Source organism: Macrobrachium rosenbergii, chromosome 4 (assembly GCF_040412425.1).
Source record: "Macrobrachium rosenbergii isolate ZJJX-2024 chromosome 4, ASM4041242v1, whole genome shotgun sequence".
In the NCBI taxonomy this organism is placed as follows: Eukaryota; Metazoa; Arthropoda; class Malacostraca; order Decapoda; family Palaemonidae; genus Macrobrachium; species Macrobrachium rosenbergii.
The window spans coordinates 9124023-9189749 of NC_089744.1; the positions used below are offsets into that span (position 1 = coordinate 9124023).

At 37.9% G+C, this 65727-nt stretch overlaps 1 protein-coding gene across 2 annotated transcripts; it reads left to right on the forward strand.

Moving 5' to 3' along the window:
* The first annotated feature begins 21440 nt into the window (after positions 1-21440).
* LOC136830436 (uncharacterized) lies at positions 21441-50935 on the forward strand. 2 transcript variants are annotated; one of them, XM_067089974.1, is made up of 5 exons: positions 21441-21939; positions 28007-28157; positions 38775-38943; positions 44830-44927; positions 50146-50935. In XM_067089974.1, the coding sequence occupies exons 1-5, from the start codon at positions 21702-21704 to the stop codon at positions 50486-50488; spliced, it is 999 nt and encodes a 332-aa protein (XP_066946075.1). In that variant the 5' UTR covers positions 21441-21701; the 3' UTR covers positions 50489-50935. The 2 variants fall into 2 exon arrangements, with proteins under 2 accessions (XP_066946075.1, XP_066946082.1); XM_067089981.1 differs by having other exon boundaries at positions 21485-21939; positions 45243-50181.
* The last annotated feature ends 14792 nt before the right edge of the window (positions 50936-65727 follow it).

The window sequence follows — 65727 nt, forward strand, 5'->3', positions numbered from 1 at the left end:
TCGTTTCCTGGCGCAGTGTGAAATTCTTAGGTTTAAACTATGGTTATCACAGTTTATAAACAATGAACGCAAGAAAGATAACATAAAACATGACAGAAACATTTTCATAACGTCAGAACAACACTCACGGAGTAAAAGTTTTATCGGCCTCTAACTTTTTACTTGTTTTCTCAACATTGGCAGCGTCATTTTTCTATACCTGTATGAAATAAGTGCTACTTTAGTGTCTACTTTTTTTCTCTCAAAGGTTATGTCAACAAATCGAGTGACGATGGACTAAATCGGGCATGGAATCAAACAAAATACTGTAGCATTTGTTTTTGCGAATAGATGACCAACAGTGATTTCGCACATGTGCAAAGCCATGAGATTTATTAAATCATCTTATTTCAGAAGAGACAAAAAATGTTGACGTTTGCTTGCTTTTTGCACGGTCTAATTGTTCTCTCAGTACCGGGTAATATATTTTTACTAAAACCTAAAGAAGAAACAAAAACTTTCCAAGATTTTGCGTCTAGAGTTACATCCCTAGTATTACCACGAATTGTATGATTCTGAGTAGCAAAATGCCGTATACGACCTTGGTAGTACAGCTCTCCATTGACTCTTCTTGTTCATTTTGCCTCCGCATGTCTTCAATGCAACTCTGAAGACGAATACAAAGCTGGAGGAATTTGAGTCCTTTCACACTTGCCCTTGGGAGTTACTGGTCCCTATACCCCACCCTCAACCCCTATTATCATTACCTCTGATTTCAATATCAGTGTGCTTAGGCCTCTGGTGGGGTAAAGGACCTTTAGTAAGAAAGAACCTGATTCGGTTTAAAATATCAGTGTCACTATTTGTGTCTAGAGATCAGTGAGTCATCATTTACCATTTGACGCCAAGGCCATCTATAGGAGTTTGATTAACTTAACAGTTGTACATTATTTCTGAACACAGTGTTCTCCAAATAATTAAGGACAATATAGACATCGATAACAATTTTATGTTCTCATTTATGCATTGAAAATATTATTAACAAATAACAATATTTCCCCAACGGGTAATTTTGTCATTATATAAAAATGTTCCTTGATGATTCGAAATAGTCACGCCACAATGAACCACTTGCCCTTGGAAGTGGGAAAGCCTTGATGGCAACGCCAAATACTTTATCTCTTAGAGTACAGAGTTTTCATGATCAGGACACTTCACATTCATAGGCAATACGCTATGTCTTCGTAGGAAATTCACTGATTTGCTATTATTGATCAGATCATAAAAAAGTTGCTAGGTAGCGTGTAGAATCACTCGATTCACAATACTACATGGTATAGTAACGGCCAGATTGAATTCAAACAAAAAGCAGAGATACAGCAATGAATAAAGATTACGTGCCCTTGGCAGGCAATGCGCTAATAGGAATTACTGGAATAGTCATGTAAGACCGAATGTAAAAATTTGAAGAGAAAAAAAAAACCAAACGCTGCGGAAGGCAGCCAAAAAGCAATAGAACTATCATAACAAATGGTGTTGTCATTGAAGAATCGACAATATAGAAGGGGAACACAATACTCATATATTATACGTTATCCCGGTCTTGTATACTGATGCGTCCGGTTTGTTATATTTCTGTGTGTGTGTTTATTTTCATAGTAAAGTAGTACTATACTTTCATCACCAGAATTATGTTCTGGGTTCAGTCTCTGGTGGTGGGGGAGTAATCTGGGTGTTTCTTGATATGCTCGTTGTATCTTTTGGCCCATAAAGTGAATTAGTTACATAATGGCCAGTAGGCCTTAGCGAAGAGAGAACAAGTGAGGTGCAGGCATAATCACTGATTATTTAAAAACTTGGACTTCGACAACATAAGCCACTCTCTAATAGACGGAACCATCCATCGCATATTCTCTCTCATTCTCTCTCTCTCGTCTTGTCTTGCAGAGCAAATAGATCGAGTTTTGTTGCCTGCTAAGTGGTCTTCGCTTTTATTTTCCGAGCCTAATGTAAATGTATATATGTACAGATATAAAAATGGAATGGCACGCCTAGACATAATTTTCGTATAAGAAAGAGAAGACGATTTTTGTTTGGTACACAAATTTAGGCATGAGATGGGATTTTAACACCATTTACACGAATTGCAATGTTAATCTCTGACTTAACGTTAAGAGGGCATTGTAGTCAATAAAAATTACTTACGTATCTGGTAAAAAGTGACCAGTAGATTCTATATATATAATTCAGTCTAAAAAAAATGACTATGAACTTGGCTATGATGGTGAAGGTGGGTCTATTCCAGCTCTAGCAACTGCATCTGAATTCAATAGATGTAAGTACGTATGAGCGGGAATAAACTTATACCTTTCTTCGTGGCCAGGTAATTATCGTTACCTCGTTCTGATTCCCTGGACTCGGGATCGAATTTAGGCCGGTTATCAGAATATCTTCATTTCTTTCTTCATTTGGATCTAGGATTAGTAGTGACAATTGTTGCCAAATTATGAAGAAATCGAGAAGTTAAGAGGGCATTGTGGTTGGTAAAAATTACGTAAGTATCTAGTAATAAGTGACCAGTAGATTCTAAATGTAAGATGTGATGTATGTATAGTGTCTTGATTATAACGTAACATAGACTGACGAAGAAAATAATGACTCGATGTAACATTATGGTCATTAGAGCAGATATGATCCTCTCCCGATATATAAGAGTAGGCATACATGTCTGGAATTCTCAGAAGGGTTAGGACCCGATATATTCGCAGAAGGTTTCAGACAGTTGCATCAATATGCAAGGCGTTTTCTTGACAAAAAAAAATTTTTTTGGCTTGAGTGGGTGTTTTGTTTTTTTTTTTAAACTAACGAAGGGTTGGTCGAATATTTTGAAAAATAGGAAGCGCGACTTTTGGAGGAAACATTCAGTTCCTTAGTCTATATACTGAAAAGCCGAGAACACCTTCATTTGTTATCCTTGACTGTGAATTAAAGGACTTTCAGCTACTTAAATAAAGTGTCTTCAAGAAACCATGCCGCTGAAGCTTGCCGCTTAGATAAAGCAGTTCCAGTTTTCTTAAAGTGACGTAAAGTTGCGCATCTTGGAGAGTCAAGTAGTAATTATTAAGCACCCTCTGAAGAGGTGACGCCAAAGTATTACTCTAGCGGTTTTATCAACATTTTTGGAACGAGGTTGCAGCTTCATGTTCCTCTACATTGGCTTCGACTCGTCGTTGTTGACTAACTGCCATACACCTCATTTGGTAGTTAGGTTAAAAAAAAAAAGGGGAGGGGTTGTTCTCCTCTTTCGGTATTTTTCCACTCAAATGATCTTTTATCATAAACAGCACGTCTTTCACATCAACAACAAAACGTTCATACTCATTTCAGCTGTAACCAGGGATGGCTTGAGGACCATCTGATTTGAGCGGGGGTGGGGGCGGGTGGGAGGGGGAGGTAAAGACAATTTTGACCAACTTAGTAATTTTCACCAAGTTGAACTAGATACTATCTGTATCCTATAGGTAAGGTTACATATACAAGCCAAATTTTTTATGGTTAATTTTTATTTTTTATACAGCAACAACATTTTCCCCCAAGAGTATTTTATAATGCAAAGAAAATAAAGATTATAGTTTATTAATCTGACAAAAAGAAAAAAGTGGCATGCTGGGAGAGGAAGAAAAACAAAGCAAATTACAAAGAGTTAACTTCAGTGTGATGAATAAATAATAAGAGGATTCATTAGAGTGAAAAATTTCTTTACAATTTTCATAATTGGAGTGGGAGGGGGTTTAAATGTTTATTCCCATAGTTTTCATTGCCTTCCATTCATGAGCAACCTTTTGGAGATCTTAAGTGATCAGTTGGATCACTTTCACAGGCTAGCAGCACTAGACAGTGTAAACGTTTTTCTTTTGTTCGCTTCCGCAAATAAGTTTTGAATAGCATCAGCCTGCTAAATGACCTTTCACTTTGACATACTGAAGGTGGTGCAGTCAAAAACAAGTTGAAATCTTTTGACAGATAAGGAAATAAATTGTGTTCTTTATGAGCCCTTAATGCAACATCTGCAACTGTACGGATGGTTGTCTGATCTACTCCAGGGTGCTGCTCTACATACTCAGAAAAATAAATCTTGAAAACTTCTAATTCAACAGTCAAGGATTTGGTGTCAATTAATTCGCAGGGATCCGATTCTGACAAAATTTTCAAGGCTTCTGCAAAGCTTTGTGTCATATACAGTTACATTAGGATTGAGAACTACTGAAAAAGATTTGAATGAGGACTTGAGATTTTCATATTTTGGTATAGGCCTATGTAGGCTATGTGTTTGTGTGTGCGTGCATTGTCATATATATCGAGTCTTAGTGTCTTGCATACATATGCACATACGTATATACATACACTCATATATGTACTGTACACACACTACACAGGTGTGTATTTAAACAACAAATACTGTCCATTTTTGACCAACTCAAAATCAACATTGAGGCCGGGTAACCGGCACCCTCCCCTCCCCCATCGCCCAGAAGGGTCATCCCTGGCTGTAACCTAGAGAGAGAGAGAGAGAGAGAGAGAGAGAGAGAGAGAGAGAGAGAGAGAGAGAGAGAGAGAGAGAAAGACTCTTGAGGTGACAGTGCTATGTATTTGCACATGCGCGACAACCGACTTCTTCCTCGTATCCAAAACGTCTTTGGAAAAAAGTGGAAGAAAGGCGGCAGCCGTCCTTTTAATTAACGCTGATATCGGTTACCAGGCAATTAAGACAAAGCTCGAAAAGAACCCGAGAATCTTTTGTGGCTTCACCACACAACTATCAGCCTAACTGACTGAATATTTCTCTCTGGGATTAATTATCCTCTCCACTCCTCTGTTATTCCGTCAATCGTTTCACGCGAGCACGGATCTAGTGGTAACTGATGAATTATACGTATGACGAGACTGCAGATGTTTAAGAGTTTAAGCTTTTGGTCTCTTTTTCGTTAGTGAAAGTTTAAATTCAACATCCTAGCTTCCTTTTTAAGCTCTAAGGTTGCATCATTAATTGCTTCATTTTCTTCAATCTTTGGTTATACACCTGAACGGTCTAGACTTCTAGGCCTTGCCCAGCTGTAATGCCTCCCGGAAACGCACATAAAATCTACAGAAGATTCTTAACATCTATGAATCCTAACAAGCTAAATTATATATTAACACAATTGATGTGATAGAAATATTACGTAAATTCTTCATGCACCCATATGAGCGTGATTGAAAAAATGACACACACAGCAAATTTGTTCTTTGTTCTATAATGTATTTTCGCATGCTCAGTTGTTCATGCGCTAATTCATCGCTCACGAAACGAATAATAAACAATTATTTTTGAACACGTTATGAATAATCTGTTTGACTTTTTGTATATTTCCATAAGCAATTTCAGTGAGGGAGAATCTGTATAATCTACGGATATTACACGTGAGTTGACATGTAAGCTTATATGGAAATATAAATTACAAAAAGCAGAAAAGTCTCATGAAATATGGTCATGTTATATCTCGTACATAGTGTTGTCTGTCAGTGATTCAGTGCCCTTTGGAACAAACTGGAAATAAAAAAATAAATGAGATCTATTTTATGTTCGAAATAAATTGAACAAACCTGCAACTAACGATCAATAATAGTAGCTACGAGCAAGCAGGCTGGCCAGCTAAAATGAACTTACGTTGACACATCATGCAACCTCTTGCAAGTGCTTCAGCCTAGCACAGGAAGTACTGTACAATATTCAGATTCATTGTCTATGCAGTGGTAATTTGCAAGGAAAAGTGAACTATAATGAAGCTAAAAGTAACATTTACCGTCTATCACCATAAACAAAACATATGAGTAACAAAGAAACGGATTGTTGTTGTTGTTGAACAATTATCTGACCTTAGTGCTTGAAATTTGACGAAAAAGTCTGTTTGAGCTTGTTAAAAGATATATCTTAGTTTAAGCTAGACCACTGAGCTTTTAAACTAAATTAACAGCTCGCCATCATTCCTAGTTCTGGCCCGCCAAATATAAGGAATTTCAAAAAATTAGACTTATTTTACGTGGCTAAGTTGAGCTCTAAAAAAGAAGAAGAAGAAGAGGAAAGAAAAAAAAGTTTGTAGAACGCTCATGTGACGCACATAAAAATATGCTAATACTGTATATTCATCTTTGAATACTTATTTCATCATTCTGATGAGAGGAAAAAATTAACGACGTTTGTCCCTCTATGTAAAATGTAGAATTCACTTCTCTGAATGAAAAGCCGGGCTTTGAGCTCCAATGGAAATCTTCTAGGAAAAGTTGAACAGCTCTTCGCAAAGTACTGTCCTATGAAAACTTACGAATGATGACATTAACAAAAAGGCATTCTTCGTCATATTCTCATCTTCACCATCACGTTGGGCACATTTGGAAGAATGTGTGCTTCTAACGATCAAAGGACTATCAGATACCAGAGATAGAAGGTACGAATTAAAGTTATTACAAAATGTTAGTTCATGGAGCCTACCGCACAACTTCAGATGCTGGTGGAATTCTAGTCATTCTGTACAACAGACCATTAGTATTGGCAGTATGTGCATGGCGTGAAACCCTTTTTGATATAAATAAAAAATTATTCAATCTACAGACGTTAGGATAGATGCTCTAGAAAAAGTAATTAGCTCAATCCTAATATTTTTTGAGGATTTACCTTTGTACTAGGCGTTGTCCAGCCATCATCACTGTATCTGAAATTTGTTATATACCTGCAGTTTTCTTTTTCCAGAGAAAAGGTAAACTTTAAATGCAACAATATTTGATTATAAATGTATCCATGAATATGTTACAGTAAAAGGAGAAAAGTTTAGGACTCGGCTCTTTCTTCTGCTTGTGGCTTAGATTAAAATAATTGTCACTCAATGCAAGAGTCAATCAACTCTTGGAACGGCGTAGTCTGTCTGGATTGCTCTGTAACAAGAAAATGTTTGGAAAGTGTTTCAGTGACAGGAGATTTATCATTCAGTGCAGAAAGTTGGAACACATTGGTCATATCGATATTTGAATCGTTTTGTTATGTTTCTGAATAATTACAAAAATACTCTCCTTCCTGAAAGAGATGTTCTAAGATATATTTGTTCAAGAGTTATATATTGACCTTCAGGAAGTGTAAAAAAAAAAACACCTTAATCAACATAAAAAAATGTTCATGGCTGAATAATTACTATAAATTATATTTTGGTTTTGAACAATAATATTTATAGTTCTCTAGCTCCCGCTTGCGTATACTGATCGTCCTTTTTTTTTTTTTGCCAAGTCTTGTAATTTCGGTTTTGTGCGGTACTTAGTACTGAGGTTCGTCAATACTTGTGACGAGCGGACATTTGAACGAATGGATACCTGACGGAATAGAATGGATTTTTCAACGAATAGATAGCGAACAGAACGGACATTTCAACGAATGGTTAGCTGACCGAATGGATTTTTCAACGAATAAATAGCGGACAGAACGGACATTTCAATGAATGGATAGCTGACCGAACGGATATTTCAACGAATAGATAGCGAACAGAACGGACATTTCAACGAATGGATAACGAACAGAACGGATATTTCAACGAATAAATAGCGAACAGAATTGACATTTCAGTGAATGGATAGAGAACAGAACGGATATTTCAACAAATAGATAGCGAACAGAACGGACATTTCAACGAATGGATAGCTGACTGAACGGATATTTCAACGAATAGATGGCGAACAGAACGGATTTTTCAACGAATAGATAGCGAACAGAACGGATATTTCAACGAATAGATAGCGAACAGAACGGATATTTCAACGAATAGATAGCGAACAGAACGGATATTTCAACGAATAGATAGCGAACAGAACGGATATTTCAACGAATAGATAGCGAACAGAATGGACATATCAAAGAATGGATAGCGAACAGAACGGACATTTCAACGAATAGATAGCGAACAGAACGGCCATTACAACGAATGGATAGCTGACCGAACGGATATTTCAACGAATAGATAGCAAACAGAACGGGCATTTCAACGAATGGATAGCGAACAGAACGGATATTTCAACAAATAGATAGCGAACAGAATGGACATATCAATGAATAGATAGCGAACAGAACGGACATTTGAACGAATGGATAGCTGACCGAACGGATATTTCAATGAATAGATAGTGAACAGAACGGACATTTCAACGAATGGATAGCTGACCGAATGAATATTTCAACGAATAGAGATAGCGAACGGAACGGACATTTCAACGAATAGATAGCGAACATAACTGACATTTCAACGAATGGATAACTGACCGAACGGATATTTCAACGAATAGACAGCGAACAGAGCGGATATTTCAACGAATGGATAGCGAACAGAACGGACATTTCAACGAATAGATAGCTGGCCAAACGGATTTTTCAACGAATAGATAGCGAACAGAACGGTTATTTCAACGAATGGATAGCGAACAGAACGGACATTTCAACGAATAGATAGCTGGCCAAACGGATTTTTCAACGAATAGATAGCGAACAGAACGGTTATTTCAACGAATAGGTAGCGAACAGAACGGACATTTCAACGAATGGATTTCTGACCGAACGGATATTTCAACGAATAGATAGCAAACAGAACGGACATTTCAACGAATGGATAGCTGACCAAAAGGATATTTCAACGAATAGATAACGAACAGAACGGACATTTCAACGAATCGATAGCGAACAGAACGGACATTTCAACGAATGGATAGCTGACCGAATGGATTTTTCAATGAATAGATAGCTAACAGAACGGACATTTCAACGAATAGATATAGAACAGAACAGACATTTCAACGAATGGATAGCTGACCGAACGGATATTTCAACGAATGGATAACGAAAAGAACGGACATTTCAACGAATAGATAGCAAACAGAACGGATATTTCAACTAATAGATAGTGAACAGAGCGGACATTTCTACGAATGGATAGCTGACTGAACGGATTTTTCAATGAATAGATAACGAACAGAACGGACATTTCAACGAATGGATAGCTGACCGAACGGATTTTTCAATGAATAGATAGCGAACATAACGGACATTTCAACGAATAGATAGCGAACAGAACGGATGGTACTCAGGCCACTGCTGACCCAGACGTATTATGGGCTACGGTAGTTTTTTTTTATTCCTTGTTCTGCTCAAAAATGTGTGGGTATTGAGATTTGAAAGTGATGTGTAATGAGATATTATCTTGATCTTAAGGGAAAATAGCAAAAACTATTATTATTATTATTATTATTATTATTATTATTATTATTATTATTATTATTATTATTATTATTATTATTCCACAGGATGAAGCACTTAATACTGGTTCTTGGATATGTCAAAAATATATATTTCATGTGCATCAAAATGCCTCTGTGGGGACTCGCTGTGCTCGCCTGGTTCATCTTCCACAAAAATGCCCTATACTAAATTCCTGGCTACGGCCCTGATTTAAATCATCACAGTTGATAATATGCACAACACAAAATAAACTTGAAAAAGAGCAGCATTAAGTAAATAAATGTAAAGCACAATGAAACAAACAAAAAAAGAACAAAAAAACCTGAAAAACATCAGCTTAACTTTACAACTTCGATTTAGCGACTGTAGCGTCTCGGCGAGCTGGCTACAAGTGAGTTGTCAATGCAGCGGCTGAAGTGTCTGTAGCCTTGCGGCTCCCAGTTTGCACTCATTTCCATTACATCAAATGAGAAGGTTTTCAGTAATACAGCCTCGCGGCTACAGACGCTTCAGCTGCTGGATTGACAATTGTTAAAAAGTTCAAGTAGTTAAAGTGAAACTGGGAAGAGTAAACCTGATTGCTTCCAAATAATTTAATTGCCAACGAAAGAGACATGTTACTAGAATTTGCCAGTTGTCTGTTACTCTGTTCGGTCATTTACTCTTCGGTCAAATGTCCAGCCGGTCAGATCTTCGTTCGTTGAAGATTTAATGTCCGTTCAAAAATTTCCCTTTAGTTGAAATGACCGCTCGTTTAAATGTCAGTTAGCTGAAATGTCCGTTTGATGAAATTTCTGTTAGTTGAAATGACCATTCGTTTAAATGTCTGTTAGCTGAAATGTCCGTTGCATCGTTGAAATGTCTGTTCAGTGAAATGTCAGTTCATTGAAATGTCTGTCCAATGATTCGCCGAGATGTCCGTTCGTTGATTCGTTGAAATGTCTGTTCGATGTTACAATGTCCGTTCGTTGAAATGTCCGTTTGGTAGTGAAATGTCCACTCGACGAAATGCCCGTCTGCCCAAATGTCCGTTCACCATGCGTCCGGAAGACTCAGTACCTCTATTACAAGATTTAAACTCTTATGTCTTTGATTACTTGTTATTTTAATAATTATCAATATGGCGACTGAAAATTCATAATAGTTTTGATTATTTCATTATATTCACTTAGTCACATGCACACACACACACACACACACACACACACACACACACACACACACACACATATATATATATATATATATATATATACAGTATATATATATTATATATATATATATATATATATATATATATATATATATATATATATATATTATATATATATATATATTATAGGTGTTATAATATAAAACCATTCTACAAATATCATATGTGTCTCTGAAAATTTTGATGTTTTGCTTGCAGATTCGTCATTTGTTTTGATGATGTGATTTTAAAATGTCTTTTTCTTACAGATAAATTGTGTATCATGTAATCTTAAAATGTCTTGATATGTTTTTCTTTCATTTGTTTAATGTATGATGCAGTATATTAAAATTGTATACTGGGTGTTATGGACTTGAATTCTTAACGAGCTGTGGAGAGTGAGAGAGAGAAATATTTTTGAACCTTATCGCTTAGCCACTTCCTGTGTTTACACAGCTGGTTGGTGTGAAGGAAGTTGTGTTTGCAGAAAGGCAAAGGCCTCTTTGGTTATCTCTGACATGAGTTGACAGCCAATCGGCAAATTGCCTGTTACGCATTTGTTCTGTGTACCTATTCTGAATTTGCTATCTTTGCCTGTGCTTATTATTATTTTCCATGATCTTGAGTAATGGAATGAGGAACAGAGGTAGATGAAGTTGACATGCTGACAGCCGCCCAAGAATTGGTCCAAAATCACTACTCTTTATTTGGTCAGGTGTTTTGAGTGAACAGGGAAATATCAATCATTGATAAGAGCTATGGCATATTTCCTTCTAAGCCTTAGAATTCCCTGTATGTATACTGTACATGTATACCTGTATGTATAATGTATGTACACTTTATGTATCATGTATTCTGGGAGGGCTTGAAGATAAAAGAGGAGTGCTGAATGAGAAAGAGTTAGTTAGCCAAAGGGGATGCTGGCAATAGGTCCTGTCTCCCTCTCTCTCTCAAATTACCATTCATGTATAAGGTTGTTATACTGGCTGCTCTCCTGTTTGTAAAAGTTTTGTTAAACTCACCCAAGAAGTGTATACATTTTGTAAGAGTGATCTAAGGCATTTATATTGTGCAAGCATTATGGAAAGTGTATAATGGTGTAACAGTTGTAAGGTAATGTGATGTTTACTGGTTTTTATTATGTTAAGAGTTAAAGTGATGTTCTAGGTAACAGAGAATTATTATTTTGATAAGAGGTGGATAATATCTCTTATAGTGAGTTCTAATGTGTCTTGCTGCTAATTATATATCTTTGTGTATGTCATTGTGACTTGGCAGTGTTGTCTTTGAGAAAGTCTTAGAAAGACGTGAGTTTAACCTTTTTTAAAAGTGAAGGTAATCTTTTGAAAGATTGATATAATCTTTAAACATATTTTTGTCTTAGTGAAATGGCTGTTGGTATATTTCCATTTTTGCATATTTCATTCTTATGTGTCTGTGTTATCATGTTACTCTAATTTTATAATTAGTGTTTTACAAAGTTTTGTGCTAGTGATTACTTAGCATTTTGTTAGTGCATACGTATTATTGAGATTTCAGAGAATACTTATATGGATTCCAGTCAGTAATATTTTGGTGAACACTTGTGCTGTGTTTAGTTTATCAGATATGTTTAAAACTTGAGTGATAGTTAATGGTTTGAATATTACTTAACCAAATTGCTTTCTTAATAAATTAAGGTTTTGTGAATTCAACTTGATTAAGAAATACTTAAATCTCACACTGTTGTCAGATAACAGTAAATCTTTTTGAGATTGTGAACACTGCTATAACTTTTGAACTTAGAAATAAATTTGTCTGTTTAAAGTTTTAAAAGCACCGTGTTTCATTTTGACCACTAGTAATTAGAGAAATTAATGAATGTGTACAAGGTAAGTGGTATATCTGTTTGTTCACCTGACTTATCTAGGTGAAATAAAACCAGGGAAACCGTTATAGTGTTTGTTGAAGTGATACCCATTTTCCAATAGCCTGTTTATAGCTTATTAGTTGTTACTTCACCCATAACTTGATAAAGTTAGATTGATTTTCTCAAGTGATAAGTAAGTTTTATGGGATCACTGTACCTTTAGAGTATTCAATCTTAATATTTTTGTTATGAGGTTTCAAGTATCTGGTCGAAGTGAGGTAACTTTTTGGTATTATTATTTGTGTAATAACCAGATGCTTGATCACTTCCTGACAATATATATATATATATATATATATATATATATATATATATATATATATATATATATATATATATATATATATATATATATATATACACGCAACTGCTAAAACACTTTTAGGAAGGCATTAGTTCGTGTGATAGGAAAAAACTACTGCTGACAGTAAAACCTTATCTATTATAGATAATGTTAAAATTGTCGGTGATTAACATTTTTTTTTCTGTTTAAAAGTCATTTCATTCAGTTTATAACATTAAGATATGATATTCCCTTGCGATATATGATGCTATCATCAACTCTGATAATCGTAAGTTGTAATGGACAAGAATATTTATTGCACTAATTGAGTTAGACACACACACACACACACACACACACACACACACATATATATATATATATATATATATATATATATATATATACATATATATATACTGTATATATATATTTGATTAATAGAGCCTACAATGTTTGTTGTGATTTTAATTTATTTCATCAAGATATAGTTTTCCTCCACAATTATTTTTCTGAAAACTCATATCCCATTTATGTATTTTACAAAGTTCTGAAAAATTTTTTAAATGAAAAGTTTTGTCCCAGACCGGTGTACAGTACTGCTAGTAAAGATGTAAAGTACATTAAATTGCCTTACCTTGGTCATAGTAGCTATATGGTCCGAAAAAAGTTACAAGAAATACTTAAGCATAGTTTCCCACAAATCAGTTTCCGGTTTGTTTTCTGTAATCCTTTTACAATTAGATCACTTTTGAGAGAGAAGCCTACTCTGCCTGTGGACCTTAATTCTTGTGTCGTTTACTTGTTCACTTGTTCGCAGTGTGGTCTGCGATACGTGGGATCTAGTTCCCGCTGGCTCAGACACAGAATTTTGGAACACAGAGGTCTTTCTATTAGAACTAGGTTTCCCCTTTCCAAACCACCCTTTTCTGCCATTAGAGAACACAGTTTAGCACAGGACCATCCTTTCACTGACCTGGATTTTCGGGTACTGTCTTTTGTTCAAATAGACTGGACCTTTTAATTTCAGAGTCGCTGACTATTAAAAAGATGAAGCCGGAATTGAACAACAACTCGTCTGGTATTCAACTAGCTATCGTGTAATTTCATAGTAGGTACTCAATTAGGTCGTTAAATATTTTACTTTGTGAGTGGTAGTTTGTTTACATTTCACTTTAGTTTTATTTTCATATTTTTATGTTTGTGTTTTTAATTTTCCGTTATTTTACGTCTCACCCTTTTAGTTTGTATTTACTTGTTCATTTTATATATTTCGTTAGTATTTTTGCTGAAGATTTATTATGACAATTCATTTTATTGTAATTTTATTGATTCTCATCCTTGTCGGTTTTTTCAGCCTGATGATGAGGTTTTATACCTCGAAAGCTTGTACAATAAAGAATGTTCTTCCTGGTCTTGGCAAATATTTATCATTATCATTATATAATATATATATATATATATATATATATATATATATATATATATATATATATATATATATATATATATATATACACACACATATACACATATATATATATATATATATATATATATATATATATATATATATATATATATGAATTTTTTTATCACACCGTGATTTATATACAATCATGAAGCTACAAATGTCACTTAATATCAAATTCACGCTATCCCGAGGTAGCGTGAATTTGATATTGCTTGACATTTGTAGCTTTTATCACTTATAAATTCCCAATCGGTGATAATTCTCCATCAGAGATATTCCCGAGGTAGCGTGAATTTGATATTAATATGACATTTGTAGCTTCATGATTATATATATATATATATATATATATATATATATATATATATATATATATATATATATATATATATATATATATATATATATATATATATATATATATATATTTTATATATATACAATTTTCATTAAGCATAGTTTTTCTCATATACAATGCTTTAGCAATTGCGGTATCAATGAATTTCTTGTAGGAACCTTCATAACGTCGGAATGGAAGAATGACGTCTGCGTATTTTTCACCAGAAATTGACGCACGAGAATCGGAAAAAAACTCCGAAGTTATGAGAATTCCTGCAAGATAATCATTGACGCCACTCAATCAATTGCTTTTAACGAATATATATATATATATATATATATATATATATATATATATATATATATATATATATATATATATATATATATATATATATATATATATATATATATAGTGTAAAGATTAGCGCCAAAATACGCTATGAAAGCGCCCGCCTTTCTGCTTTGCTCGGCCGATAGATAGGCCTCTGTCTATTTTGAACCTGGGAGAGGTAGTGAATTCTGGTTCGTGTTACTAACTCCTTCTCACACACAGTAGCTAGTTTAAGCCGAGAGGTCACGAGTGCAGACCTGGCCCCCCGCCCTTCGTTCGCTCGCCGCCACGTGGAAGTTAACTCCCCTTTGCTCCGTATCCTGACCCACGTGGCCATCAAAGACTGCAAGTGGGGATTGCAAGTCCCAAACGCGAGCGGATACCCAACTGCGGCCTTCTCATCATCCCAAGGGCGCCCTTTTCCGCCCCAATCTACGACTTGAAGCAGTACCTTGGTGAGGGAGGCCCTTTTGTCGACGCACACGTGGACCTTGGTAGGAGACGACGCGGGACGACGAAATCAGCCTTACGCCCCTACAATGTGGTAAAGTACTCAGAACGAGTTGCTAGTCACGTTACTTCGCCCTTGTGCATTTATTAAACTTCTGGGCCTATAACTTGGTATTCCCTGATGCTTCTTGGTTCAATCCCGGCCCACGTGTTCACTGCCTCCTTCCTCTGAGTCACAAGTAACGCCTCGGGGAAGTCCTTGGCGCCCTCAGCGCACACCCGAGTAATTCATTCCCCAAATTCCAGCATTTGATTTGTAACCTGGGTCCTAATATCGTTTCAGAAGGACGATCGTAGCAGAATTCTCCTTGGTCCGTGTTCCTGGCATTCCCAAGCTCCCCCCCCCCCCGTTCGGGAGGACTTCTGCAGCAGCAATTTAACGTGTTTCAGTTCATTTCCCCTTTGATCTTGTGTGTTATGAAAATATACCTATTTTTGTATCCACGTGTTTCACGCACTTGTGTTTTATATGTCCTGGTTATCTTGCAAGGCCATTTTAGAGTAAAGTAATAAATGTGGAGTCATAAGAACCACCTGCACCAGGAAACATATATAAAAAAAAAAAAATATATATATATATATATATATATATATATATATATATATATACCTGTGGTAATGTTTGACATGAACACACACACACGCACACACACACACACACACACACACATATATATATACATATATATATATATATATATATATATATATATATATATATATATATATATATATATATGTATATATCACTTATGCCCCATTGGATAATTCTCAGTACAAAGTACAGTACAAATTATTGCACCTCGATTATATATTATTACATTTTTATAAATTGTTGTTACTTATTGCGCTGTATTTCATATTTCTATATTCACTGTATTATTTATACTATTGAAAAATTGTTTAAACGCTTCAGACCCTTGTACTGAGTCCCACACGCAGATCAGTCCTCTAAAAAATTTAGGCTGAAGGTCAAGCGCTGGGACCGATGAGGTCACTCAGCGGTGAAAGGGAAATTAAGAGTAATTAGGTCTCAAAGGCGGAACAGAAGGGAAACCTTGCGGTTGCGCTATGAAACAGTTGTTAGGAGAGGGTGGAAAGGAAGATGGAAGAACTAGACTATGAACGGAGGTTCAGTAAGAGTGACGAAAGGGGTCGCAGCCAGAGCCCGAAAGGACGCTACAAAGAACCTTAAGTAATGCCTACAGTGCACCGCATGAGATGCACTGACAGCTCTACTCCCCTGCGGATTTTGATTGTGTATTAAGTGGGTCATTGAATACATGAACGTCAGAAACGAGTGCAAAGAAAATAATAATAATAATAATAATAATAATAATAATAATAATAATAATAATAATAATAATAATAATAATAATAATAATAATAATAATAATATTCTGCCTGTATAGAATTCAGAGGTGCTACCAGACACATGCCACAGTTTATTCTGGGCTATCGCACTGAAGTCTGGAGAAAATGACTGAGTTGCCGCAATCTTAAATATTGAATTCAGGTGAGCTGCAGTAAGCCAAGAACGACACCGAGAATGGTTAACTACGCCTCTTAGACATACTAAGGTCTTCATATTCGTACCGTTTTGAGCGTGCTTTGGCATTTTGTATATGTTTTACAATATTTTACGAAAGATGCGTGATTGTACAGATTTTTACAGATGAGTAAAATCATCAGCAATTAAATAATGGTAAAGCAACGAAGAGGAAACGGGAGAAAGGATGACGTGACCAAGACTGAGGGAATAGGATATTTAAGTTTTTCGGTCACTGTTCGTTTTTACCAAGCAGGCAGTTATCTGAAAAGAGAATTTACATGTAATCTCTTTATATGCATATACATACACATAGACACATACACACACACACACACACACACACACACACACACACACATATATATATATATATATATATATATATATAATATAAAGTAAGTATAGCTTAGTTTTACCAGACCACTGAGCTGATTAACAGCTCTCCTAGGGCTGAGCCCGAAGGATTAGACTTATTTTACGTGGCTAAGAACCAATTGGTTACTTAGCAACGGGACCTACAGCTTATTGTGGAATCCGAACCACATTATAGCGAGAAATGAATTTCTATCACCAGAAATAAATTCCTCTAACTCTTCATCAGCCGGCGGCGGGAATCGAACTCCGGCCCATCGAATGACGGTCTGAAGCTCAACCAACTCGGCCAACAAAGGGCACACACACACACACACACACACACACACACACACACACACACATATATATATATATATATATATATATATATATATATATATATATATATATATATATATATATATATGACTATATATGACTATTTATCACATCACCGTGATTCATATACAATCAGAAAGCTACAAACGTCCTTTAATATCAATTCACTCTACCTCGGAAATAATATATTTTCATATATATGTTACCGAAGGGAATTTTAAGTTGATAATAAGTCCACCGTCCCGTGGGATCGAACCAGCGACGGACGAGGAATCTTGTGGCCGATTTCGTTAGTGCGTCACTGTAGTCCTGATTCCTCGTCCGTCGCTGGTTCGATCCCACGGGACGGTGGACTTATTATCAACTTAAAATTCCCCTTCGGTAACATATATATGAAAATATATTATTTCCGAGGTAGAGTGAATTGATATTAAAGGACGTTTGTAGCTTTGATTGATATATATATATATATATATATATATATATATATATATATATATATATATATATATATATATATATGTGTGTGTGTGTGTGTGTGTGAGCGCAATTATTATCATCATCTTCTATATTGTGTGATTACAGGACGTCAGGGAAATTCCACCAGGGAATTATGAAAACATTGTTCGTTGCAAATATAAAATAAGCTCGGCAAAACACATTTGGCTTTCTTAACCTAGAGGGAGTGAAAAAGTTTGGGGCTAAGCCAAGCCAGGAACACAATTCATTTGCTCTAGAAGCACTGTAAACCATGGCATTTGAATATTAGTCATTCGCGTATGATAAAAGAAGAAATCAGTCAGCAGTTGACATGAAACTGAGCTCATACCATGAAAGCAAGTGACACAGCAGTTAGGATTTAACTTGGCAAACGGAAATTGAACCTGAATCTATCCTTGCCTATGGATAAATGGAAAGGCAAGGTAAACAGATTTTTAAAAAATCCTAGACCCTACTGATAATTTTATGTGCCGGGTGTTGTGTCTTCCTGAAACCACTTTCAGCCATTATCTGTCGAATCCAAGATCCAGTCTTCTGTGAGCTTTATCTCTTTCTCTATGGTGATAGCCTGAGTAATGACTGTAATTGCAGAATAAATAACTCAAAGACCACGACTGAAGGATTTATAAATTTCTACTGACATAAAATGAATGAACACTATAGCCTATAGCATTTCCCTAGGTCCGAAGATCACATTCTGGTCGGCTGTTTTTTTTTTTACACATACAGGGGTTACTTTTACAGGTATCTTCTCTCTACACCTACCATCGACAAGCAACGAATGCTCCACTCATTGTCAGTGTCTTAAAACAAACCGTATTATCTCAATATTAACCTCAGTCAACGTACAGGATAGTTTTTCATGTTAAAAGAAAATGATTGCCATTTGTATGTAATAAGCAAATTAACACACCAGATATTTATTCAAGAGCTATTGTAGACAGAATCATATTAAAACATATAGAGATAATCCTAATTTAACACACATCTTAAAAAGTCAAAGCCTTTGTGGTCTCCGGTCAAAAGGCAAGCCGATGCCATCTATTGGACTTGAATAGAAATACATTCAGCCGGCTTTGTAGGTAACGTTTCTTTCCTTGGTCAATAGGTGGTTTTGTCTTCGCCTTTGTTCCTCACACCAGATAATACCGGATTTTTGTTTACGAGCAGCGGTAAAAGGGCAGTAAATATTTAGTAAATATGTCAGTAATTTTTCACTCCAGCTATTTCTGTCATCTCAGTTATATTTACTTATAAAATGATGTTCTTATGGACTGTTGTAAGTATGATCTAATATTAAGGCATCTTACTATAATGTACTTTGCATTCAAGATCCTTTCTCTTAATAAATTATCTGTTCATAAATCGTTCAATAGTTTGAAGAAGGAAAAGATTTTAAAAATTAGTTTAGAAAGTAGCTAATGTTATTCATAGTTAACTAGGTCCTAAGGAAAATTTCGTCAAAGTAACGTTAATAAGTTCAGAATACAATTTTATACTAATATACTTCGCTGCATAATGCTTGTGTTTTATGTGGGTGGAAATGTGTGCAGCAGAAATTTTATAATTTTTGATTGCTATTTTTAGCAGTGATTTTACGTTTCATCTTTCCAAGCCTGGATAGGGAAGGCTGTAGTCAGGAAATGAGACGATCGATGAATGTTAAGGGCCGTACACACGATCAGTATTACTGTCATTAAAAGTACTGTCATTATTTTGGTACTGTCAGTACACTAAACACACGTTCAGTATTTATTACTAAGTGAAGTATCAGACTGTCAGTACATTCAGTGACCGACATCGAGAGGTTGTCGCTATTGCGTTCTAGTAATATGGGAATAAAGAGAAAGCATATATTGCTATTGTTTTAGCTTTCTCGTCAAAGAGAAAACGGAACCGCAAAAAAGTGGGTCAAAGACTGGCTTGTAAAACGTAAGAATTACACTCATTTAAACCTGTTAAATGAGATAAAAACTACAGATACGGAAGACTTTGCACATTATTTTCGGATGGACGAAATAAGTTACAACAAACTTTTAGAGATTTTGAGACCATATATAACCAAGAAGAATACAGTTATGAGGGAAAGCATATCTGCCAATGAAAGACTGGCTATTACTCTCCGTTATCGGACACCTGGACGAAGCTTTTCCAACCTACGTTATTCAGGAGTCATGGAAAATCAACATGAAACATGTGAAGCTATAATTACTGTCCACAAGGATTACAACAATCAGCTGAATAGTAGGCTACATGAAACATGTGAAGCTATAATTACTGTCCACAAGGATTACATCAGGGTAAAGTAAGCATGAACAGGGTATTGATTCAGCATATTGTAGACATTATTTATTTAATGGTAATACATTTCATTAATTATCATTGTCCTCTTCACCTAGAAAGTCATGGAAATATTGGGTCAATGGTTGTAATTGCGTCATGGGATTGTTTACTGGGTCCCACAACTTGGTAAGCAACGATACAATAGAATAAAATCCTGAAGATCCATTTTCCCTTCTTCCTTTCCTGTCATTGTCACCACCATTTTGTGGTACTGATGGTACTTCAGGACGACGCACACACCTTCAGTATTACTGACAGTACACAAAATAATGACAGTAATACTGATCGTGTGTACGGCCCTTTGGAAACACCTAAATAGGTCATCAAAGGCAACAAATCTGACTAAACTGAGAAGAAGAAGAAATTGTTTGGAAGTGTGAAAATCTGCTCTTTCAAAATTCTGAAAGGCATGGATATTTGAACTTACTAAAACTCAATATCATTTTAATGATATATCTACAGGCGTACTGAAAGGCATATTTTTGTCTTCAACGACTCAATTACCAAGGCAAAATTTACAGCATTTCCGTTCACTCTAATAAGGAAGTTGGCATAAAATTGCCTTTTTTACCGGCAAAAAATGTGGACCTTAATGCTAAAATTTTTGGCTTTGGTAACTGATTGTCTCATAGTTGGTCTTTCTCGTCCAGAAAACCTGACCAGGGCTGCTTCTCAGTAAGAGTGGTTTGGTGTTCTGCAAGCGTGGGAAGGCAGGCTTTTAGATTTAGATCTCCGTAATTTCCTGGATGCTGTTTTAATGATGCAAACATAAATGTTATACGATCGATTATCTCTAATAATCTATGAAGATGCTTCAGGAACTAATTCTTATTTGTGTTGAGACGCATTAATTAAAAAAAAATACAATGCCTAACATTTACGCTGCAAAATGGATAAAAGCACAAATAAAAATCAAGAAATAGAAATGATTATAAAAAATCCGAACAATCCCATCAAAAGACGCTTTAGAGACCTTTCACCCTTACAGAGCGCCAAAGAAGTACGTTACTGAAAACACCAAACAATAGTTGTTTTTTTTAGTTCAGCTGTTAGTAAAGCTAACCAAAAATTACCACCTTTTTAAAAGAGGCCAACCATTGATTTTTGGAAAGCAACCACTCTACCAGGTCCTTGTTGCTACCACTACGTGGGAGCCGTGACAGAGACTATTAGCTACGATTACTACAACTACTACTATTATATAGTACTCTTTAAATTGAGATAACCCCCACGGCCGCAGCCTGTCATTAAATATCCACATGCAGTGTAACTACAAAACAAAACAATGTCGTCTTCAAGCAGCTCTGATTCCGAGGACGAAGGTCGCTTTAGAGATGCATGTGATCCAAGTTTAAGTTATTCGTACGAAAAGAATCCCGATCAAAAATACGCAGGCATGTATGATACTGGCGGTGTTTTCGAATCGAAAGGAATTTCTGGTGGTAGTTCTTCCAGGCCCACTGAATCCAGAGAATCATTCGTGTTATACAATCAGATTCAAAATATATTATCTACAGGTTCAGGTACGTCGTGTTAGGATAATAGGTGTAGTATGCCAAATTTATTTCATTAGGCTTAGACCAAATTTACTTTTAGACTAAGACTAGCCTGTGATTATGTTATGAATATAATAATTACAACCTTCGCCAGTTATCTAGAAGTATAACCTATATTCGATATTATTTTACTCTTAACCATTTTGCATTTTCGATTTGAAAATATAATTTTCTTGTGTCTTAATGTGAGCTGTGAACATATCTGATGTTCGTTTCATTAGTAAATGACCTAACCAACCACACCTAACCTAACTTATGGCTTGAGGTCCTTACCCTACTGCATGATATTAGTTTGAAAACATTCCATAAATTTACCTTACCCTGAATGAGAGCAACCAGTAGTGTTAACCATACCCCATCCAAATACCCCGCTTACATGCTGTGGTCCCTTCAAATTGTAGAATATAGGGGTGGGGTGAGCTGTCTCTAAAAGTACTCATTTGATATTGATACAATTGTAGGAAGCACAAAAAGTACACATTAAAACATAGGAAAAATATTTTAAAATCCACAAGGCAATAATGGTTAGAGTAAAATAATACCTTTTAGAGACAGTGGCCCCAACCCTTACTGTATATCCCACAGTTCAGGGGACCACAGTGGGAAAGTGATTTTTTTTGGGTGGGGAAACATAAACCAAGTGCAATACAAGGACCTTAAATCCATTGATAGTTATTCAGTTTAAGGTAATATCATGCACTGGGGTAAAGATCTGGTACCCCAGGTTAGGTTACCAAAATGCTAGCCTATAATGGTTTAAAAGGAAAATTTTACCAAGTACAGTATTCTTCAGTGCAAGCTGGAATCAATCTTTAAAACTGATGATAAGAAGGTAGTTAACCCTTAATGGACGAGAATCCTCATATGAGTATCTATAACAGGTTTTGGGTGATGGACAGGAATCCTCATATGAGTAATCATATTTTGCGCCATACTGTTTGAATGAGTTTAGCAGGAAATACGTTCATAGCACTTCAGTGGTCCATAAATGACTTATGGCAATATAATACCTTGGCATGGGAGACATATCGATCAGTATGCCTTGAGATTTCAGAGGGGGATGTACCGCCTCTCTGAGCTCCAGGACGTCTTTTTATTTATTTGCTCATAAATATACCCAGGGATTGCTGTTGGTTTTAGTTCTTATCTCTTATGATAGTATGTCAGCTATAATTATAATTTTGCAAAGAAATATTAGGAAAAAAATGTATACTTCAAAAAAAGTTACTGTATCTGCCCATCTCAGTAAATTTTACAAATTTTACAAAATATTTTATAAAATAAAATCAAATTATTTAAATTGAGCAATAGCATCACTTTCGGAAGTTAAAACTTAAGAAATCGCTCAAAAACTTTTTTTTTTTTTTTTTGTTGCTGTATCAATAAAACTTGGGGAAACCCTTTTAACCATCCAGCATTCTTGGGGACCACATGTTAGACAGATTGGGAAAATCAGTAAAATTAGTAAAATATCAGTTGAAAACGTAAATGAAGTGTCTTCGCAGCTTATCCGCATTTTTAAAGAATGATTCTGTCCATAAATGACAAAATGACAAAACACCGCTGGCAGGCTAACACTTGACGAGCAATCCGGTTGAGTTACACGAGAAGGGCCAGCTTCATCCATCATCCATGTTACCTAATGGACTTTGCAATGCAGACTGAGCACCGGGAAAAAAAAGATGGCTAACCTTTCTGGAAAATTATATTCTTCCGCGACGAGAAACAAAAGAAAATCAAAGCGTTTAGTACAGACCCTCTGATTGGCTATAGTGACGAATGGTATGGTTACTTTGTCAAAAAAAGAAGGTGATTGGTTTTCACAGTCTTTCAGAACTACATTCTTAGGAGGACTTTTGTATGTTTTTCAGTTTACAAACAGCAGCACACCGACAACATCATTTTTGGACTTTGTGAATCATTTGAAATTTGAATCGCTTATTTTATTACTTAGAATTGTCTCCCCCAACCTGAAATAAGAAGTGAACGATTCTTCAGTATATTTACAAACAACGAGGAATCTATTTTCCCTTAAACTAGTATGTGGAACTGTTTTGATTTACCGTAAAGTTAACACATTTTTATGAGTGTCTTGTAAAAGAGGCCCCACACAGGGTTGTAAAGTAGTCACTTTCAACTTCCCGTGGAAGGTAGGGTAAAATTTGTAGAATTCTTTTTCTTACACCATGTGCATTTGCATATCTTCCTCTTTCCATTGATGTGTTTTTTTTCTTAAATTGGCCAACCTTAAAGTTTGCCCAGTCAGGGGTGTGCATGATATATACAGTATTTAGCCTGTCCCTTAAGGGTTAATGTAAATGAGGTAGGCTGGTTTTTGGGGAAACCCACAACTTTTTCTTTGGCCATCATCAAGTACTGATACTGACATCTTTCTTTCTTCCTTCTGATTGCTTGTTGAAACCACCCACTTTATATCCTCTGTTAGTGGATCCCCAGTTATTTATTTTTTTTCCATAGGGGTAGGATCTGCAGACAGGTTTACATTGCAATGAGTGTTCAGGTTGGTCTCCCTCACAGTGGAAGAGGGTTTGGTAAAAAACAAAGGAAATCTGAGAAGGTTTCACTGTTGTCATTGGGATGAGTAGGAATACTCTGCCTTTGATATTACCAAATCTTTTGAGCTCTTTTCTCTGCGGCTCCCCCATATCCATCTCTGCATTCTCTCTCTGGTTATGTCTGAGGGGTCACTTCCATTGAGCCTCCCACAGGTAGGATGTGGGAGATACCTCTGTGGTATTAAACAAAGGTTGTAATCCATTGTTGTCTGCAGTTCTCCTCTGCCTTTGGAGAAGAGTAAAGCTCATGGACAGAGTAAGATGAAGAAGTTAAGGTGTGCTTTTCTTCCTCCTTCTCTCTCTCATCGAGCACTCACTTCCCTTTCTCCTCATCTTCTGCCCTTCTTCCTTGCTTAGGATGAAGAAGTAATAGTAGTCTGAGAAGTCTTCTCAAGAAATTATGTTGGGCTTTGAGTAACTGACTATACTCTTAGGTGGTTTGGGCTGGTGTTTGCTCACATTCAGGTGGGATGTCTGCCCTGGTGAGAGTTGACATGGGCAGTTCCTGAGTGCATTTGAGACCTTAAGTCTCCTTGAGCCTTCTTAGACTACAGATATGCCCCTGAATTCTATCTCCCAAACTTTAGCAGAGGTACTCAGAGTTGGCACTGCCTTCTTGTTTGGCTTCTGCATGATTCAGGATTGTGTGCAAGCAGAAGGGGTTTCATGTGAAACTGCTGTATGGTACCCCTAGGTATTGTGACAACCTGCATGCCTGCCATTATGCAGCACCTGGGATGGTTCTTGTTTTGTCCAGAGCACCTAGTGTGTGCATGTACGATAGCATGCCTGATTGCTTACTTGTAGCCTCTTCCAGCAAGGCTCTGGCTAATTAGAGAGGGTCCTATGGGATGAAGGCTTCTGTTCCAAGTGTGCTCATTCTATTTATGTCATCCTTGGCATGTGGTTTGATAATTCATGCCTTTGGTATTCTTTGTGCACCACAACTAAGTGAGCATTCACCTGGATAGGCTGGTGTGTTTTCATGGCTTGAAGCTGCAAACCTTGGATCTCAGGAGATACTTCAGCTTTGGTAGGATTTTTCCATTTTGAATAAATGTGGTTGATGCTCCTGTCTTTTGTTTACCTGCTGTTGCTGCTCTGGAGTCTTTCTTGTAAGACCAGTACAAATGAAGTTGCAGTCTTTTGTGACTGCAACTGTGACCATGGTTGCTCCTCCCTGCCCTTACAGGCTTAGTTCCCAGACTTTTAGCTCTTCTGGTGGACCATCAGATGGCTCTTCCATATTTTGAGAAGCTTCTGAAACAGGTCACTTATGGCGTCACCAGAACCCTGCAGCTTCTCCAGCTGTATGCATGGAGGTTATTTAGAAATGTCGGAATAGAAGGTTATTTTCTACTGAAGCTGCTGAGTTCATTGCCACCACCTGGAAATCTTCAGCTTCCAGACCAAAGTGGGTCAAGCATTACAACCTTTGTATTGGCGCAGTTGAAGGAGGACAGATACCGTTAAAGCCACTTCTCTCATAATGGCTGACTTTGTATTTACTGTATGTACAGAGAGTGAGGAAATTGTCTGTATCAGCCATTAAGGGGTTATAGATCTCCTGCATAAGTCTTTGATTACAAAGGCATTAATTTCAGGTCATTTATTGAGCTACATCATGTGTGCCAGCATTTAACCCCTGCCAACTTCCTTTGTTTTGTTTCTTCTCCATCTTGTCTCTTGTATGCATAATATGTCCACTTTTCTTTGCTCCATAACATCTGCCACCTCTCTACTTCGGCTGTTCACGCTGCCAATGTTCAGAGTCCCAATTCTCAATACTTGGACCTCCTTCTTCTACCGCACTCATCCTTGACGTGGTAGCCCTTGTCCATTTATCGAGGAAGGTCAGACGAAACCTCGCGTCGTGTCAATGGGGTGCGCCCTCGCCTTCTGGTTCTAACTGTTCCTGGCTACTATCCATAGTTTCAGCAATAGGAGTTTTACAGCCAGATGCCTTTGCTGCCACCAACCTCAACATTTACCGGGCTTGGGATCAGCATAGAGTAGTGCTATCTTGCAACCCATGGCTGGTTTATATACAGTACATATATATATATATACATTTATACACGTATACATATACAAATTTAATGGAATGAAATATTTATCACTATGAAATAAATGATTAAACAGGAAGAATTATGAAGGAAATTAAATGTTTTTAACAAACCCTTGACAATCTTTTTGGTAGCACAGAGAATTGCCTCTTAGTCTGTGGAGGATGTGGTGTTACTAACATGAAAAGAAGCTGTAACGTCATTAGAGAATAATACGTAGATATTTTCAAGCTGAATCAAAGGAGGAAAAATGATTTGTTATTATTGTAGGATTTTCGGCTTGAATAATAGCACATGATCGCAATATATTCGGAAGCATATATGCAGATATAAACCACCAGTTACCGCTTGTGCTCTGTGTTGGAGGAAGTTCTTCATTGGAGGGGTGGGTAGAGCTCTCGGCTAGCACGCTGTTGGTCCAGCGTTCGACTCTCCGACCGGCCAATGAAGAATTAGAGGAATTTATATCTGGTGACAGAAATTCATTTCTTGTCATAATGTGGTTCGGATTCCACAATAAGCTGTAGTTCCCGTTGCTAGGTAACCAGCTGGTTCTTAGCCATGTAAAATAAATCTAATGTTTCGGGCCAGCCCTAGGAGAGCTGTTAATCAGCTCAGTGGTCTGGTTAAACTAAGATATACTTTTTTTCCCTTTCAATTTGGGATTCAGCTATGTAATTACTTGGTAAGTTACTTATATGAAATTGATATTTTCATAATAAAATTGTTTCATATATACTTACTAAGTAATTAAAGAATTGGAGCTCTTCCTCCTCCCCTCTTATGGACATAAGGGGACAAATAGAATGAGATGTTCTGCTAAGTCGTTTCCAGTACTCCCATTAGTGGGTGGGGCTGGTCACCTACACTAACCTATTGAAGTGCTGCCGCGATTGTTTAAATTTAAGCTGCCGCACGAATTGAAACTATAGCTATGTAATTACTTGATAAGTATATATGAAACTTATTTTTATTATGAAAATATCATATTAGCTTTCCTCCCAGTCCCTCCATTTGGTATCATGTGGCTCACTTCACTAAATAAACCTCGCAGTGCAGTGAGAAAATACATGCTTACTTGCGATAGCTCTACCCTAAAATAGCACATGCCATACCTTGTAGTATTCCATAAGTAATATAAAAGGAGCATCGTAATTATCAATTCGGTAGGGTGTATTTTATACAGTAATATTAATTTTCCTATTTATTCTAAAAAAAAAAAAAGACTTACATGTTGTGGCATGTACTGTACTATACTTGCTCAAAATTACCTGACATTGGACACATTCTTTGTACACTGACAGCAACTGTATGATAGATAGATCAAAGATATTAAAGTTTTAGTTGTGATGACTGAGTTATTTTTATTTACAATGGTTCTCAACTTTTCAGCTTTTGCAAAACATAAAACTTGGTCAGGAATAGAACAGTTAAGTAGTGATTTGACTACAGGAAGAAGGAAAAAGAATTCACCATGCAACAATGATTTGGCCTCCAGTATGTCACCATATTTAGCCAAACATCTTGATAAATTATTGGATATGTAAGTATGTGTACAGTACAGTATTTTGAGTCACTGATTATAGAATATTATAAAGTGTTAATTAAAATTGTAGTCATGCTTTATTGCAGTTTGGTGTCTTTTTTTTTTACATAGATTTTACTCATTAAGCCTTCTGGAAATGTTTTGGGATGCTTTTGTTCCCTCCCCCAAGGAGATTTATGTTTTTTGTTTGTTTAGTCAATTTGTTTGTTAGAATGATTATTCAAAAAGTTACAAGTGAATTTTTACAAAAATATTGCCAAAGGTGGGCTTCTTAACTGGCAAATCTATAGGTTATGCAGTCCGACCTTGAAAATCCGGGATTCCGTGGTCCAGGACATTTTTGAATCAGCCGCCATTAGGTCTTGAGTGGCTACGAGGGCGGTGCCATGTTTCAATTTTTGGATTTTTTTTCGGATTTCAGAACTGAAGCCTTCTCCTTCAATACACAAGCCCAATTTATTTACAAAGGAAACATTCTGTGAAACTAAAAAATATAAAGCTCACAAAAGAACCGTAATTTGCGTATTCATGTATCTCCCAGTTTTGTGTATCGTGATCATTAAAATTTTGTCCAAAAAATAATATCTTTACAGTACTGTTTATACATTGTGTATAGTGTGAGATGTATTTTCAGTAGGTTACACTATGCTAGGTTTTTTATGCCTTTAAACTAATAAATAGGCCTAGAAGTCAAAGTTCATCAGGTTAAATGTGAATCTTCATGCATTAAATCAGGCTTACCAGTATTGGGACTTGCTTAAGAATTCATCACTATTTTTTGTAATTACAACCACTTTGCCAATGTCATTTACTGTAACTAACACACGTTCATTAAGGGTAGTGTTCAGTTGTTGACTTGTTAAAAATCTGCTAATTTTCAAGAGTGACTTCCATAATTAAGAATGAAAAAATCTTTATTCATCCTACACTAAATAGAGAGGAAAGTGTTAAGGAAGTTTGCCACTAAATTTACGGTTGTACGTATGGCTGAAGTACAAATAATGTGCAGGCCATAAAACGCTTTGGAAGAGGCAAAAGCAACATTCAGTACTGGCAAAATCGCACCTTTACTTCATTTTACTTACTGTATTTATAAATAAAGTAAGTTGCATTTTTAAACCCAGCAGTGATAATTTATGAAAAAAAAAAGAATCTCTGAAGTGCATTTCATTTACCAGCTAATGACTACGATGATGTCGGTAAAATGCAATCAGCTGATGATTTTAAGAATGTAAACATTATCAGAATGCAAATGGCACCTGAACGCTTGTAAACATTATCAGAATGCAAGTGGCACCTGAATGCTATATTCATAGATTATAATACAGTAATAATATGACAATAATGCATGAAATATAACTGCATACAGTATGTAAAACAAGTTTATTAAAATGGTAATTCTTAATACAACTTATTTGAATTTTGCAAATGGATACTATCTCTCTCTCTCTCTCTCTCTTGTGCAGGTTTAAAGAAACAAAAGCAGCAGATTTTTAGGTTTTTGCTGAAAACAAAAGTCAGAAATGTTTGAAGTGCCGGAAAACATTGAAAGGTGGCAGGAGATTAGAACTCGACAGTCCGCATTTAAAGCGGTTTAAGCTCCGATGAACTGGAGATGTAAGCATTTCCGGGGATATACTTACGGAGCAGTACAGAATTTACTTAAGGAACTAAACCTAACGAATGAGTGATTATTCATAAGCTTTGTTCAACTTTTGATACCACAGCAATATGTATGTGGAATGAGCTGGCAAGGCTGTGTTTACGTAGGGCTTCTTTTAGGGGTGATTTCTATGGTCCAGGATTTTATGTGGTACGGCCATGGCCTGGTCCCAAGGGAGCCAGTTTAAAGAGGTTGGACTGTAGTAGCAATGGGGAGGCAAGTTTTGTGGAAAAAGTGTCTTTTGGGGAAGCGGATAGATCAGTCATGATCCAAATCTTTTAGGCTTAAGAAACATAGCCCTTATACACCATTGCCATAGGTTTTTGTAAGCAAATTTATTAGTAAGTTCAGCAATGATTTATTTAGACCAGACAGCTAAGTGTTTTTGGTCGATAAAAATAAGAGTTTTTGATTTAGGAAAAACCTATTTTTGGTAGTCGCTGTTGAGTCCTCAAGGAGTTACTTTCCATGGGTCTGTCAGAGCTCCATGGTGACCAAACTAATATCAAAGAATTCTCGTTTAGTCAGTCTCGTGGCCAGGTATTGTGTTGTAATGATAAACACTATAACAAGTGATGGAGTATGTAATGGACTCAAAGACAAGAGGACACTTTCCCTTTTCGTACAGCAAAACTGTACTGAGGTTCTTTCCTTCGTCAAACCTGCTAGAAGAGGAAGTGATTATTGTCAGTGACAGACTGGCAAGAGACCAGGAAACCATTACTTTCTGTTGGTCAATGCAGGATGATCCCATGCCTTTTCTTCAAGGAAGTGGGATGGTTTTGAGGACTCAACAGCAACTACCAAAAATACGTTCTTCCTATGTAAAAAACTGTTTTTTGATAGTGTAGTTGCTTGTTTCATCTTCAAGGAGCTTTAAAAAGAAATTGGCAGGTGGTGAAATGGCTTAAACTCTCAAATTTTAATCCCAACACCCCAAAGGAAAAACATTTCTGGTCCAAGGTCAAGCCACAAATTTCAGACTCATTCTTTATTCCAAATACCCCTCAGGTTTTGCTAACAAAGAACAAGAAACTAAACACAAACTTGTGTTTTAGGGTATAGTTCTACAGTGACTTGCCCAAGCATGCGGGTTTGGTTGCAGTATTGTCGCACCTTCCACCAGCGATAGCATATTCACCATCAAGAAGACCCCTGGTTTTCCGCTGTAGCGCCCATGGGGTTAGGACTAACCATACCACTTAATGACACCCAGTGTAGTTGAATTTATTCGAGCTCGTGGCAATAATGTTTTAAGAATACTGTATCTGATGACCACCCTGTATATTCTGAGACTTCTTCGAAAGGCACAGGACGAGAGAAAGTACTGAGACACCCAGGTGTCTGGGTGCCAAGACGCCAGGTGTCTGGGTGCCGAGACGTCAGGTGTCTTGATACTGCCAGCCAGCTGCTTTTGTTGCTTGGCCAGGTTTCATCCTCGTGTCTTGAACCTTAGGGCTCAAGCATGCAGGATAGCAGACACAGAATTCCCCTTTGAACCTTCTTCTAGAGGGGCCTCGGCCTCAAAGGAGTTTAGAGTTCGGGAAACTAGCACTAGTTCACGGCAGATGAGTTCCGCCCTGTCCAGTTCCGATTGTGTTCGCGCGATCGGTTTGGCTCGGCCCCTGGTTGCGCTTGCGAGACTGGCTCGGCACAGCTTGGCTCAGCTCGCCCCTGCCTGCCTCCCAGTCCACCGTATACCTCCCAGTCTGGGTTGCGTTTGTGTGATTGGCTCGGTTTGGTGGGGCTCAGCTCGGCCCCACTCGATTTCTTCCGAATCGGATTCTTGGCTCTGTTCGAGTGAACTTTCTGCTCTTCCCAGGAAAGTGCTTTGCCACGGCACAAACGCTCTTCTTCCCCCGTATGGTGGTAATCTCCTTCGGTTGATTATCGCTCTCGGTCCGCCTCTCCTGCTGGTCTTACTGGCAGGACAGGTAGGGGGTACTCTTTCTCCTCACCTGTTCTCTCTTCCTCTCGGTTGTTCCAAGAAGTGCGAGACGGACAGAGAGAGCTCTTTGGAGTTTGGCTTCCTGGTGTGCTTTGGGTGTCGGTCCCCCGATTGTCTTGTAGTACAACCAGGTAGCCGAGGAGGGTTTCATGAGATCTGTCAAGGTCTCCCTCCAAGGGGAGAGGTACAGGAGTTTCACGCTCTGGAAGCAGCAAGGGTCTTCCTCTTTAAGTTGCGATCGCCTTTATTTTTTTGGAGAATTTTGCTCCGATTCGTCAGTGCAAGGATCCCCGGGACAGGACCGTGGCTCCCCCAATGAATAATCTTCATCACTTGCAACCCTTTGCAGTTCCCCAGGGGCCAAGAGTGTCAGGGGCCGCCGCAGTCCTTGCTTCCGAGAGCGTTCTCTACCAGATGAATTCTTTTCTTCGGAAAGGAGTTCCTTCAGGTCGAGACACCAAGCTTCTCCCCTGCCTTGACAGAATATGAATTCTTCTTGCCTCGGAGGGTCTTGCCGACTGCAGTTCTGTGGGCAATTCTGGTGCTAAGAAAGACTTTGTCCCAATTCGGATCTCCGGTTTCGTAAGTCCCGAGTTGGCTCAACCCTTAGGAACGAACCTTTACTTAGTTTGCCTATCTCTTGCAGAGATTTGCCAGATACCTCAGTAATCAAGGTTTGTACCAGGGCACTGCCTTGTCCTTTGGACAATGGCCAAGACCTTGGGGTCCTAGTCATCTCGACTTGATCTTGAGTTCAAGCCAGCCCCCCTCAACTCCTAAGAAGTCCCAGGCTTCGGTAGAAGATTGCGGAACACATAGCCCTCTTCTTCTCTTCTAGGAAAGTGCGCATAACTGTGTCTCTTTCCACCCTCTTTCCCATAAGGGAGGAGGGAAGAGAGAAAAGTATCGACCGGGAAGAAGTTCTCCTACTGCAGATTCCTGAATGAAATGATACTTATCGAGTCTCTGGAGCTGGCAGCGACATTGCCGAGACCTGGGAATGGATTCCTTCAGGAGAAGTATGTATTTCCCTTAGGTCTCAGCAGTTCTTTTCATCAAACTTCCATCCCGCTTCCTCTCCCGTGCTCCTGATTCGGGAAATGCCAGCCCGGCTAGAGCTAATTGTCTTGGTATCCTGTCATCTTGCAGAATGGTGGAGAATGGAGGTCTGCTTCCATTCCTTCGTCCTTCTTTCCTCTTCAAAGTATGAGGAAAGAGTTAGGCTAATGCTTGATTGAAGGAACCTTCGAATATGCTTGCATATTCCCCTCACATCGTGTGTCTACTTACGGATTCACCGATAGAGGAATAGGCGCACACCTGTAAGACTTTGTCTTGAAGGTGTGAGACTGAGACGATTAGTACCTTCTCATCACCATCCTGGGCCCAAGGCAGCATTTTGGCCTTCCAAGAATTCAGGATGAGTTTTGCGACACTCAGTGGTTTGTTGAACAACAAAACCACAGTAGTGGCATTTGTCGACAAACAAGAGGGAATCGTTTTTTCCTCCTGTTTCATCTGTTGACTTTTGTAGGTACTCGAGTGTTCTATAGCGCACTCGACATGTCAGATAGCCAGATGTATCCCTGGTGGGGATGTATTGGTAGGCGAGCTTGGCCTCGGGTTTGAGTGTTTGGGACGGAATGTGCTGCTCACTTGAAGGTTCACGAAGAGACTGCTCGACTGAGAAATCCCTGCCGTTTTTCTGTTGCCTCCGTGCTCAACAAGTCGGTAGTTTTTCTCACTCCTTGATACCAGACCCAGGGGCCGCTACGGTGAGGCATGCTGTCTTTCCGGGAAACTTGATATCTACGTTTTTCCCTCTGTATTTGCTGTTTTGCTAGGGGTTCTCAAGCATTGCTCACCCTGAGTTACAGACAAATGCTGGAAGACTTCGCCTCTTGCCCGACTTGATAGCTGAGCCATCGAGAAGAGTCCTTCGGGCAGTACATCCCTGTGTGTTCGGGACTGGGAGACCTTCCAGCTTCCCTTGCAGGCATAGGCTTTCTCACCGAGTGGCAGCGGATATAGCTAGATATCTCTTGAAGTCCTCTGCAACACTCCCGGGGAATGGAGCCATCTTCGCTGGTAGGTGGTGTTGACGGAACTTCTTCTCGGGTCAGAGTCGCTCTTCAAATCTGGACTTCCTCATCTTCTCCGCCAAGGGTTGCTTCTCTCCCTTTCATTGTGAAGAACGTAGGCCCTAGCGACCTAGTCTTCTATCTGAAGTAGCCTTCTTCTCCTCAGTCGAGATTTAGCTAGGGATGAGAAGCTTCTTCGGTCTTCTGTCCCAGGGAACTGTTCCCTGGGTGGTATGTGACTCTCATTTTGGGTTTGTCCCATGCTGCACACGCCCTTATGAGAGTCATCAGATAGAGATGTGCCCTCTTAGGACCATCTCTCATCTTGCTCCGGCCTTGGCGTAGAAGATGGAAGAACAGGTGAAGGGGATCAATACCTTGATTCCTTCTCGGATGTCGTAGGTGGACTTTGAATCCATCGGCGTCTATTGTCAGGTTCGAGTCCTTCTTGTTCCCATCCTCCTTGGACTTTGTGTCTATGATCCAGATCATTCGTTACTTTGTCCTTTAGGGAGCTGTGGTACTTTCCGAAAAGGCTTGACGCTCCTAGCCTGGATGTCGTCAACATTTTCGCTAGTACTCTCTCTCCCAAGGAAGAAGTGTCTAAGGACACATCTTCCTCCTGGCTTTGTGAAGCGGTCGAAGGAGGTACTTGGCAGCTGACGACGACGATACCGGTACCTTCCACCCGCGAGCTCGTGAAGTCAATGGCTTGGTCCATCCCTCGCATTCCGGAAGTTTCTGTCTGTCTGGAAGCAAGACGTGGTCTGACACTCTTGTCTTCCTATGGTCTTGCCCACAGGCCCTTAGAACCTTTTTTCCTCGGCCCTGTGGTGGCTGCTCAACAAGTTGTGTTTTCTTACCCAGCTCCTTCAAGAGGACTAGTAGCATCTCGCCTAATGTGTTGTTTCTGGAAGTGATAAGGATACCGAGAGTGACTGACCTCTCTTCCTCCTTTCCCGTCCTTCTGCTTCTCGTCCTTCGGGATGAGAATAGGACTCGATCCAATACTTGCTGGACCTGGCGCTGATGCAGTAAGACTACACATCGAGCACCCGTTCTATTTTTCTCCTAGGATCATAGAAGCAATTCTGCTCCTTCCTCTAGCAAGGGGAGGAAAGAGAGACTGGCAATAAGGGAAACCCTATCTCAGCTTTTCCATGCTGCCTTCTACTCTAAGATTCTTCCAGCCTATTTCATATGAGTTACGTTTCCTCATTCATGTGAAAAGGTCCAGTATCTGACATTTGATCTTGCAGTTCCCACACTCTGGTCAATATGTCAGAGGCTTGGTACTCCTCCTCACTCTTTCTACCAGGAGGAGTAGCCCAGGTGTGCAGAACTCCAGTCAGTTCAGGAGACTCACTCAGATTCCTCCTCCAACCAGTGAGTCTTCCTAATGTAAAGGACCAACGGTTTGTATATCGTGTCGGAACAAATCACAGTTTTTGAAAATAAATTGTTTATTTCTTAACTATACAAACCCGAGGTCCTTTACATCACATATGCCCGCCTCATGCCACCCCTCAATCTGAACCTGGACTGAAAGGCAAACTGGAATATTTACATCTGGGCAGGCGGGTATTCCCGCCTACCTTGCGGTAGTTACTGCCTAACCACCTTGCTCAAGAGTTTAATGGCCATTTCCAGCCTACGCTGAAAGTAATTCCTAATGTAAAGGACCTCGGGTTTGTATAGTTAGGAAAAATGCAATTTACTTTCAAAAATTGTGATTTTTACACCTTGGGGTATACAGGACTGACCTAATTTCCTTTTTAGAATCACGTATCATGTCCCTTATATATTGCCGTTCTGTGGCGAGTACATCTTTGATGTTATTCATAATTTCCTTATGGAATTGATCAAATGTCACAAACTGTGTATCCCTTTAGGAGGAGCTTGCGCAGTCTGACTGAGCATGAACAACTGAACTGTAACTGCATGTTAACCAAGGGGCAGAAGTCTGTGAATTACTACACCCCACTGAGAATGTAGTCATTTCAGTTGGTGTTAAGTGGATCCTAGTATCCCTTTTTGGGGAAACATCCTCTTCAGCATCTGATAGCTGCATGGGGGATAGATTTCCTTCTGGAAATTTCTCCCATGATTAGCTGAAATTTGTGTCCCTGATCCTTCCAGGTTCAGCTGGGCTGTTTTAGTGGCAATGTCCACTTCATGTCCATGGATAGGGATGTCACCTCCATGTAAAGATTCCTCCACTAACTTGTAAAGTCCCCGCTCAATGGGTTTTCTCTAGTGAATCTCCCGTTTTCTACGGTGCCTTTCCCCTGAACTGAGGTCAGGCTCATTAGCCATGTTTTATTTATGTAAATGTGTATCTGTTACTTATCCATTTGTGCCCTTTTATGTTGTACATGTGTCGTAATTTATTTTTGTCATGTTATTTGTATTTACCTGTCCTGTTTCACATTGAGAACAATTGACCTCGGGTCACCTGTATTCCATGTATGTCTTTGTACTGACGTCCACACACTGCTTTATAAGCTGCCTGCTCTCTCAATAAACTAGCAGTAAATGTCCATCTGCTCTCTTTTTAGCACTTCTCACAAACTCAGCGTGGTTAACCGGGGAGGCACTGTTTCTGGATTTTGGCTCAAACATAGATCTTGTTTTGAAAAAGGGTTTAATATCTGCTGCCAGTGTACTGCTGGAAAGATACGATCTCCCCCTTCCTCACCCCTACTAAACCCTAGGACCCATTGAGACAGCTTACAACAAGCTGTTTCGTCCTTAAAACTTGCTGCCAGGAGTATACTACAAATTTTGCACATATATGGTGATGAACCAAATTTTCCTTGTTTTTTGCAAGGACTATGCTCATGGCAGGTGGTATGGGCCATACTTACTGGTAAAAAGCGAACCAAGCAGTTTGCTGCAGAACACTTAATCTGAGGGCCTTGCATAATGGCAGCCCTGTAGTGATACAAAACAAGTTATTAGAGACTAGTTAGCACTAAATTGTCTGAAATCCTTACATAGATAGTATATTCACTATTAGAGGCTAACTTGATTACAAGTATGTAGCTGTAATATATTTTATTTGCCAAATTGTTATAGGTGTTGAATATATTAGCTTAAACACACTAGGATTTAGGTTAATTTTGACACCAGTATATAGCTGTATTACTATACACTGTTAGTGTATAGTAATACATAGTCCTTTTACAAGGGCTATGTGAAATTTAATTTTTGAATGTCATGCCATTCAGGCTAACTGCTATAAACTGATTTATTTATTTAACCCAGGCTACTGTTTTATATGACTCTGGTTAATGCTTCTAGCATAATTTACTTTTAGGTTAAGAATAGAGGATTTCTTAAAGGGTTCTCGCTTAACCTACTCTAGGCCACTGCGTAGTGTAGGCTTATTTAAATCACACTTAAGGATATAAACTATACAGGAAAGAACCCTCTTATAATCTAGTTTACTGTTTTATCTGACCAAGACTACTCTTTTATCTGATGTTCGGCCACTGCTTTATTTAATCTAAACTACTGTTTAGGCTAATAATAGAATATACAGTAAACCCCCCGTATTCGTGTTCTCATGGTTCGCGGACTCACGCATTCGCGGGTTTCTCTGTGGAACATATCTAGTCATTTTTCGCAGAAAATTCGCCCATTTGTGGTATTTTTCAGTGAGAAATATTCACTAATTACTGTATTTTCATATAATTTTCATGAATAAATGCACTTTTTGTGATAAAACTATTAAAATACTCAGGTATAAGCATTTTTACAGGGTTTTTCTTGGTTTAAGCTATCAAAATGGGCAGTTCTAAGTGTTTTTAGAGGGATTTTAAGCATTCACGGATTTGACCTATTCGCGGGGGTGTGTGGGACGCATCCCCCGCGAATACGGGGGGTTCACTGTACCCTGAAGGGGGTTCCTATGCAATCTAGTTAGGCTACTGTCTGGTTTAGGTTTATATCACCTTTGAGGATACAGGCCACATAAGAACCTCACTAATACCAATTACAAAAGTTTAAAACTTTAACTGGGACTTAAAACTAAGCACTTAACTTGCTTCTTTTGGTGTTTCCATAATTATTGAATTTTGGAGCACTAATGAGAAATTAATCCATTCTAAAATGACTAGAGAAAGGTAATGGCTTCCTGGTATCTTGCCAGTCTGTTGTCGACAATATGGCGGACTGCGTATGCTCAATTATCACTTCCTCTTCTAGCATGTTTTATGAAGGAATGAACCAGGGTACAGTTTTGCTGTAAGGTAAGGGAAAGAGCCCTCTTATCTTTGAGTCCATTACATACTCCATTACGTATTATAGTGTTTGTCATTACAATGCAATACCTGGTCTCGAGAATGACTAAAAGAGAATTCTTTGATATTAGTTTGGTCACCATGGAGCTCTGACAGACCCATGGAAGGTAACCCCTTAAGGACGAAACAAGTGATTATACTATAAAAAATATGCTCATGTAGGTTTGATGTGATGGACGCATGTGCTCTCTGAGTGCATTTTCTACATTGTATGTAATGTTTTAAGGCCTTTAAATGTGACTGAGGCATCAGTGACTGATTGGTTGACCTCAGAAAGTCAGACATATAAAATCTTTTGCCATAACGCCAGTACTTCTCAGAGTTAAAATCCTTGTAAATACGTACATAAAATGCAGGTAAAACATTTGATCGTTGGTCCTAATGAAGACTTTATCTTAATTTGATAATAAATGTAAATTTCTTGACAGCTTAGAATTTTAAATCTTTTCTGTTGAAGTATGATGGTATAACCATCAGCAAACGACACATGTAGCTCAGTATGTGGGGTGTTTTCTGGTATAAGGCCTCTGTACTTTGCATTGGTAAATTACTAACAAATTAACTGAACTGGTGACCTCATTGCTTATGTTTACATAATGGTCTTGTTACAAATTACAGGAAAGTAGAAATAGGGCAGCCAGAGGCCAGTACGAGTGAATTATCAAAAGAAACGTCAGGCCGGGGTGAAATGCTACTATTGAAAGATATTAGAATACATTCTGTCACTGACAACAAAGAAGCTTCTTTGGTAAATAGGAGAAACAGAGTTCCTGATAAGCATAATGAGGTTAGTAGAATTGTATAACTACTACTCTGTCCAGTGTTTGTATGTGTGAATATACTTGTGCCACACAAGACCCTTAGGTGTAAGGCAATGAAGACTTTACATATACTATATGTATTGCATATCTGCGAGTGATTATGTAGATAAGCAGTTGGATTTTTCCATTATAGATTATGATATACAGTAGTATATATAAATACAGAAAGTACTTTCCTTTGCATATGTATACAAATACAAACCTCTTATTTTACTTAGGCTGTAATATTCTGAGATTCTTAGTGTTATGCCATAGTTGAGTGTCAGGAAGTGAAAGGAATTTTGACCCTAACTTGAGTGAGCCTTTTACTCACTACAGAAAGATATCAGTGGTCCTTTTGCTTTTGTATCAAGTAGATGTGTGTTCTGTGAATTGTTTGTTACCTATGATGCCTTCAGTTCTACAGCCTTTCAAGAAGTGAGTGTGGTGATTATGTACTTTTAGTGTACACTTATCCACATAGTATAATGGTGTATGGGATTGTATATTTTATCCCCATGTGGTGAAATGTCAACTTTTAATGATAGTGAATTATGAAGCCTCTCCAAACTTCAATTTCAAGGTGATGATGTTAAATACAGGACTTTCAAGTGTTATACTACCAAATATTTTAAAGTCCTGTATTTAACTTGATGTTTTAGAATTAAATGCTTCCTTACACAAATTTCAGTCATTATACAATATTACCATGATTCACTATCTACCTGACAACGAGCCACTATCTACCTGACAACCAGGCTCGATTGTAAATGGGTTCTATTTTTGGTCTGTTGCAAAAAGTGGTGACATTTCATAAACAATTCAGCATTCAAAGACAAGGTAATGAGTATATCCTAGATTTTCCAGGAATTTTAGTAGAAAAAAGATGTGGAGATAACAGTGATGCCGTTCAATAGATTCAATTGTACATCTATATTTTACTTACCTAAGGTAAGGGTAATGTATGTGACAAAAGAATGCCAAATAAACTGGAAATAAAGGTATACAGTAAATCTCCTGGATTCAAGTTCTCACAATTCACGTACTCAGTGACTCGCGAAATTTTCTGTGGAACGTATCAATAAGTTATTCGTGGGAAAATTCACCCATTCATGGATTTTTTTGTAGAGCAATATTTCTATTAAGAGATTCCTTCAACCATCCCTGTCTTTTGCTCCATCAGATAGATCATACCAGGTTATCCACAACTCCTCCACAGTACTTATTCATATAGTTCATGGACTTCCCATTCCTCTGGCTTTCAGTCATGGGTGGTGGAGGCTTTCTAGCTGTATTAGGCAACTTTTCTAGGTGATGGATATCCCTGTTGATGTGGTTACCTCCCCAGCCAGACCATCCTGCTAGGTCATGGGAGAACTCCTTTTCTGCATCCTGACCCTGTATCACCATTCTCAGATCCTCTGTATGAGAGCCAGATAAGTCAGAATTGAAACTTCTTCATAATATGATCTTAAAGCTTTTTGTTGGGGGTCTTTGATAATGCAAAGGTATTTAATGATGAGAAAAATGATTTTTTCCTTCATACAGTATAGTGAAACTAAAGGGAAGACTTGTTTGGATGTATATTCCTTCAGGCATCTGAGGGGCCTCTCATCTGTGTTGTCCTTTGCCCTGTTACTGGGAGACTTGGACCTTTTTAGATTAAGGGTAGTCGATCATTGTTTTCTAGCACTTTATTCAGTTTGCAGCTCTGCTTAAATTACCATGAAATTTGCAAAAATTTCTTATTTGGCTTATTCAGATTATCGCATTGTATCACCTCAAGTGATCTCCATGACTCTACTTTGATACAGCACTTGAAACACACTCCCATTAGAACCTATAAGATGTTCCTTCTTTTCTGTTGACCTAGTAATTTATATTTGTGAGTCAATGCTTCAAAAAATTTTCTGGGTCTTCTACTTAAGCTATTGCTTCATGGGTTCCTTTCAGGAGGTTTTTGCCTGCTGTGTGACCTCCCTAACTGATCCTTACTTTTGTTCAATTTTCAACAGGTCCCAGTCCTTTATCTGACTCTTGTTCCATTGGAGCCTTGTGGTTTCCTTATACAGTATATCATCAGGATCACAGTACCAATGGCTCTGTTCAACCATCTTCTGAAATTGCTCTTTAGACTGTGTTAAAGCCATAGAGAGGAGGCAATCATGGAGTCCATATATTCCGCTAGGATCTATCAACATTTTTTCCTAACTTCTTGGTCCTTTACCTTTCAAATGTCCTCTTTTTCTGTGCCAGAATGACAAATCTGAATTAACACCTCTTCACAGTATGATATTGGTGTTTTTGGGGTTTTTGATAATGCCAAGTCATTTAGAGTCAAGAAATAGATTTCATTAGCTCTCCTTCAAACAATTTTGTTCTTTAGTTCATCTTCAGTTTATGTAGATAGATTTTACATAGATTTTCTTGAATGCTCTCACTTAGTTTTATAGCTCTGGTGCCAAGCTTTCTGTCAGCATTTGCCAAAACTGAGCTAAAAATTTTTAAGTAAAAGCCTGCTCCTGACATCCTTTATCCATTGTTAGAAAGCAACAGACTCCCAGCTTTCCTCAGGTACAGTCTGGATAGCTATTCTGTTTTAAGACTTAAATTAAGAGAATCTGGGTTTGCCATACAGTTGTTCATGTTTCTGTTACAAGACAGCATAGCAGTTGTAACATCCAATTTGGATTCTAGATCTATTCTGTTTCAGGTGCAGGTATAGGAAATCATTGGTTACTTACTCAAGATGGGACAAAACTTGTGAGGATGTTTCAGTTTCTTCACAGTATTTTCCTTGCTGAATAATCCTTACAGTGCAATAAAAAAATTTACTCTCGCTTTGATTCTGTACTTTATACAGCTAAAATATTAATTTACCTTAACTGCTGCCCAAAATAAATTATACAAAAGAAACTATTTGAAATAGGAAGTGTCACTTAAATATAATAACTTTTTCTACACTATTCAGTGCTATAATAAATTTGTGAATGAATAAGAAAAAATTATATAGAAAGAGCAAAAAGCCATAATTTTTATAAAAAGCTTCCAGTGGTGGTGCTCTTATATTTTGTAGGTTTTGTGGGTAACTCAAAAACTATACATGCCAGTGTTTTCAAGTTGTATTATATTGCTCAAGGAAAAAGCCAACACAACATACAGCATATGAAAACGTATGAATGCCTACATTATTTAATTTATAGCATCATCTTCCTTTAACCCTTTCGGTTATGACTCATATACAGTAAACAGTTACGTCTGTGGGAAGTGGCAGTGACTTGAGTGGTAAACATAAAAATGTTTATACCTTTTTTTTTTTGTTCAAAAATGCTTAGCTCCGAAAATTTTCAAGGTAGACCGCTCAGTTTTGTTTCATTTTGAAGCTGAATAATTTTTCTATACAATGGCATCCAAAGTAACTTTTATGTAGCTTGAATTATGAGTAGAAATTACAAGATACAAGAAAATTCTGCACTTTTCTCCCAAAAGAAATTTACCAGGAAAACTATTTATAATAAAGTTTTTGTTGTTTATCCATAGCACATCCAGGTAAACTGCCTAATTATTGCAATACAAACATTTTTAGTTATAGCAAGGAAAATATAAAAAAAGAAATGACAAAGTAGCATCATGTCTTCCGTAAGAAAAGTGCCAGTCACCCATGCGATATGTGCAGAAAACTCCTTGTACCCTTTTTTATTCATTTGTTCAAAGACATGTAGACCCAACAGTTTTCAAGGTAGACTGTTCAATTTTGTTTCATTTTGCAGCTGAATGATTGCTCTATACAATAGCATAACAAAAAATAAAAATAACTTTATATAGGTGGAATAATGAGTAGAAATTATGAGATAAGAGAAAACTTTGCACTTTCCCTTAACTCTTTTCACTTATGACTTATAAACAGTTAAGTCTGTGGGAAGTGGCAGTGACTTTAGCGGTAAGCATAAAAATGTTTATACCTTTTTTTGTTCGAAAACGTATAGCTCTGAAAATTTTTAAGGTAAACCACTCAATTATGTTTCATTGTTGCAGCTGAATGATTTTTCTATACGATGGCATCCAAAATAAATTTGATGTAGCTTGAATTATGAGTAGAAATTACAAGATACAAGAAAATTGTGCACTTTTCCCCCAAAAAAATTTACCCAAAAAACTATGTGTAATAAAGTTTTTGTTGCTTGTCCATAGCACACCCAGGTAAACTGCCTAATTATTGCAATACAAAAATTTTTAGTTTAGCAAGGTAAATATGTAAAAAGAAATGACAAAGTAGCATCATATTTTCCTTAAGAAAAATGCCAGTCACCCATGCAATATGCTAAAAAAAATTATACCTTTTACTGTTCAAAAACATGTAGCTCTGACAGTGTTCAGGGTATACTGCTCAATTTTATTTGATTTTGCAGTTGAATGATTACTCTATGTAATAGCAAAAAAAAAATTTTTCCAAGAATAACTTTATGTAGTGATATAATGAGTAGAAATTACAAGAAATGTGAAAGTTTTGCACTTTGCCCCAAAAATAATTTTCCCAAAAAATATTTGTGATAAAGTCATCATTGTAAATACATGGTGTACCCAGATAAATTACCTAGTTATTGAAATGCAAAAAGTTATAATTACTGTATAGCAAGGAAATTATAAAAAAATGAAGGACAAAGTAGCATCACATTTTCCGTAAGAAAAGTGCCAGGCACCCATGTTATGTGCAGAAAACTCCTTGTACCCTTTTTTGTTCATTTGTTAAAAGACATGTAGATCTAACAATTTTCAAGGTAGACTGTTCAATTTTGTTTTGTTTTGCAGCTGAATGATTGCTCTATACAATAGCATAACAAAAAATAAAAATAATCTTATGTAGCTGGAATAATGAGTAGAAAGTATGAGATAAGAGAAAACTTTGCACTATCCCCCCCAAAAAATAATTGCCAGATATATTATTTGCGATAGAGTTAAATTACCCAGATAAATTACCTAGTAAACTATTTGCATGGCAAAAGTTGTATTTATACCAAGGAAAATATGATAATATTCTATAAAATAAGTGGGACTCAGTCAAGTGTTTCTCTCTCTCTCTCTCTTAGAAAAAGGATAAATGATGTAATTATAGAATAAAAATCTAAAGCAGAAAAAAGATAAATGATGTAATTATAGAATAAAAATCTAAAGCTACATGTGTTACATATGTTAAAAATCTCTCTCTCTCTCTCTCTCTCTCTCTCTCTCTCTCTCTCTCTCTCTCTCTCTCTCTCTCTCTCTCTCTCTCTCTCTCTCATGTGCATGCAGAAAAGATGAATAATGTAAATACAGAATAAAAATTTAAAACTATACAAAACAAATATACATGCATATTGCATATGTATAAAAAAATCTAACTGTTCAAAACAAGTAAAGAAAACGGTATTTATGTGTTAAAAATATCAGGAACACTCCCTGAAAATGATCCCCATCTTGTCTGCTGGTTTGTGCAATCAATTTTTTTTTTTGACATTTGTGCAAGTCATCAAAATGTGAATGGACTTAAACTTGGATGATGTTTATATCAGACATTGGTAAGCAAAAGGGTTAAGACACTACTTCTGTTGCCTTAATGCCTAAGTAGTTATTGAGTTAAGCAAGGTAATGGTTTGTATACATATGGACTTGATAATTTGAAAAATAAATTTTGTTTTATAAATGTAAATTATTTATAGTATTTTGAGGTTCCCATGATAGTTTTTATTGTTGAATCAGTGTTTAAAAATGTAGTTCTGTTAGTATCCTTTATTTTCTGTCGTCCTTTTCAGCTTTTTATACAGATTAGCAAACTTTTCATTATTTTTTACATTGCTTTTGTATTGGTTATGATAGAGGATTAATTTACTTTGCAGAAAGAAATCTTTCTTCGTTGCCAGTCTGTAGCACTATCTCCACAGTTCATTCTAGATAAGCAAGATGTATATCCCTGGCCTCATCCCAAAAATCTCAGGTAAATTGCTTGCTTTTGCTTTTACATAAAACAGTTGAGTGTTAAGGTTTTTGTGCTTAATAATTATCAGTAATGAAATTTTGGCTGTGGATAAATTAAGAAAAACAAAATTAATTATCTGTACAAACCCATTGCTTTACATTAGCTTTATTACGTATCGAGTTCAAACTTCGGACATTCAACAGATAAAGAAGAAATCCTCCAATTCCATTTTGCAGTCTGTGCATCAGGGCTCCACCCACCAGTGACAAACTTGAGTTACTGTTAGTGTTTTCTGGACCAGCAGTAATTTTGGTTTTACTTTTATTTTTTCAGTGAAAACTAATTGCTTTACATTAACACAAATATGTGTATCAACTGGGAAGAATCTCATATCTGCTGCCCTTCAGTGCCAGGGAATTGTGGATCCAAAATGAGCTTCTGGAGGAAGATTTTATTGTATCCAAAATTCTTAGCACTGAAAGGGGTCAAGAATTGGACAGGAATCTTATTAGCAGGTTCAGGGACTGTGCTGTTTGGTTGTAGATGAGGATTATGAGCATCGCATCATTCCCTCATCCCTTCTTTCAGACTGAAAATATATGCCTGCTGCTACCATGAGGCTAATTGAGAAGATATTCCAGAGATTTTTGGTTCAGAGTGCAGAAGTAGACCTCAGAGAGTCTGATGAAAATTCTCCTTGTGAATCTTAGTTGAAGTTATGTCAGAACTTGCTGCTAAAAATCAGAGACTGAGGTAACCATAATTTCATAACCCATAACTTCACATGGGATGCTTTATCTTTAGAAGTATTACTGTAGTACTATAAGCCCTTGTACTAACTTGTCTCAGCCAAAGGAAATCATGTTCTTACTGCTATGTACATTGTACAGGGGTAAAAGAGTCAGAATCCCCTTATCTAAAAAGTTTAACCTTCCAGGAAAGATACTCATGGTTCTGGCTGGACAAGGGAAAAGATCTTCCCCTTGTTATTCATGCTGACACGAAAAAGATAATGAAGGATGATGAAAATTGAGACAGATGAGATTGTCTAAGTTTTTGTAGCAGAATTAAATGTTTGTGTTATTGTAACAAAACCTGGTATGTAAAGTTTTTGTTGCAGAATTAAATGTATGTGTTATTGTAGTAAAACTTGGTATGTACAGCATGTCAAAAGTGGGTTACTCATGTAGAATAGGTCTTGATTTCTATATTGGATAGGAGGAAAGGCCTTCAGATTCAAAATTACAGTCTTTTGTGTCAGGTTCTCTAGTGAAACATGTTCCAGGGATTCATAAATCAAGCCGGTCAAATGTTACAAGGTCCTAATCAGGTAGCATGGCAGTTCTAGTGGAGACTTCTTCCACTCTTTGGGACAGTTTATTTCCAGTTTTAGTAATGAACTTAAACTTCTTCCCTTTACTCATGACTAACACTTTTAGTAATGAACTTAAACTTCTTCCCTTTACTCATGACTAACACAAGTATATTTATTATTAATCAATCTTTGGCTCTGTAAGTTGACTGCCATTAAAATCATACATGATTTGTATACAACTATAGTAAAGTGCTTTTATTGTCTTTGATGTTTAACTCAGATGTTCCAGTTGCCATCTTCAGTCAGTGTAAAATAGATTGTTTTTCCTTGGTACATGCATTCATTAAAAGCACATTCTATGCTGATTCACATTGTTTATTACAAAATTTAATTTTTGTAAATTTATCAAAGGATGTTTATTTTAATTATTCAAAAGATGATTAAGATGGAGCAGAGTTATGATACCAGTACTTCTTCAAAAGGTGACTATGACAGAACTGGGTGAACCACCTGGTAAGGTATAATCCATTAATTAATGACACCTCTTGGTGTTCTCATGGCCTCTTTAGCCATTGTCTCAACTGTTTGATAATTTGGTGCTGTTACATGTTTGTGTATAGCCTCCTGATGAATCACAATGAATAAATAAATTATCTGAGTTATCCAGCATCGTGACAGCTGGGTCATTGATACCGATATCAATTAAATGAACAACATAGCTGCTATAAAAACAGAGAGTTAATGGCTTATAATATCCCCAAGACTGGGGTACTCAACCAGCAAGTGCCTCACAGTCAAGGGGACCAGACAATCCTCACAAAAGGTAGATTCTCCTGGACCATCAAAAAGCTGTGTGTTAGGTGAGTATGCCCAATCCTTAAACAGCGAAGAGCTGTCTCCCATCTTCTAGGTATACTGCCATACTTCCTGGGAAATATAACATCCATAATTTCTTTCATTTTATTTTCTCCTATATCATTCCAATGATCTTGACACAAATTGATTATAAATTTTCTAACGCTTGGGAAGAAGTCATTATATAAAAGTGGACACTTCCTTGGAGGTAAATCTAGAGCTGCTGCTTTGGCCAATCTGTCAGCTTCATTTCCATGCACACCAGCATGTGTTGGAACCCAACAAAACCTAATTTGTGTTCCTTTGTATAATAATAGGTGCACCCATTGCTGAATTTTTAAAACCAAGGGGTTAGTCAAGTTAAAAACATTAAGTGCCACATTCTTCCATATTCTTTAACTGAAGTTTTTCATGCCTTATGTAATCTAATTACACTGTGATTTTCCTCTTAACATGGCTTGTGCACCTACATTATGATCTCTCAGCACAACTTATTACTGCAGCTGACTTTGAAAAATTAAGATAAACATTCAGGCTAAGAGGAATCGGTTTATAAACAAACCTATCTAACTTGTACCCAGACTGTACATTGCATGAGATTCATATTTGTAACCATATCAGTTGAGATCAGTACTACTCCCATAAGAAACGAGAAAATCTCCTTCCATGTTTGTCTTATGTTGAGACCTTATACCAAGTATCAGAAAATTATAAATGGTGCTTGGCAACAACAGTGGAACATGGATTCAAATAAAATTGAAAAGTTCAGAAGTAATGTGTTTCCTTGGAGGTATAGAAATGCCCATGCAGTGGGAAATTGCTGTATGTCACCTGTGGATTGGGGCATACTGTACCTAATTGCCCATAGCTCTTTAATGGCTGGTGTTCGCCAGACTTTTTGTGATGACTGATGAGTCCCCATGACTGTAAGGCATTTGTTGATAGAATGCCCCAGTCTCAGGTACTTAAAAGACTGGTTTCTCTTAGAGGCTTGAAGTGGGAATGGCAGATACATCCTTGCCAAGATTTCCTGTTGGAATATGAATTTTAACCATAGCTGTTTTTAAATTTGTCAGAAGTAATTTATTTTATATTACAGTATAATTTTTCCTTTAAGATATAATTTTCAAAATTTTGTTGCAAAGCTGGCCTTTTGCAGAAAAATATTTTAACATATTTTAAGGCTGAAAACATTAAATTTTCTTTTAGGAGTCTTATTAGTTTTTTTTATCATCTGTATGATACCCTTGTACTCTCTGCTCCTTGTCCATAACCCAAGCAGCCACAAGACCAGATGATCCCCAATTACTGTACTTACTTTTGCGGTAGGGTAAGGAGGATATATGGGAGTCAGTTCCCACTGGCAGTGTTTGGGTGAAGAATGAGCTCCAAGAAAGGCTAGTGATGTCCTTTTTAAGATTCCAAACAGTGATTTTTTCCTCGTAAATTTCAGTTGTGGATTAGAATTTTCCTACCCCTGGACCCCCTGATCTGTTGGTAACCCCTGGCCTGCTTATAGTCTTTAAAATCACCAAACAGCTATAAATGATGTTGAGGAATACTGAAGTGAGCCCACTTGAAAAGTACAGTACCTGGTAATTGTAATGATTCAGTGGAAAACAATCAAACCTTGCTAATGGTACAAACAACAGATAAAAGTATCATCTAACTCCTCACCTGACAGGAAAGAAAATGAATGTAAAATGAATGACCAAAATGTAACTACAAATGATTACAAAGCAAGAATCAAAAACAGAAGAATCAACACAAAATAGGTCCATCTACTTGTATGGCTGTGGGAGTGCCTCACAGGTTTACTGATCAGCCATCTAATGAAAGGAGAAGCCCTTATGACAAGTGAACCACCATTATCTCAGTACTGATTTATCAGAACCAATCATCATGTCAGAATATTTCAGGATTACTATTTTGGCCTTTAATTTTATGAACTTCAACCTGAAAGAAGTTCCATGTATTGCTGAGAGGCTACTAAAGTACAGCAATATTTTAGTTTTTAAGGGTTTTAAGAAACCATTAACCAGTGAGTCAAACAACCCCATAATGGTAAAAACATCAAGCCATAATATTTGCTCATTACACTGGCTGTTGGCAGAAGTCAATTATGTGTACAGAATGTTGAAGATATAATTATTTTTTCACCTGTCTTTTGAGAATGCCACAGCCCCATCTGCATATCTTGTAGGAATGGGGAGACCATGAAGTAAAGGCCTGTTAAGGTCTAGAATGCGAAGTATCTTTGTTTCTTTGTGGTTATTGTATAGAAGAATCTCCAACATAAATGTTTCCCTCTGGTTAAAGGATGTTTTTGATTATGTAAAACCAGTTTAGGTCAGGTGATGTCTTTTCAAAAGGGAAATAAGATGCAAATTATTCAAAGTTTCAGTCAACATTCATGGCATTTCTTGTGGCAAAGTTCTTAGCGAGGCAAAAAATTACAGGAAGATAGTTTCGTTATCACATGCTCCCTTTGATCATGAACACATTAATGTTACTTATAGTCCACAAGCATAATTGGCATTTATTAGTAATCACAATTAGTATCAGAATGCCCTTTTGCAAATACACCAAAACCTATTTTATCAGGTAACCAATGGAGATATCATAAATATAATAAAGTTACAGTACACAGCTGTCTTTATTGAATAACCAATCAGTTGAACTGTTCTGAACTGTTCACTTTCCACATGAAGGTATGTATATTATTGGACACAGTCAAAACATAATGGTTTCTATGTTCAGCATACAAAAGTCTTCTTTACTGGGATTACCCTCATCCCTGTAGCTGAAATGACAGTATCTTCAGTGAGAATTTTATTGCTCCATTTACTTGAGGAAATAAATGAAATAAAGACAGTAAGTAAAGGTTTCCCGTGGTATTAAGGACACTTACTACTTCAGCTCTGATTATTGATTGTTAATAAGCATCTCATTTCCAATTTGTCATCAGTCATAGGTAAGATAAGTTGTCTGTAAGTATGGAACAGTATTTAAATTATGTGTTATCTGCATTAACACATTTTTGTCAAGTTGTTGTTGAATTTACAGGTACTTGGAGAGCTACAGAGTAAAAAAGAAAAAAGTTGATGGGAGCTTAGAAGTTGTTCCCTTGAGTGATAATTCAGCTACAGAAGAAAGGCAGAAAATTTTAATGGAAGAGAAAATGATAAAAGAAAAATTGGAGACAAAAGGTACTAACAAGGTTGTATCTGAAATTAAGAACTTCATAAATCTGAAGGAAAAAAAGGCAGTAGCAAATGGTACTCCTGATAGAAATTTGCAATCAGGAAAGAAAGAGAAAAAGAGAAAGCAATCAAAGAAAAGAGGTGGTAGAAAACAGAAAAAAAAGCAAAAGAAATTAGATGACACATTTGATAATAAGGGTATTTGATATTTCAGAAGGCTATTTTTACTATTGGAAATGATACATGGAAAATCCCACTACCCTTTATCCAGGTCACTGTCATTTGGAGCATTAGTCTGTTCAAGTAAAATGCTAATCAATACTGAATATGATTGTTTCTGTCATCGGTTGATTTTCTGTTCATGTGCCTTTAGTAATTGTTTATGGATCTATTTGTCTTTGGTCAAATTCTTATCAAAAGACCTTATACATATTGACAATTATTGGCCAACAAAAATATTTTATTAACTATCTGTATGAATGTAAATCATTGTAGTATTGCATGGGGCATATGTGATACCTCTTATTTCTTGTTTTATATTTAATAAGCAATTTTTATTAAGTAAATTGGTAATGAAATAAAAATAACATGTTTAGTAGGAGGTAAATTTCATGTGGAGATTTTATTAAAAGTTATTTTATGCTAAGAAGCTCTTCAGTGTTTCATTTTTTAGCCAAAATTAATAAAAGTAATATATGATTATACAAATGGTCCCAGGTCGGTGGTGGGAGAGGAACTGATATTGATTGGCTGGTAGTGCCTCTGAGTGAAGCCGCCTCCCCCAGACATTGATGGTTGCACTTGTCTCCGTGTGAAGACATTGGAGACAGGGAGGTTGTTTGTACTGGGATGGTCGATCATATTGCCTGGAGGGTCCTGATTGTTCTGCTCACTTGGCTCAAGAGTGCCAGCAGGTAATATTCTACTTGCCATCGTCAGGGGGAAAGCTTCCTGGGTGGATTAACGCTTGGCCTTTTCTTCCCACTGTGTAGAGCATGAGTATGTATGGTGCCTTCTTGAAAATGGCAGGAGATCCTCTCTGAACTCTCATCGTGCTTATTGATGTAATAGTAATAATAATAATAATAATAATAATAATAATAATAAAAATAATAATGATGATAAGTACTATTGAAAGAAATCGCTGCATCAGCTGCATTGACCTTGTGTATAGAGTCTTCTCTATTTTCCTTATACAGTAACAGTTTTCTCTCTGTTACTACAACTGATGAGTAACACACCAATGTGATTCATCAGGAGGAGTCAAATTTGGTGAGCATAGCCCGCAGGGTTTTATACACGTAGAGGTAAATGTATTGAATTTGGATACAAGTCAAAGTCTTGAAGTGGCCAACGTTTCTCCCGGATTCATCCAAGTATGATCACAGCAGTGGGTCGAGTAGACTGGTGATGCTAGCGGGATCTACTCTTTAAATAGTCGTAGGTCAGCAGCAGGGGTTTTCCCATGCTGATTCGTCATTGGTTGGTGGCGCATAGCAGCCTCCTATTGGCTGGAGAAAGTCTTTCTCAAGTCCTTTCTCGGCGCTGTTGCAGCCCAACAGACTGTCGAGGCAGGGGCGTGACGTCTCTGGATGGTGCGTGACGTTGTGTGATGCCACGGCAGCTCGAATTTTCATTGGCTGCTGGGTTGCCCGTCTCATTAGGCATTTGTTGTGCAATGTCATGGCGGCTTGAATTTTCATTGGCTGCTGGGTTGCTCGTATCATCAGGTATTCTTGGGCCAGGGGTGTCGTTCTGTGTGGTATTACTGTATTAACGTGTCCCGATATATTTCTTCTTAAGCTGGTGGGGAGGAAAAGCACTTCCTGCGTTGTGTTCAGTGAGGGCTTCTCTTGTTGAATAAGGAGCTCCTCTAGCAGTCGTAGATGTTGCTGGTCAGAGGCCCTCCCTATTATCCTGGTGTTTTTGATAATATTGTCATGGGAGATGGCTTCTTGGTGTGTGATCCTGGTGTGGTTCCTAATAGCTGCTTCTTGCCTTCCTGCACATGGCATGAAATTTTCTTGGGCAGCTTAATGATAGTCATGACAAGTTCGTGTTCTCTGTCGGTTTCAAGGGGGGTCACATTCTCCATGATAATTTTCTTTAGTACGTCTTCATCCTCACAGTAACGTGAGTGCATTCTTGCCTTATAATACTATAATACAGCTGGATTTTCTCCTGCAGGTTGGGTTGCGGCCTCTCATTCTCGTTGTACCACTGATCCAGTGCTGTACGAGCTTCCTTATTGGTTTGTTGGTTTGAGTACCTGTTATTCACGAGCATCTGGGAGACGCGGTCAAGCTCATGGTGAGCATCCTGCCAGGATGAACAGTGGGTGAGAGCCCTCCAAATGCAAGCCCTGACCATGGTGTTCTTGAACCTTACCTTGCAGGGCACTTGCTGAACACAACACAGGAAGTGCTTTTCCTCCCCACCAGCTTAAGAAGAGATATACCAGGACACATCAGTAGTACCAGACAGAACGACACCCCCAGCAGTCAATGAAAATTCGAGCCGCCATGACATTGCCCAACGAATACCTAATGAGACGGGCAACCCAGCAGCCAATGAAAATTTGAGCTGCTGTGGTGTCATGCAACGTCACGCACCACCCAGCAATGTCACGCCCCTGCCTCGACGGTCTGCTGGGCTGCAACAGTGCCGAGAAAGGACTTGAGCAAAACTTTCTCCAGCCAATAGGTGGCTGCTATGCACCACCAACCAATGACAAATCAGCTTGAGAAAACACCCTCCTGACCTACGACTATTCATAGAGTAGATCCCTCTAGCATCACCAGTCTATTCCGACCCACTGCCATGATCATACTTGGATGAATCCGGGAGAAACGTTGGCCACTTCAAGATTTTGACCTGTATCCAAATTCGATACATTTACCTGTACGTGTATAAAACCCTATGGGCTATGGTCACCAAATTTGACTTACTCTTGAAAAAAATATACGGAAATCCCTGGAAATTTAACTCCTCCTGATGAATCACATTGGCGTGTTACTCACCAGTTGTCGTAACAGAGAGAAAATTGTTATAAGGAAAACAGAGAAGACTCTATACAAGATCAATGCAGCTAATGCAGCAATTTCTTTCTTGTGTTTGGGTTAACAGAAATTTACCTGTAACTCTGGAGTGTTGTGCAGTAGAGAAGGTGATTATCTGGCCTACCGGTTTTCCTAGACCTAAGTCACTGTCATACTCCCTGAAACCTAGGGAGGAGTCATACTGAAAGTCCAATGGAGGCTGGTGGGAAGTTCCTGGGGTAGTCGCCCCCTCAGTCGAGCCTGTTGCTGGTCGCAGGTATTGACAGACAGGGCCTGGAAAGGTGTCTTACTGGATGTGTAGTGGAGGAGGTGGCTATCCGGCCCCCTCAGATCTCCTAAACCCAGTCCCTATCAGACTCCCCTAAACCTGCGAGGAGGCATACTGACAGTCCATAGGAGTCTGAAGGGGTTTTGTCCCCGGGTAGTTGCCCCTCAGTTGAGCCTGTTGTCCGTAGGTATCGATGGACAGCCATTGGCAAGGCATCCATAGGGATGTGCACTCATGTCTAGTGATACTCCAGTGTAGAGGCACTCTTCTGATGGACAAGATGCACTGATGGCATTTTTTCTGGTAGATTTTACACTTCACTGCTCTCCTGTGAACGTCTCGGGGAGCAGGAGTGTAGTCTACAGCCTTCTTACAACTTCTGGGACAGTCTTGAGCTTTTGTCTCCTGAACTTTGGGTTATGGAACACCGGTATTTGGTGCCAAGCAGACCAGCAATGTCTGAACGTTCATCATTGTCCGAGTCCAATAGTGCCAGAGCTCGTCTCCATATAGAGCTCCCAGTACCAGCCCTTGTGCTTCCAGCACCAGCCTACTAGAGCCTGGCACCGGTTCCTCTTCTAAGAACATACTGTTGTTCCTTTTTGAGTGCCATTTTCCAATTGAATGCCTAGCTCCAGTCTTCAGGTGGCCAATGCTAGTCTCGGGTCACTGGGTGCCCACTCTTCGGTATCAGACTCACACCTTTGAACACTGTACAACCACTCATTGGCATTTTTGATTCCTTCAGATTGTTCCACCTTCGCTTAGAGTTCCAGACGAGCCGAAGTTGCTCCCTTTTTAGCATCAGTTCGTGTCTCAGATCCCTGTCCCTTGCAGACAGGGACTTTGGTGTACATATTTATGAGCTTGTTGAAGGAAGCTCCCACCTATGGCAGATTTTTTCTTTACCTCCAAGCAGTATGAGGGAGTTGGGAATCTGGCTTTGGTTTTTAAGGGAGCAAGACAGGTGTCTTTTGTTTTTCCTCCCTCTGGTGCTTAGACGGTATTAATCCTCCTGGCTGAAGTTCTTGTCAAGATTTGTGAAGTAAAGGGTCTTCTTGACTGACACAGGAGCAGGTGATAAGAAGATAGAAGACTCAAGTGTACCAAGAGACGTTGCTTCGGTTGGACTCTTAGTCCTGTCCAATGCGGATAAGGATGGTTGAGATAGTTTTTCTGATTTCCACTCCTTTAGGATCTCAAGAAGGGAGCTCTGGTACTCTTTTGCTACTGGGAGAGAAACACAGTTGCTCTCAGCCCTCTTATCTTCACCTTCAGCCGTCTACCAAGAGAATCACAGCTGTTTTCAAATGGTCTGATAATATCTACCCTGCTTTTTCTTTTTATTCGAACTTTAGTGGATGAATCATCTGGGGACTCAGTCATCCACCGAGACGTGGATCAATTAAACAACTGTATAAGAGAGTTTTTATCCAGTTCCGAAGTTTCTGGTGCAGATTTTAAGCACCATGACATCTTTTTGGTTTCTCATGGGCTCTGGAAGACACGCAGATAATGGTTGCCCCCTTTTCCACTTCCCATCCAGCAGTCATAAGGCTACATTCAGCTCTCACCCTTCTTATGGGCTTCACTGTGGTTCCATATATATCGTCTTTGGTCTGATTTCCTTTGAAAATGATATCTTCCTTCTTGAGCATTCTTTTGTTGGATGAACTTACTTGGGCTCCAACAGAAGAGAAAGTGCCATGAATCCTCTCACTAGCGGCGCCCGTTCCCGAGCACCTGAAATCAACTTCTGAGCTCCTGGTGCCGACTCTGAGCGCCCGACTCCAGTTCCAGAACATTCAGCACTATCTAGCCATACTAGGCTCCTGCCGCTGAATGTCTTATTCCTTTTCACGGATTATTTCTTTTAGAGCATTGTGTCTGACTGCAGAAGAAGTAGTCACACCTGGTTTTTAGTTCAAGGCCACTGTTTTCCCATGGCCAGGCTTTCGTGCCTCTTATGGACTTTTCAAGTTTCTATAAGTGTGTCAGATATTAGTTTTAGCCACATACAGTTCCACATATGTTTTGGCTTGTACGAGGTACCATCAAGTCCACGCAAGGTGTTATCAAAAATAAGAAGTTGACCCTCCCCTGATGTCCATGTGTCTATATCTGTCAAGTGTTGGCAGGTTCGGCAACTAGTCTGCTTAGTTGTCTGCAAGTCTACATGATGCTTTGCAAGTTTGCTCATTTGCTTGCAGAGATAAACCAAAGAGTCTTGTCTTCCATTCACCAGGGCAATTGGGTGGAGTTCTTGGAGATGTAGGATACTTCCTTCCATGTCCACATACAAACTCCGAAGAGTATCTAGACCTGTCTAACGAGACAGGGCCTTCCAGTTTGGGAATTTAGGTTTCGACCTCTACGGCATAAGCCTTCTCTGCCATGAACATCAGCCTTTCCCACAAGACCAAAAGGGACAGGGAGTCATAGCTGGACTCTGCTGTTTTTCCCAAGACCTGGTTTTCAGTCGGATCTGCGGTGGTGGCACTCTGAACTTAAACTTTCGGAAAGGAAGCCCCTCATCATGAGACTAGTCTTAGACTACTTCTCACTCCTTGTTCTAGACAGGGGAGCCCGCTCGGGGAACTGGGAAATTTCCGGGAAGGGTCCCCAGAAGAACGGAACCTTCACGTAAGTGTCAGAGAGCTGAAAGCCATTCGCTTAGGGCTTCAGTTCTTCTCGACCCTCACTCACTCCTAGACTGTGGTATCCATTTAGACAAGACCACAGTCATTACGTTTTTACATTAGCAAGGAGACTCTCTTTAGCATTTTCTCGCCACCAAGCAGCAAGAGAGTTTTACGGTGGAAGATAAATCAGGTTTTTCCTAGTTCAACTGGAATTTCTGGCTGACGAACTGAGCCATCAGAAACTCATCTTACTCCCGAGTAGACCTTGAATCCTATGATCTGTTGGGTTATGTGGTATCTATGGGAAAGGCTGACCTTGGCTGTCTGCCACCTTAAGGAACTTTCTAGCATGGGCAGCAGACACCATTCTGCAAGATCGTTCCAATCTGGACCTCTATGCTCTTCCACCTTTCGACGTGGTTAAGGAAAGTTTGAATATTTTCAGATTTGTTGGAATGTTACGACATCCCTCATAGCCCTGTTCTGAACTATGATTTATGATTCCAGAACTTGCTATGGTTGTTGATGGACTCTCCAAGAATCCTTTCATTATTCCTATCTTCTCAAACAACCTCACTTCTAGATATACCACCAAGGGTGGACAAATTAGTAAGAAATGCAAAGATAAATGAGGATAACAGAGTTGCATCAGTTTATAAGGAAAACCCAAAAGAATTCTATGTGCATGTTAATAGTAGGAAGCCAATAAAAATTAGCATACAGTAGGTCCCTTGAGAGACAATAGAGGAAACCTAGTGAACTCACATTTGGAAAAAGCAGAGTTATTGACTAAGTTTTTTACTAGTGTTTTCACAACTGAAGACACTACCTCAGTCCCTGAACAAGCTATTAAATATGAAGGGGCAGAACCGCTTGACAAAATAATATTTACAGTAGTAGACGTTAAAAAAAAATAGAAAAACTAAACAAGTTCGAATATCCTGGCCTGGATGGGATTCATCCAAGAGAAATTAAAGAGTTAAAATAGGAGATGGTTCCTCACCTATATAAACTCTGCAGAAAACTGCAGAACAATGAAAGACACCAAAAGGATGGAAACTAGGTAATGTCCCCCCATCCCCCCATTTTATAAAAAAGGTCCAAGAGAAGAGCCAGGAAATTATAGACCAATCTGTCTAATGTCAGTCCCTTGCAAGATTTTTGAGTCCAAAATTGCAGATCAAATTGTGGATCACATTGATAGAAACAACCTGTTGTTAAACAGTCAACATGGCTTCAGACAAAACAGATCCTGCCTATCAAACCTCTTGGAGTTTTTTCATAACATGATTGGTATTTACGACAGTAGTAGAGCAATAGATATACTCTACTTAGATTTCCAAAAGGCCTTTGATAAAGTTCCACACAAGAAACTAATGACAAAAGTTAGAGCTTTAGGAATTGTAGGAGAAATAGCAGACTGGATCGAGGACTGGCTAACTAATAGAAAACAGAGTTGTAATAAACGGTAAAGAATCAGAATGGGCAGATGTGACAAGTAGAGTTTCTCAGGGTTCTGCCCTTGGCCCACTTTTGTTTTTGATTTACATTAATGACATTGATGTAGGCTTAACTAGCAGGATAGCCAAATTTGCAGATGACACCAAACTGGGTGTAAGCAGCAGACCTAGATACAGTGGAAAGTTTAAGAAATGATCTAAGGAAAACAGGAGAGTGGTCAAAAAGATGGCAAATGCATTTTAACTTGGATAAGTGTAAAGTGTTACAAATAGGAACACACAACCCTCATGCTGCTTGGGAATGACAAATAGTATAGAACAAGAAGAGGACCTTGGAGTCATTATTACCAAGGACTTAAAATCTACAAAACAGTGCATAAAAGCTGAAAAGAAGGCACAGAAACTAGTGGGATACATAAAGAGGCAGTTCAAATACAGAAACAAGGATATGGTGCTGCAGCTCTACACATCCATAGTTAGGCCTCATCTTGAATATGCAGTACAGTTTTGGTCACCAACACTAAGAAAGGACATAAATAGGTTAGAAGGTATACAAGCAAGAACCACAAAGTTAATTCCATCCATCAGGCAAATAGGTTACCAAAGACAGGTGGAAAGCCTGAACATGTATGGCTTGGAAACACGACGATTGCAAGGACAACTAACAGAATGATTCAAAATGCTGAAAGGTATAACAAAAGTAGACAGGAACTTCTTCACATTAAATGAAAACCAGACGAGAAATAATGGATGGAAACTAGAAATGAAGAGATACAACACATATTGTGGGAGCTTCTTCACATACAAGATATGTGACACATGGAATAAACTGCCACCAGAAGTTGTAAACAGCAATGGTGTGGAAGAGTTTAAAAGAAAGCTAGACAGAATCATTAGAACACTGTGAATGAACAGTAAAATCTTCTCCTAGAGATAAGTGAGCACATGATGTCTCCTCGGATGGACTAATAAGTCTTTGAGACGTCCTAATCCTTGTAACCCCTTGTAACTCCTGGTGCTTGTCAGGAAGGAGTGGTTTTTCCAGAGGTGCTATAAGAGACATTTGAAAGATGCAGACGTCATCTTCTAGCTCAGTCTACCGATCTAGTGAACAATTTTCCAAATCGGGTGTCTAAGACTCTGAGTCTCTTCTTCTGAGACAACTATGACTCAATAGCAGTATTGCCTCTTTTATCGCAGGAGAGATAGAATCTCTCCTATTCCACCTTTTATGGGTGTCCAGCAACGTATTTTGCTTGTTTACCCTGGGATTTTTTAACCAAGTATGAGGACCCTTCCATGTCCCAGATCTGTTCCATCTCTTGCAAGAACTTAAAGGAAAAGTAGATGTTCTTGACAGCCGGAAACAGTGCTCTGGGCTCCCAGGAGCGCCCATCAGCTCCCGAGCTCTTACCTCACCTGACTTCCAGCTTGCCTGGTGCCAGCTCATGTCCTGAGCACCTAGGAGCGACCGCCAGCTCCCGAGCGACTAGCTCCTGACAGACAGCTCATATGACACCACCTACAGCATGGTGCCAGCTTCCGATCATCTGGCACCAACTCTCTCCACATCCTTGGCTCTGGGGAAGAGTAGAGAGCTCTCTATCAGTTGGAGTTTTCAGGCAGTACCTGAGCAGGATCGTGAATGGACTTGGTTTCTGAGACCACTCTTAGATTTAGGAGAGCATTTAGCCTACTTTTAAATGAAAGCTAAAGATGTCAGAACAGCTTCTACCTCATTAGCCTTCAGGCAATACACACCCCTTACGTCCATTCTACAATGCACCTTCTGGAAGTGTAATTGATCTATGCTCCTCACTATTTCAGGAAAGTTAAAACAGTGTAAATTTTTGCAGTACCTTACGATTATTAGTAACTGGCATGGTATCGCAGAAGGAAGCATAGGATTTTCTCCTACTATCCCTTCACCTTGTAGTAAGGTGCCAAGTTTTGTGGGAGCTGGGGATACAATGTACCTGTAGCACCCACCACTCTCAGTGGATAGGTCTTGGTTTTTATTTCAGTGTAGGTGACAGTGTTATCTGGTTGTTCTAGTTTTGGTACTGCACCCAGGGCAAGGGCACTTTTTGAAGTTTTGCTAGCCATCAGTTAGCTCCTTCATTGCAAAAGTTACAATGATGCTTTGTTAGCCATCGGACTTCTCCTTTGCTGCAAAGCTCCCATAAGTAGCAGGCGCTCCTGGCTTTACCGCCACATCATTACAGGTTAAGTTGAGCACCAACCAAAGGCAGTTTTCTACTACAGGCTCTCTTAACTATTAAGGAGCGACAAGCATTGTACAGTATTCAGTGCTAGCAATTTTTCTGTTTCAAATTCATTACATGTCTTAATGTTTTGGAGTACAATATGTCCATGTATCCCACCTCCTATCAATTTGGGAATCAGCTATGTAATTACTTGGTAAGTTACTTACTGTATATAAAAATGACATTTTTCTGATAAAATAAAGTTTAATATATACTTACCAAGTAAATATGGACATATGGCATATGAGGTTGTCTGGTAAGTTGTTCCTGGTATTCCTGTTAGTGGGCGGGACGGTCACCTGCACCAAACTTTGAAGCATTACCTGCAAATTTTTTAATTTAACTGCCGTGCGAATTGAAACTATAGCTATGTAATTACTTGGTAAATATATATATAAAACTTTATCATAAAAATGTCATTTTCATAAATCATATATTCTAAAAACACTTACCCATGCTCACACCAAACAGGAACAGAGACATATTACTCAGACTCTTAGATAGAGGAGGCAACATCTGTTTCCACTGTCATTCAAAAACTCAAAATAACGACTGAAGCCCAGAGAAACGCGACACACAAGCATAGAAAATGTACAAAGAAAATATTCAGAGGGTTTCACTCTCACTAAAGCCATACTCAAGAACACACCAAAACGAAGATGTGAGCGCCTGCATAATGCATCACTGCACCCCATGTAGTGAAGTGTAGGTATTACTAAAGGATGTTTGCAGTGCCTCTTCAGCTTCTAGCTGCACCCACATTTTAGCCTTATACTTTACCTCCATTCTAGCTTTCTTCATTCAGTCTAACTACACCTGTTGGTGCAGCTGTGGGGTTTTCTCTCAGTTTCATCTTTAGATTTTTGTACTTGTCTTCTTTATTTTCTGGATTTCTTTATCTTATTATCTAACAACTCCAACTCCTCTTTCACTGTCTCAAGTGCTGAATAGCTGCAAGTACTGAAGTGTTTGGCTTGACAGCATGAAGCTCATTAATCATTAATCAACATGAGGATTGCAAATTCATACCCCACATAAACAAATAACAGGAACAACTATACAAGTTAAATTATAAGGTAAATTATAATTTATCATGTTCATATACATAACATGAAGAAATACAGGCTTACATATACAACTGGGAGAAATATACATATATAGGCAGTCCCTGGGTTACGTTGGGGATTCCGTTCCTATGCCACAAAGCAAGCCAAAAAATGGCGTAACCCGAGACATTCTCGAAAATTGTAAAAAAACCTTAATTTTAATCCTTTGGGTGTCTTGAAAACAACGTAACCTGCGTTTTGATTGAGCTTTTCATCAAAAACCTCCAAATTTTGACCATTCTACAGTTTTGGAGCTATATTCATGTTCAGTCTTCCGTCGGACTGGCGACGTAAACCAGGAACATGCGTTGTAACTCAGGAAATAATTTTTGATGAACACATTTGAAAACAATGTAACCTTGGAACGACATAAGCTGAGTCACATGTAACCTGGGGACTGCCTGTATGCTTAATGTGAATATACAAAACTGCAATCCAGATATCATTCTACCAAATGAGACCGGGAAAGTTGATGAACTGAAATTTAGAGGGTATACAGTCACTGGTGGCTCCGACAGCAACCATGATGGGCCTGCCATTCCCATCAAAAACACTTTGAAATTTGAACATATAGACTGAATAGGATGATCTTAAAACCATCAAAATTTTCACAAATATGGCAAACAGTTTAGTGGTAATATCCTATTCCTCACCTAAAAATCCAGCTTTCCTACACTCTAAATCTAATTAAATCTACACAACCTACCATTAGTACTAATAGCTGACCTTGATTCCTGACATCCTTGTTTTGCTCAATGTAACTCTTGGAAATCCATATTGTAATCCAAAGTGAAAAAATACATCACCTGATAACCAAAAGAAAAACATACTTGAACCTCTGCTTTGAAACTTGCAGAGCCAGATGTGCACATGGAACTCTCAACATAATATCCAGTAAGAAGTTTCTACTTTTTAACCACCACACCACACAGGGTACTGTAATAATATGGGACCAGATCAGATCACAAAAATGTTTAGGTAAACAAAGCCAAACCTAAGTAAACCTAATATAGTCAGCTGAAAATAAGGTTTGACCTCAAAAAAATTACTACAAAAGGTTTCTCAACTGGTTATTGTAGTATCAGGTGTGTTTAATAACATATCAAAGTCTACCACAATCAGACCATGCAAAAGGTCTGATTTCCAAAATGGCGTCCATAATAGCCCCTGAATCCTTAAAATGCTGGTGCCCTAACACCTTATTTTGGGGATCTGGAAGCCCAATTAGCATATCTGCATTATATTGAAGTGATTATATACTCACAAAATCCAAGATGGCGGACCAATATGGCTGCCATACTATGAAAATCTCCATCATTCATTCTAATTTATTTTATACATGTAAATTTAGTTTTTAAACACCTGTTTTGGTGATTTGGGAATCCAAAGAGCATATCTGAATTCCAGTATATTGAAGTAGGTCTAATTACATATATACAAAAATTTAATATGGAGGAACAAATGGCTGCCAACCCAAAAAAATTATTTGTTTTAACTCATTTCACACAGGTAACTTTACTGTCTAAACCCCTGCTTTTGGAATCTAGGAATCCAATAAATTTAATTAAATCACAGTATATTACAGTGATTATATATTTATAAAACTTTAGAGGACCAATATGGCTGCCAAACTATAAAAAATCATCATTATTCTTTTCAACTCATATTACAGAAGTAAACTTGCTGTCTAAACCCGTGTTTTGGGGATATGGCAATCCAATTAGCCTATCTGACTTACAGTAAACTGAAGTGATTATATATATAAATACAAAATCAATGGTGGAGGAGCAAAATAGCTGCCAAATTATGAAAATCCCCATCACTCATTTCAGTTTAATTTACTCACGTAAATTTGGTGTCTAAATCCGTTTTTGGGAATCTGGAAATCCAACCAGCTTATCTGAATAATAGTGCATTGAAGTGATCAGATTTTTCAACATCTAAAATGGGGGACCAATATTTGTAGACCTGGTTTTTCAGAAATTTATAATATAGGATTTATGATAACATTTTACCAGTAATCACTACACTAAGTTTGGTGGCCTTATTGATCCCCCATCTTAGATGTTGAAAAATCTAATCACTTCAATATATTGTTATTCAGATAAGTTGGTTGGATTTCCAGATTCCCGAAAAGGATTTATACACCAAATTTACGTGAGTAAAGTAAATTGAAATGAGTGATGGGGATTTTCATAATTTGGCAGTTATTTTGCTCCGCCATCATTGATTTTGTATTTATATATGTAATCACTTTAGTTTACTATAAGTCAGATAGGCTAATTGGATTGCCATATCCCCAAAACACGGGTTTAGACAGCAAGTTTACTTGCTCCTCAATAAAGCAGCAGTAACCTTATCCTGCTCGTTTCTTTCGCACCTCTTAAAGAGGAAGCCTAAAACTAAGGGGGTGTACTTTCAATGCTACGTCCACATGCACTCAATACTTTCTTGTTGGCCTCCGTGCGTAATTCATTCATGTTGAATAGTTAACAGGGACCCTTGTTAAAGGAACCGTGCAACAGTAAGTTGGAAACCGAGTCAGGAAAGATACATTGACACAGAACTTTTTAGAGCTTTACCTTGTATAATATACATAAGTTATTTATATCAAATTTTATAATGAGGAATAAAGGAAAAAAGTATAACCTTGTTTCACTTTGTTTGGTTTATGTACAGCTCTCCACAGGAATAATTCCCTCTCTGGCGGGCCCATGTACATTTTCAAAATAAGGTGCTTCTTATATTTTATAATTGTCTTTCAGTATTTTCTAGTCAGTATCGTAGCTCCTGCAGAATAAGAGAGTCTTTAGTTCCTTTTTAAATTTGCATTCTTCTTGTATGCTCTTCACTTCAGGCGGTATTTTATTGCATAGTCTTGGTGCGCAGTGTACAAATGCTCCCTCGCCTGACTTACAATTTGTTCGGGGTTCAAGTAGCCTGTGTGCTTCACTTGCATGTCTGATTGCAATATTCATTTCGGGTCTAAAGAAGCTTAAGCAGCTTCTCAGATATGTTGGTTCATCATATTTTAGTGCTTTAAAGACTGTAAGTAGTATTTTATATTCTATTCTAGCTTTTACTTGGAGCCAATGTAGCTCAGTCAGTGCTGGGGTTATTCTAGCACGGGAACGTAGCCCTTTTATTAACCTGGCGGCTCTATTTTCTACTCCTTGCAATGTTCTTAGTAGGTAGTTAGGGAGACCATAGTATATAACGTTGCAGCAGTCAAGCCTGGAAAGTATTTAGTTGCAAATTGCTGTTTTCAGAGTATCTTCGTTTGGACATTTACAGGTTTTTGTAATATGCAATATTACAGGTTTTTGTAATATGCAATATATGGTTCCTCATCGACAATTTATTATCAATAAATACCCCTAAGTTCCTCACTGCTGCTACAATATTCATTGGATTAACCAATAGTTATTCTTTTGAAGTGTTCATATTTTCGTAGTGCACTATCAGATCCAAATAGCGTACACTCAGTTTTGTCTTAATTAAGTTTCAATTTCTTTGCCGACTTCCATTTTTTGGTATCTTTCATTATTGCGTCACTTTTACTGATGGCGTCTTTTACCATTTCGACAGGAAAATAGAACTGAGTATCATCAGCATACAGTTTATACTTAACCTTGTGCTAATTTAGAATTCTAGATAATTCAGTTGTGTAAATGCCAAATAGCAGTGGACCTAGAACGGTGCCTTGGGGCACTCCTTTTGTTAGGCCTTTCTTTTCTGATTTCACATTTGATATAACCACTGTAACCTTCATATTTTTTAAGTGGCTTTTGTACCATTTGTTTACGTCATCTTCGATGCCTACTGCTCTCAGGTCTTCAAGCAGTAGATTGTGGTCAACTGTGTCAAATGCTGCACTTAGGTCAAGCATTTGTTATAATTTCTACCATATATATCATTTATAATTGCACACAATGTAGTCTCTGTTGAGTGTTTTTTTTCTGTATGCTGACTGATCATCAGGTATAATGTTGAGTTGTCGCAAGAGTTTCCATGTTTGTTTGTGAACCTCCCTATCTATAAGTTTTCATAAGTAAGATAGTTTCGATATTGGTCTGTAGAAGCTCTGATTTTCTATATCACCTTTTCCTTTATAGGTCGGCTTCGTGCAAACAAGCTTTTCGCTATTTGGGAAAGATGCCTGTGCTAGACTCATGTTGACAATATCAAAATATAGCTCCCGCAACTGATCCAAGTTTTTTGCCTCTTTTATATCACTTATGGGAAACGGGTCATTTTCACAATTAATGGTAGACTGGACTGAAGAGCTGAAATATAGTGTATTTATTTTACACCGAAATGATCAAGAGATTCGAGTACTGTATATAAATAAAACGCCATGGCCTTGATATCCATGGAATTCAAGAGATTGTTAACTTTGGCATGCCGATAAGAGTATGTCTTGTTAACTGGTGGGAATTTGTTGAGCCTTGCTAAGATGACTGTCTATGTTCGTCACAAATGCTATTTAGTCTCGAGTAGATTCTGTATGACACTATTATGTTCCATTTAAACGGTAAATAAATCATATGAACAAGACAGCATGAAAAATAAGCTACAACAGATATGTATATTTTAGGGAGAACTAGTTAAGATACTATAAAAGAATGCTTGAAAAGAAAATG

What these genes read in the sequence shown, in the direction of transcription:
- LOC136830436 (XM_067089974.1), top strand. Translation starts at nt 21,702, where the DNA reads ATGTCGTCTTCAAGCAGCTCTGATTCCGAGGACGAAGGTCGCTTTAGA. An exon ending in CTTGATAAATTATTGGATAT is followed by an intron (nt 28,158 to 38,774) that starts GTAAGTATGTGT and finishes TACAAATTACAG; the next exon opens with GAAAGTAGAAATAGGGCAGC. An exon ending in TTCCTGATAAGCATAATGAG is followed by an intron (nt 38,944 to 44,829) that starts GTTAGTAGAATT and finishes TTTACTTTGCAG; the next exon opens with AAAGAAATCTTTCTTCGTTG.